Below are 65,092 nucleotides of genomic sequence, written 5' to 3' on the forward strand. Positions count from 1 at the left end.
GTCATTCACGATGACGATGACGTGAAGATAAATTAAATCTAACTTTTAATAACATGACAACACGACTCAAGGCACTCGTCTTCGTGAATGACACGATCTATAGGTACACAAAAAAACAATAAATCAAGACAAAATTAAATGCAATATTTTTATTTAGGTATTTGCAAAACTAAAACAACTGCCTAGTTACCCTAAAACCAACCATCTATTTGCGAATGCAACCATGATTCACAAATTCAATGCGTAATTAGAGATTACTCGTATTACCAATATATTTACTTTTTGGTTTCGTCCGAGTTTTTTCTTCTATTTATAAAAATATTTTACACACTTTACAAATTATAGTCACACCTACACGAAGATATTCGAGGTTTTTGAACCATAGTTTCTCTAAACAAAAAAAGAGTCCCGTGAGAAAACAGGGCAAGCATTCCCTACTACATATGTACTGTTATCCTACGCTTTTCTTCATTTGCTATGTATCCAAAGCTCGTACAGGAAATTCAGTTAAGCATCATACTGGCTGTTCCATTCATGCTAGTGTATGTATAAAATCTTGTTATGTCTCTACTCAATATCTTCGTTACTAGCAATACAAAACTTTACTAACTAGATTTTCTTGACTGGAGCGTTTTATTCAAGGAAACTAGGGATATACGTACGTACGGTACAGAAGTGTACGTCACATCTGTCAATCCACTGATGCGAAGATGAGAGGTGCGGGAATAATACCACTGAAGCCTCTGAGTAGTCGAAATGTATGTGGATTATGGTATTTTTTCGCTCTTAGGTATATATCATCTGAAGCCGAATTGCAGTTTTAACTGTTTACTTGTTGGAATCGCAGAACAGTAAGATATCAAATAAGGCTTATTGATTCACTATACCTTCAACGTTTTAATGTTTATAAATTTGTTAGTGCTCCGCACCAATAAACCACCCCTGAGTAATTGATCGTATTAGAATGAGATATAGGTAAATCAATTACATTCAAGAGCACTGAAAATTAGACATTTTGTATGGAAGTCACTACACAAAGTGTTCCGTTTTTATGAACTTGAGTGAACATAAGTTCACCGTCATCAATCTAGCATCCCTTGCCTGAATGATTTAAAATAAAAGTCTTACTATGAACAGAAATGTTCGAAGTTTGAAAAGGAGTAGCTAAGTACGGTAAGCTGTACGGTAACTACATAAAGTATTTAAGGAACTTTCTAACCAGAAGTCGTTTTTGATTCAACACGTGCCCGTGCCTCGTGCCAATGAGTTTCGCGAAACTTATGTGCGGAGCAACATTAATTATTGCTGGGTTTTTGCGAAAGTAATTACTTAAAGGGAAGTTCCCGATCTGCATCATCTGATGGAGAATTTTTAAATACTTGAGCAAAGCCTTTGGTGCTCAAGAGATCAATCCGACCTTTATAATATTCGTCTTAAGCATCACACCCACACTTAACTATACATTGGTGCAAGTATTAGTATAAGTTTTGGTACATCTAGCAAAGTACAGTTTCAGCGTAAATGGACCATAAAAGTCTACGCCGCTGGTCAAAAACGGGCGAGACGGATTGACTCTGCACTGTCGTACATAACCCATCAACGGAGTCATAGTTCGGGCAAAAAAGGTTTAAGAGAAAGAATTTAGAAATTTTGAATCATCATACTTTTAAAAGGATGGCTCTTGTCTGTTGGACCGCTATTCCTTTCTTATCTCTGCCACTGTTTGAGCTGTCTCGTAAGCTTGGTCCATAAAAGCGCGTCTCGGTGCTATATCAGGTACTTACTTACCTACTACGGTGACGCAACGACCAGGAAAGTGAGCCCTGGCCTCCGACAACCGATCACGCGATGCCTCTCGATCTTGCGATAGCTCTCGCCAGTCGCCATGGCATAGGTAGAGCAGGTCTTGAGCTACTATGTATATATCTAGATACTACTCGTATATCAGGTGCTGCAACATATTTCCCATTTAGTTTTAAATTGTTTTCAGCAGACATTTATGTGTTCTCTATTTTACTAACTGGACCGAACAGCATGCAAATCGTTCACGTGGCTCAAATGACAAAGCTGCAATTACTCGCTGCCGTAATTCGAACACGGACAATTTATTCTTTCAGTGCAGTTTGAACGGGATTGTAGGAGCGTTCTTTGGTTTTAGTTTACATCCATTTGTGCTAACTGTCGCCCTTGTACTATATGTATGTTCTATTTGATGTACCTGTATTCCTTTCTTCTGTACAATAAAGTGTTACTTACTTACTGTCGACGTTTTAAACTTTAAAAATAAACCTTTACTTTAAACTTTAAAAAATAAAGACATTTAATTTTTTCGATGTTTTTCTGACATTTACAAGGGCAATGTAGTCGACAGTATTGTCGTGCCGCAATACTGCAGCAGTACAGCTGCTTCAATCTGTATCCGAAGGTTACTTTTATTCGGAACTCGAAGAAAATCCGTTTTTTAATAAGCAAACTATTGGTATTAGTAATACTTACCCAAAGTTTCCTGACCAGAAATCAAAAGAAAGGCGGCGCATTTTTAGTTCCCACGCAATACTACAGTTATCGCGCTAATATTATTAAATTCTCTGCCGAGGCGAAAGCTTTTTGAGGTTTGCCCCCACGTATTTTGGGGGCACGGTAGTGTTCACGTCGAGTTGAACAAGCAAAAGATGAAAGATACAATCGATCCAACATTTTCTCTGACTTAAAGCTGCTACTAAACACCGACTTGCCTTGCCTAGTAGTACAGGCACATACTTATTGGGATAGATAAGAATAAAGCATACCTAGGTATTCTTCGAATTTAAATTGTTGTGAGACAATAACATTGAATAATTTTACGGTTTAGACTCACTTGTTTTTAGTCACCTATTCTTTCTTCCCTTTAAGAGTGTTATATAATATCTATTTAAATACATACACAGTCATAGAAACCGTACTTTCTCGTTTTTTTGTACCTTTCTTAAACTTGTTTAAACATTCTGAGCGTGTCAAATATAAACATAATTTCCTTTATAAATATAAGAATAAAACTTTACATTTAGGAGGGAGAATAGTAGTAACAGACTGCTAAAGGTGGGTCTGTTTTATACTAGTCTCCTAGTAGAGACTGGTGTAAAAGAGGGTTAAATTTTCACCCTATTATATTAATTATGCCTGTTAAGATCGCCTTCGGTTGTTAAAATTTCTTTGACAGTCTAATAAAGGAGTCAAAACTTTTAATTAAGGAGCCCACTACAATGAGTCGTAGAAGAATGGCGGGACTCTTGCAGCGAAATTCAATTAAGATGGAAGTTTTTGGACGTTTATGCATTGAGTTATTTTTATATTTTGCTATTCATTAGCAACTCTGACTTGTAAGGCATGAACGAAAATTGTGTCTGAAACTGAACTGAAAAGATTTTTGTGTCAGAAAGTGGTGCTTAAGTATGATGACGATGCTAAGACGAATGCTAAGATCGTAGCTGAGAAGTTACTGTAGTAGTTTCTTAAATGTTGAATGACCATGATTGAAGACAGCTCATGATTCAAAGAATAAAATATGAACTTAATTTATAAAATGGTTATGTTAATATTTCTCTATTTATTCCATCATTTCACTGAAGGATAAATGTTGCTATAATGCAAAATTAAAAAATGCATATTTGCCCTTTAAGGTAAGTAAAATTCATACAAATAGTAACCTAAATCAGAATAAGTTCTTATTTACATTCATTTGAAAACGAAAATACATCCCACCGGACCTAAAATTTTGAAAAGTAAACTCATTATGAAATCAAGAGCCAAAATGGCGAACATACAAATCCGACACATCTCTAAACCTGCACAATGTTTGGACAGGATCCCATGTTGTTTTGGTCCAATTGAATTCTGTAGCCCGTAGGCTGAATACAACTACATTATTTTGTGCCCGTCGGCAGAATTGTGGGCATTTCAACGTCTGCGGATGCGGATGTCATGCGGAGCGCAGTGCGCCTACGAGTTTTAAATAGCAAAGGTCGTGATGCGTATTTGGTGCAATACCGAAGTTGGATAATTCAGGGATAATTAAGATGGTATAATTAAATAGGTTTTCCTATTATAAACGGAAGTAAATTAAAATAAATTTAGCAAGCGAGAATCTTGAATTGTACGCGGAAAATATAAATAATATTTGGTACATTTTTCCACATTGAATTCTGCAATACCCGGCTTTGTCAGGATTACTCTTTTAAAAGCGAAGGGAGGCTACAACTCAATTAAATGTCATAGTCCTTTGTCCAAAATGCATGAAAGATCTCTTTATCAGCTGGTGTTGTGTTGAAAGACTTGATGAAAGAAAGAAGAAAATGATTGTGTCCTTTGTAGTTAAAAATAAAAACCGGGCAAGTGCGAGTCGGACTCGCACACGAAGGGTTCCGTAGCATTATCTATAAAAACGGTCACCCATCCAAGTACTGACCCCGCCCGACGTTGCTTAACTTCGGTCAAAAATCACGTTTGTTGTATGGGAGCCCCACTTAAATCTTTGTTTTATTCTGTTTTTAGTATTTGTTGTTATAGCGTCAACAGAAATACATTATCTGTGTAAATTTCAACTCTCTAGCTATCACGGTTCGTGAGATACAGCCTGGTGACAGACGGACGGACGGACGGACAGCGGAGTCTTAGTAATAGGGTCCCGTTTTACCCTTTGGGTACGGAACCCTAAAAAACAAAATCAACTCTATCTGTGTAAAATTACTTACCTTTCTCTCCTAAAATGTTCCGCATGCAATTAATGGATTCTTACCTCAAGACTGATTCTGTTTTAACAGATTGATATGGTTTTTATTTTATTTTGATACGTTCTTGAGTCAGCATGAGCCGCTACACCTTAGAGCATTTAGTAACTGGAGACGCCTTGGCTGTCGCCCGAATTTTGCGGGGGAGGGGACGTCAAATGTATTGCTATTTCTACATGATTTCTACGTAACGCACAAATAGCTAAATTCACTCTGTAACTGTTTCTCGTGTTTTTATTTCTATGTACATACAATAAAGTATATACATATATACAAAATCAGGGGGCCTAGCAAAGATGACAATTTTTGATAGAAAACGCCAATTGAAACTTTAATAATATAATGAAAATAGTTACAGTATGACTCTTCGTAGCCTCTGTCATTCCGATACATTTCATCTTTTCATTTGGCAATGTACAATAGTCATGTTAAAGTCTATATTTTTATTCGGTAGACTAAAATGACATTTCCTAGTATGAACATAAAATAACATTTCATAGTATGAAATGTCATTTTAGTCTACCGAATAAAAAAATAGACTTTAGGCCTCCCTAAATCACCTCATAAGGCATCTGGCTTGCACCTGTTGGTGCGCGTGAGATATCAACACAAGGAATAAGCTCCAAACCTTATCAATTTGTTAAAACAGAGTTGACTAATGAGTGTTGAGTTAATTACACAAACGGGTCTACCGCGATATAATTTCATTGTTTTTACCTTTAATTCCGACGTTTCAGCTGAGTTGCACCAGCTGTGGTCACGGAAAGACTGACGTCCCAACAAATGTCAACGGAGATATTAATAAAACACCACTAAACTACCCGAAATTAGTTTATAAAAATGTTCGGGGTAGACAAAGAAATTGCAGCTACCCGTTAAAGTTTAATGTTTATTGTCCACGGCACGACACGCAACACTCACAGTATCCGTACACTGGTCCGAAGATATATCCGCTGGTTTCAACATTTGAATCACTGGTCCCCAAGTAGACGATAATTTGTACCCGTCCTCACGATTGAAATTTTTAGGGTGTTTTTTAATTTCAATCGCCTCTCTCACGATCCGCGGATAATAGTGTCGCTCGTTGGAGAGGACTTTGGGTTTATGTAGCTCAATCCAGTGATTCGTTCCTGTTGTCAGCAAGTGCTCAGCTATTGCGGATTTGTTTACATGGCGATTTTTAACAGCTGCTATGTGTTCCTTCACCCTCTCTTGAACGCTGCGCTTAGTTTGGCCAATGTACGCACTTCCACAACTGCATTCTATCTTGTAGACACCCGGATTCTGATACGGAATGACACCCTTTGGGCTGCGTAAAAGACTATGAAAACAACAATGAAATTATATCGCGGTAGACCCGTTTGTGTAATTAAATATGTGTACAAAACGCGAGAGTTTAAAGTGTTATAACAGAGTTGACTTCCTGGAGTCGAATAGAATACCAAATAAGTATCAATTTAATTTACAGTCCGTACTGGATAAGTCTTGCATAAATCATTGGATTCCAGGAATCAAAATATATGGGTTGTTTGTCCCAAAATACGTTGACTATGGACTATTTTTTGATTCTTCTGCGTTGTTCTGGTTCTGATTGATTTATCTCTTGGCTTAAGATTTTAGGAGAATAAATATATTTAACGTAGAAAACACGTCTGTTTTCCTGGTATGGAACCTAAAGGATAACTCACGGGCCCGGTCCGGACCGAGGCGTCCGACATGTCATTTTCTATGACGGCTGATCGGTGATCACATGGTGCTTTCCATAGAAAACGAAACGCCGGAAGCTCCGGTCCGGCCCCGGCCCGGTTTAGCGTGAGTCACCCTTTATATGACTAAATTGTCAGGTTTTTAAAACTCAAGCATCTACTCGCATCACAAGGGCGCAGGCTGCCAGTGAGAACACAATATGAGCATATGTTACGAGCGCCAAAAGGAAATACAGCCCTGTTCAATAAGAACATTCTTAAAATGGCTCCTATTATCTATAATAAGATACCAAGTGACATCCTAAAGCTAGATACAAAATATTTCAAAAAAAAGCTGACAGAATTACTAATTCGTAAATGTTATTACTCAATCAATGATTTCCTAAACGACATAGATAATTGATATTGTAAATGGAATTCCTTTCCCATATAAATTATTTTTCACATCACACATTTTTACTGTAATATAATTTCTTTAATGATATATTTTCATTTTATATAAATTGCATATGTTATGACCTTATGACATCATACGATATAGATATATATGTTTTTCAATAACTAGTATTTTGTATTGTTTGCAAGTTTGATTGTGATATTTGTAAGAATATTATTAATGTCAAAGTATGCACGCAGCATGTTATTATTTAGGTTAGGCATTACATTAAATTTGTACATCCGCATTTGTGGATAAAACATAGTGATCGAAATGTATTAAATACCACCTGTATTTATTACCTATGTTATACAAATAAATTTCTGATTCTGATTCTGATTCTGATTCTCATAAATAAATCGCCAATAAAAAAAAAACGAAATATTTTAAAACAGCCTGGGTAAAAACTTTTAAAAAAACGGGCGTCTTTTCTGTGGCAAAAATATCAGTTAACGATTTAAGTACTTTTTAAAATGATTTCATTTTAAGAATTAAAAGGTTTGGAGACTTCAGTAAAAATGGCATTCAAGTCAACTTTAACTTAAGGCGACGGTAGCGGTGGGTAAAATTTCAGATTCTGTCAATTTACCCCATTTCACACACAAGCGCACTTCACGCACACTACCTCACTTTACTGGGACAGGTCAGTGACCCATCATGTTTTTTTAAGATTGGACTTTTAGTTTAGTATTGACCACTAGCCTCCTTTGAGGGTAAAAGCGTTCCATTGAAAGATGAAAGAGAAACAATGCATTTAATCTTGCTTTCCTTGTCTGTTCATGTCACACGTGACGTACCTATTTAATTCATTTGATTGTTGACTGTTTTACTACCTAATATTGCTTTGTCGAGATACGCGTTTTGTACAATTAAAGCGAATAAAACAAGATGTCATTAAGTCAGATGTAAAATGTTATTTACTACTCTATACGGTTTTTCATAAGGTGCAAAATCCATTCAATAGGAATTTAAATAAATAAAGTTTCAGCAGGGTGGCAATTCCATTTTGGCGGATAAAGCGAAACAGAATAGTTCTATCGAACCTGCTTACAAATTTTCACGAGAATCAGTTGAGAAATGTGATCTGCAAAGGAGAACATACAAAAGCATTTTTGCCCAAGCTGAAACGGAGACCTTTGCTAACGCTCGGCCAATGATGGTTTAGGTACACCTATAAAAAATGGTTGTCCCTGCTGTAATTTTAATATCTTTATATTTCAACCGGTATAGTTTTACCTTCAAAAATAATCGGTATCGCTAAACAATAGCGGTACCTTACTACTTATACGTTCACGAAATCGGTATCTGCATAGCTTGATTGTTAGTAAACTAACCTGAAAAATAATCTCAAAATCACCGAAACATTTATGTACAGTCACCTGCAATAATATGTTACGTCATTAGCGCCAACTTTGCCTCCAGGGTAACTTTGCCCAAAACGACAATTTTAAACAAATTCGTTAATGTAGAAAAAAATATAATAGTTATGGCCACCCTGCTATTTTTAGTAGAATATAGGTTATATTTCTGACAAAACTATATACCAAACTTGTGCATAACTTGACTTGGGAATTTTGAGTTTGAGCGAGTTGTCTAATATATTTCGGCGGGCAAAAAATTTATAAATAATAAATGCAAGTAGAAAAAATTGAGAACCCTTTGACAAATATTTCTGGGTTTGAGTTATAACACATGAAGCATAGATTATGTCTATTGAGATTTAAACTAAAAAGGTCTAAATACACAAAAGTTTTAGCGGTGGGCAAAGTAATCCGGTAATTTGGCATCCATACCAACATTGCCCACCACCAAAAACGGATTAGGGTTGTCACTTTCATCTAATTTACCCAACTTCGCAAGTAAAAGAAGGTTATGTTTGTACACTAAAATAAGTTTATAAATATATAATGTATTTAATTTGTGTTATTATCCTTTATTTAGATGTTTTATCCCGTTAACGAATGAAAAACACAACAAATATCATATTTTTGGCCATTAAACTATTGTAACAGATTTTCTCAAAAGTGACAACCCTAGCCTTTGTAAAATGCTTAGGCGAGCCTTATTTGGAAATGGGCAAAAACGGGTAGGCAACATTGCCCAGCAAATTTATTTTAAAGTTTTTACACTTATCGCTAAGTTATTAACAGGGAATGGTAGGATTGCCCAAAACCTTTAAGTGATCCTTAGACATCATCATCATACGAGCTGTATCTGAATACCAAATTGACGTGGGCAATGTTGGCGAAAACCCCGGATATCTTTGCCCGCCCTCTAAAACGCAAAAAAATGGGTACAAAATATATTTTTTTCAAATAAACTGATGCGTTTGATCACAATGGACGTGCTGAGCAAAAAAAGTCATATGATGTGATGTTTTTTGAGAAATTCGTTTTAAAAAAAAAGCGGGCAAAGTTGGTGATAATGACGGTACCTACTCTTCGAACGCCGCAAAAATATGTGACATGTTCTTATGGTTCTACAAATAAGATCGTGTCAGATATTTTTGCGGCTTTCGTTGTGTAACATAAATTGCAAGCGACTGTACATTTGGAATAATTATTTTATTTAGTTTCAACGAAAGTTTCAAGTTTAGTACGAAAATACTTCAGATATGCAATATGCACAAAATGTAGACCTAATCGAAATAAAACATTGCTTTTTATAGGTAATTTATAAAACATTCGATACATAGGTATACATAACAATAACTAGAGCGCCATTGGCCTGTAAGCTTCATCTCGGTCTCCAAAGCCGCAAAAACTCGCTAGTACTTTCAGAGAACAGCACGTACACGCATTATACATATAGACGGAACGAACGGCATAATCATTATCATTTATTCGTCGCAATCCATGGTATTACAGATCTAGGTACAAGACTTTCAGGTATTACTTATACGAATTACATAACTCTTCCTGTTAATAGGCAATATTTTAAGATAAAACTTGTATAATATAATACAAGATTACAATTGTCATCAAAATTCATTGACGTACAGAAGTCAAATACGTTTTTAAACTGACGCAAAATGATACCAGCATAATAAAAATTTATCCCAATCAGTAAAGATGAGTCTTTATAAACTTTTTTCATTTTAAGCGAGTTTTGAAGGAACATAATACTTAAATTCGACTGTAATCGTATTGTTTTAAGATAGTTTACTGCGGGTTTCAGCCATTATAACAGCAAATCAAATTTAAATGAGACGCGAGCAGATATTTATGTACCCTATTTTTTGAAATACAATTTATCTACTGGTATACTTTCTCGTGTGCGTATATGATTTAATGTCAATATAATTGTCAAAAGCAAGAAAATCGAGCTGTCATTTTCATTTGAAGAAGTACACGTGTGCTCCGGTGTAGCCCCAACGGGCATCTGACTTGAAGAAGAATTTTGAGTGATGTCGTCAATGTATGGAAATTGTTCGAAAGTTTACATTTGAGATTGAATTTCTGTGTTGTCTTTGTGAGTAAAAATATAAATCGATAATAAATTGGTAGCTGAATTATCTAGCTTTCAGAATCATACAATAATTCAATTACTGTCAAAGACAAAATTGTTTTGCTTCTGTCTCAAACGGAACTCCATATTTTGATTTTTTGATACTTTTAGTGTCAATTTGTAGAGAATAACAGCAAATTAAAAATATAATGGCACAAAGAGTCGGTACACGGTTTCTTCGTGAACAAATTTACGTGTAATTTAATGCAATTATTAAACACTTATTGAACAAATTATGGTTACAAAGTGAGGTCTAAATCGAAAACGTCATATACCGGCCCCTTAACTTTCTACCACAACCACTTATGTCGCATATTTTATTAATAATCTCCAAATAAGTTAAAAGTCCCTACGTAACTCAACGTTAAGAAAATAATAAGACGAATTAATGATATCCAATAAACAATAACAAATTATTACATCTATAACTAAATGTCACAAAACTAATAATACGGCAAAGCTGAAGAGGGTATAATACCTAATATTATTTGATATTTTCCGGGATGTCACCGGTACAAAAATGGCGTCACGTGTCTATCCAATAACTCCTGTCGCGAGTGTCACAGAAATAGTGACCTGCGGGCTCAGCACGGTTCCATTTTTATCGACTATCACTATGCGCGTCCCTTTCGCACTTACATACTTGTTAGAACGTGACAGGCATGGTGACAAGGGATAAAAACGCGACCGTGCTAAGCCGCCAGGATATCAGTCAAAGGAAATACGTTTCTGGGAGCGACAGAATGAAAGAAAACAAAAGATATCCCTAATATCCGGTGGATACAATAAACGTTGTGTCATTTTAAGGGCCGCTATAGATGGACTGCAACCCAACTGAACTGCACGCTGACTGCACGCCAACTGCAACGACGGCGTGCAGTTCCCGTACAAATTGCAGTCGGGTGGCAGTCCATCTGTATCGGCCCTAAGGGCGACACGCGGGTTAAATATTGATCATATAAAAACTAAATTAAATATAAGAAACCTGAATAAATCTATAATTAAATATAATATACACACACAATATAAAACTACTGACAGAGGCCTCCCTGCTCAACATCCCGGTGAAAAGGTGCCCATCACACTCGTTGAGTTGTAGACATATGCCTTTTGTTACAAGATCACATAAAGTTCACTTGGCAGAAAATCAAATCGAAAATACTACAGACCAGTCTGATTATATCTTGCATGTTACGTATATTATTTATGTAGCTATTTTCGGTAAAGTTGAAATTTGAATTTTGACAGCAAAGTCAATTTATAGAATAAAATACACAGTGAGCCAGTTTCTTGCTGCCGCAGTCGCAATGGGAATGTTAACCCTTATTTGTTCGTGTAGAATGCACCCAATGAAGTTAGTTGATCAATTTCCCAGTGAGATAGAAATAAAATGGGCTCTCGGCCAGTAATTCACTTATTGCTTCGAGTCGTGGAGGTACTTGCAGTGTTATATTTGAACATTAATTTAATATCCTCTGCAGTGTGGGAACGATAGCTTTCGTCTCATGAGGAAATAACGAAAATATAACAATAAAACTGTTGAGTAACATGTTTTGCGAATTCATTTTATAAAATCACTTTGGTATAAAATAAGTGTAGTTTCAAAGTGAGCCAAGGATTTATTGGGTTAACCGTACATTAAAATAAAATGTAAGTTTTGGGTTAATTTCTGAATATTTGTCTTACCCATTTTATTTGACAAATTGAGGCCTAAGTGCATGTTTTTGCTACCGAAAACCAAATTTGAAATAATAAATTAGGACGTCAGGACCTAAATATATGTTTGACTTTGACCCTTACCGTTTTACTAATTCCCAAATGGAAACGGGAAAGATAAATGGAGCTAAATCTGTTCGACCCCTATTTACAAAGGTCGGTATTTTTAAGGTATTTTTTATATGTTGTATCATTGCCGTGAAAAATCACAGCAGAGGTACAACATATGAACAAATATTTTAAGTGTGTATACCTAATACTTTAGTGAATACTTTAGTAAGTCCCTGTATAGTCAGTAGCAGAAATTGCTAAGCGGGTCAGGTGTTCAAAATGGCCTGCACGTGCTCTTTTTCTCATAGCAGTCATAACATTAAAGTTGTGTTCAGTATTTTGAACACCTCGCCTTGCGTTGTACTTTACTAGGTAATTAATCGTTTGGCATTTCAATGTTTTACAGTTCCGTACCCAAAAAGCTTGAAAAGGAAACCTTTTCCACTCTGTCTATCCCACGTTGCCAAATATCTCGGGAACTACTTACGTTTGGAGATTTGACTTGGGGGCTGTCCATAAATTACGTCATTGTTTTTTGACGAAATTTGACCCCCCCCCCCCTAAAATCATCCAAAAATCATGCTTCGAATGACCCCGTTTCCTCCTACGTCATGGTACAGTCAACGTCAAAGATATGTTTACACTTTTGCACCTTACTCCTTTGTAATAAGGCGAAATGTATAAACGTATCTTTGACGTCGACTGTACCATCATCCGATGTCCAGACCCCCCCCCTAATTTGAAATGACGTAATGTGTGTTTTGTTTTGTTTTGTTGCAACGAATCGAATCTTTAATTGAAGCAAATCTATTACACTCAAAAAACACAGTATAATGTCGGTATAAAAGCCAAGCCTGTCTTCTTAAGTAGGTAGAAGTTGAACACAGAAGCTGGTTAAACTCACAAGCTTGATTAATTTAAAGCTTGTACTTGTATTGTGAACCCTTGACGTTCAGTTCGAACAAAAGTTCCCATTTCATTTAACTTTCCTTACGTTAGGCGAAGGGGGGTTGAGCTTTGTTCGAAACTTTAATGTCTTACGTACCAGCAAATATCCACGAAATACATTATAGTAAAAACCGGGCAAGTGCGAGTCGGACTCGCGCACGAAGGGTTCCGTACCATAATGCAAAAAAACGGCAAAAAAAAACGGTCACCCATCCAACTACTGACCCCGCCCGACGTTGCTTAACTTCGGTCAAAAATCACGTTTGTTGTATGGGAGCCCCACTTAAGTCTTCATTTTATTCTGTTTTTAGTATTTCTTGTTATAGCGGAAACAGAAATACATCATCTGTGAAAATTTCAACTGTCACGGTTCGTTAAATAGAGCCTGGTGACAGACGGACGGACGGACGGACGGACGGACAGCGGAGTCTTAGTAATAGGGTCCCGTTTTACCCTTTGGGTACGGAACCCTAAAAATCAAGGTAAAGAGAGAATGAGAAAGTTCTTAGAAATCAAACACTCCGTAATCCCAGATACTTAAATGATAGTAGGACTTTCTGGTCTCCTACCTAACTTATCTGGTCTTGTATTAAAATACCTACAGTTTGATCATGATCAGGCAGATTCGGTTGAAGGTTGAGCAATGGAAGATTATTTTATATCTGGAATGTAAAAATAGATCTTAAGATACTTGCAAATAAGTATAAACACCCTAGGATAGGGTAGGTAGGGTAAACGCTGAAACATGGCACAAAGTAAAACATGGCATGGAAAGGCAAACATTTAAACGGAAATTCATGTGTTTGATTCTGTTAAGTTGACTGTACCTTCAATCACTGCTAAGTATATAGGTATTCCTGTAGTCACAGAGTGCAGAGACACGATACATATGTATACCATACCACAGGGGCCTATTTTCCGCAAGTGTATAACGCGTATTCTTAAATAAATAAAACGATTATTAATTTACAAAAATCATGGTATGTTCCTGCAGTCAACCGTGGTTACCGTAATAAGTATAAATTCCCTGCTTATTTATGAACAGGTTTAACCTAAAATGGTTAAAGAGGTGAACCCATAACAAACAACGCATCCCCTGAGATGAGATTGTTTATTTAAGTGAATAATGTAATAAAATATTTTGTGCCAACAAAAGCGGAAGATGAAATTACTTCATTTTCTCTGAATGTCATCCCCTAAAAAATTGAGCTGTTTGTTATCGGCCTAAAAGGGTAAAGGTAATAATGACATTATTTTAATACCACTTACTTTCTGGGAAAGTAGCCCAAGAAAAGCTTCTTACTTAAATTGCAAGAAAAAAAATGTCATTATCACCTTTACCCTTTTAGGCCGAAAATGTAAAAATAGGTACTTCTTTTAACTTTAAGATATCGCAGTAAGGTTTAAAGTTCTGTATTACCTAAAATAATAAGACCCAGTAGGCTTTTAGTAAAAAAATCACAGATTTCGTGCCTCACACGACTATCGAGCCCATTGGAAATGAATCTACGGAATTCGAAAAAATATTGTCGCTGGGCAACGAGAAAGTCTGGATAAGGAAAAAGTTACAAAATAAAACTACAACGTTGAATGATAATTATTTTATTCTTAGACTAACACAAGTATCCTGGACATAACGCATGTGAACAAACAAATTGCAAAATTTCCACACGCGTATCCAAGTTTGAATAATTGTCGCCGTGGCGCATAAGTATAGGTACATATTTCATTTTTCGATTAATAAGCAGGATATATTAATGTTCAAAGTACAAGAAAATTATTACACGGCAAATCCGTAGTCAACTCGAGAAGTGGTGATCGGCAGCGGCCCATTTGCTGCAAGCTATGAAATTTTCTTGACAGCAGTTTGACGCGACGAGAGATGACCATAACAGCGTTTGTCTATGTTGCACCAAACCTGAGTTCCTACCTAATAGGTACTACCAGGGTTCAGCATCAGCTATCTTGGGTAATGCTCTACCATGTGCTCATCATGACGAATCGGGTGTCCAAAACAGCGTGTGCCTATGTTGCACCAAACCTGAGTTCCGCTAGGTACAACCAGGGTTCAGCATCAGCTCTGTCTTGGGTACTACTGTCCTAAGTGCTCATCAAGACGAGTCGGATGACCAAAACAGCGTGTGCCTATGTTGCAACAAACCTGAGTTCCTTTATAGGTACAGCCAGGGTTCAGCATCAGCTCTATCTTGGGTACTACTCTCCTAAGTGCTCATCGAGACGAGTCCGATGACCAAAACAGCGTGTGCTTATGTTGTATTAAACCCGAGCTCCACTAGGCACTGCCAGGGTTCAGCATCAGCTATCTGCCAGCAGCCGCCAGCAACATGCTGAGGTGAGACCATTTCGTGGCACTTTTTCTTTTTTATGTTTCTCTGCATAAGTTTTATTTTGTGTTTCTCCCTCTCCCTCTCCCTCTCCCTCTCCCTCTCCCTCTCCCTCTCCCTCTCCCTCTCCCTCTCCCTCTCCCTCTCCCTCTCCCTCTCCCTCTCCCTCTCCCTCTCCCTCTCCCTCTCCCTCTCCCTCTCCCTCTCCCTCTCCCTCTCCCTCTCCCTCTCCCTCTCCCTCTCCCTCTCCCTCTCCCTCTCCCTCTCCCTCTCCCTCTCCCTCTCCCTCTCCCTCTCCCTCTCCCTCTCCCTCTCCCTCTCCCTCTCCCTCTCCCTCTCCCTCTCCCTCTCCCTCTCCCTCTCCCTCTCCCTCTCCCTCTCCCTCTCCCTCTCCCTCTCCCTCTCCCTCTCCCTCTCCCTCTCCCTCTCCCTCTCCCTCTCCCTCTCCCTCTCCCTCTCCCTCTCCCTCTCCCTCTCCCTCTCCCTCTCCCTCTCCCTCTCCCTCTCCCTCTCCCTCTCCCTCTCCCTCTCCCTCTCCCTCTCCCTCTCCCTCTCCCTCTCCCTCTCCCTCTCCCTCTCCCTCTCCCTCTCCCTCTCCCTCTCCCTCTCCCTCTCCCTCTCCCTCTCCCTCTCCCTCTCCCTCTCCCTCTCCCTCTCCCTCTCCCTCTCCCTCTCCCTCTACCTCTGCCTCTATCTATATTTCTATTTCCACCACCACAAGAATGCATAGATTGTCGAATAGTGCGTTATCTACGCCCGTCTCAAACAGAATAGATAGATTTAGACCAAGAAAAATCTGCAGCGATTTTGAAAGCCCACGCAGTGCAAGTGTTATTCTGCCGTCATAATCCCGATAATTCACAACAAACACCGATAACGAACTCTGCGAAACATGAAGTCATAAATGTCCTGTGAAAAATGTCGTTCTGACTTTTTGACTATTTTAAGGTTAGGCTACAGGGCAAACCCTTAACCCGATCGTCTTTGTTTTAGGCTCAAATTGTAGCTGACTAAATTGTCCAGAGCCGTTTTTCTCAAATTTTTGATATCATTCTTCGTTTCCAAATTATCGAGCACCAAAATCAAAAATTCGGAAAAAATTGAATTTTATTTTCACTATTTCGACCATAACTTTTTTTGTTTTTTACTTTCTCGAATAATTATTTTTGCACCTTACAGCTCTCGTGATTATGCGTCTTTTGAGCCTATTTTTTAATATCATATCTTCACAACTTTCCGAGATATAAGGGGATCGCACTTTTTCGTGAAATCGGACCGTATACTGGAGCGAACGAAAAGACATTTCCAATGTCAAAATGAAGAGCTTTAGGTTACTAGTTTCAATAGATAGGTAAAGGGTGTTAATGGATGCATCAAATGGAATGAGAATGTAACGGACAGCGGGTCGGATATACTTTACCTACCTATTTTTTCCTGAACCTGATCTTCGTGCGCTCTTCTTTGATAGCGAATGAGGTTTTTGCTTCATTTCATTTAGCTTGGTATGCTTGAGGTTGAGGCCCAATCGTGGAAAATTGTAGATAAAATAGATATTTAAATTCAGACTACAATTATCCATAAAAATGACAAAAATAAATGAAACGTAGGTTCGTTACAAACACCCAGGTTTAGCAGCATCGCTTTCGTCGATCTCCTAGGAAATGCCAGTTGGCAGTCTTATCGAATTATAAGAAAGGTTAAAATAAAAGTACTTAAAACAAATGATTAACATATTATAGACAAATTTATGTATGTGTAATTGTGTATATCACACATTGCTATAGTCTAATTCAAACACATCAAGTGCTCATCAGTCACGTCAAACTTGTTTTATGTACTATATAAATATTTTTTCTACGATAAATTCTATCTTTACTTTGATCTACACCTTCACCATTGCGGTTGCGAGCATAGTTACAAAACGGCATTTTGCGCCTAAGCGCCCAAAAATTTCCAAAGCCCAAATCTGTTTTAAGTTTCGCATAACAGGGGATTTAAGGGATTTCCGGGCCTTACCCGGCAATATTTTATTCATTTTGGTCATCCCATACTAACACGTGGGATTTCTGCAGGACAAATATTCCTTTATAAGTTGGTCTTTAGAATTATTTTGCTAACGTTATTTTGTTATTTTTTTGCAAATAAGACTTGTGAAAATAAATTATTTCTGCTAGCTAAATTTCCAAAGTTTAAAATAAAAGATAAGCAACAAGTACTACCGTGAAATTATTGTTAAAAGAAGCAATATTTTATTACAAGTAAACATCAAAGAGCAAGAAAAATTTAGTTACTTACTTCTTCCTAGACGACCGGACTTGCAATCAAATACTGAACATATACACTTTTATATTCTATAAGAATTGGGTGTTAAGTATGTACATTTCGATTATTATTTATGCTTTTATGATGAATGATTTCATTATCTATTATGGCTCCTCTACACGATGCGCCAACGTCGGCCAAACCAAGGGACGCAGCTATGCGGTAGAATGAGATAGCAATATCACTTGCTCCCTCTAAAGCATAAATGCATCCCTTGGATTGGCCGACGTTGGCCCAACGTGTAGACAAGCCATTATACTGACTGCAATGTTTATATTCATAAAAGCATAAATAATAATCGAAATGTACATACTTACCAAAGTGGCCAAATAAATTGGAGCACATTCTGATTTCTATGGTAACAAAGACCTGTTACGAAATGATGACGCTGCCTCTACGTGTATAGGTTGTGGTCTTCCCACAATAAAAAATAGGAAATATTTATATTAAATTTCTTTTTAACTTTCTATCCCTCGTAAAATAACTAACTGTAAAACATAACAAAGGCTGAGCGTGAATACTGAAAAAAGTGTGAGATCCCATAACAAAATAGCTAACTTAATGTTATACAAGGAGATAATAAAATTCATGCCGGAAGTGATAAAATCTGACTTATCACTTCCGGTGGCCTTTGTATCTTTTGGAAGGCTACATTTGTTATCGATTGTTTGTGGTCCTTTATAGGCAGACCAAGACAAGTCAGCAACGATTTTGATAGCACACGCAGTACAAGTGTTATTTTAAACTTCAAACTTCTATTAAATTATGACGTATAAATAACACTGGTAATTACTGAGTGTGCTATCGTTGCAGACTTATCTTGGTCTGACTCTACCTCTTTTCTCACAATTTGGAATATTTTTGTTTCTAAGGAATTTAAGTAGACATAGCCCTGTAGGCCAGTTTTGTTCTTAAGTTCCTTCATATTATTTTAAATAAAGATTATAACACTGATAAATGTATTGACTCCAATCACGCAACTAAATGTGAAATTATTGCGTTATCATTGACAACCAATTATTATGCAATTTATCGTTCAGACATATTTTCATTTATGCTGTTATTCTTAATAGAACCCTATAGGTAATCATTATTCTTTTTGACTTCCGTTCCGATGAAGTTAAGGTCCGTTATTGTCAGTAGTGTCAAGTAGTGATCTAATTTCTAGTGACGTCTGCTAAACGATCTTATTTTATACACGGTGGCTAAAAAATAACTGCATTCTCGTTACTAGGGAGGTTTTGGAATTATACTTTTATTATTTTTAGTATGATATTTACCCTCCCATACAAAATGGACCAGCCGAAAGGTATGAAACAGCCAAATTTATTTCGCGATTTCGGGGTTAGTCGTATAGTAAAAGTTGCTCACTATAATCCCAAAACCTCCCTGGCAACGGGAATGCAGTTATTTTTAGCCATCCTGTATGTAACATTCGTGCACGACACACGCGTTACACTCTCCTACTATAACCCTAGGCACTTTACCGCTCTTTATCCTTATTGTGAGGAAGCTCAAATTTGCTATTTCTGTTCAAGAATACCCGGCTTGAGAATAACAGCCGGTTTATTTCTACCCGGGTATAACGCCAAGGGGAGGTTTTTTTTTTCTAAAAATAACTAAGAGCAGCGTTTTTAATCACGGTATACCCTCCACTGAGGATGTGATTGTAGGATTATTTTATTTTATGGCATTACGGAGAATGAGTAGGTACTTCCCGTTTGCTTAAAAGGGGAAAAATACTACGTACCTACCTACTCGTTCATACAAAAAGAGAAAATGTTGTTCCACTTCTAAATATTTTCTATTCTTCATGTTTTTTAGTACGTTATTGACACAATGAAAGACTAGATTTATACTTAGGTTTTTCTTTTTTTAAATTTGCATTTTTTTTTTAAAAGCGAAACCTATAAACCTTTAATATACTAATGCTGAAGCGATTGACATCAAAATCGCAGTGATTTGTTAAGATTTAGTCAGTGAAAACCGTTTTCTCCCGAAATGGAAATTTCATCAAAAAAGTATCTAAAATCGCAAAGTTATTGTTCCCTCTTAAAGTCAAACTTTTCTTTAAGTATCTATAACTTTCGGTTGTTGCATTAAGCAACATATAAAAAAAAATCTTTGTTCATTATCTGATTTGTGCGTCTTTTCCGTCAAGTTTTCACACGAGGATGAAAAGCAACTCATTGCGATCAAATCTTAATATAAATCTAGAGAAAAGTAACACGATTTTTGTAGGAAAAATACACTGAAAGTTGAAGAAATGGCTTCTTCAACTTGAGTTGTTTGTTATTTTGTCGACGTACAGTCAGCAGCAGAAGTTGCTAAGCGGGACAGGTGTTCAAAATGATCTTGACGCGACTTTATTGTTAAGAGAATAAGAGCGTGTCAAGGTTATTTTGAACACCTCGCCCGCTTAGCAACTTCTGCTGCTGACTGTACGTTGTAATGAAATTGTGTTATTTGAGAAAATGTGAATTACTTTGATAATTGGATTTAAAAATGTTTCTGTTTGTATTTGTTTTATTAAACTGTAAACAACTCCTGTATTTGACTAGGTATTTGTGGTATTTTTGATTCGACAATATTTTGATTGTGGAACCAATTCCTAGTTCGGAAGTTTACTTAGTGATTTTACGAAATATTTCGTTCGATAGAAAAGAGAAGCGAACATAACAAAATGGACTGAGCATACATGCCTCGCTTTAGAAAAAATAAAACGGTATATTGAAATTATAAGCCTCTCTTCAAATAAAATTCTTTAATTTCACAGCAGTTACAGTCTTATTTACATTAAACTAAAAGTGCATCACTATCATATAATTACCTACTTAATGCTTCATTCTATCTAATTCCAATTCCATTGTCTGAATAAGTACCTATACTTATCTACTTCTTCATACTAGAATCGCTTTTTGCAACCGACAAGATGTTGTTTTTTGCCTGTAAATGATATGATGTATCAAGTATATTTTAAATTACTTAATATCTAAACAGAAAACTTTACGAGTATAAGTCCATTTTATGGTTAGAAGGTTGACCAGCACTAATTTAAGCAATGGTTATCTCAGCGCCTGCAATGTAAAATGGAATGTAATTCTAAACATTCTTTGCTCCACCAATAATGTCAGTCATCCTACCTTATGGCGGCATACGCCATTATTAGCGGCGGCTCAGGCGCCGGCCGCAATAAGGTACCTTTCGTCGTGTAACGTCACATATAACAAAAAATCTAAAACCTACTGGACGTAACGGTCCAATCATTAAAAAAATGATTTGTTGCAGTGATAATCTCTAAATATTGCACATAAAAAGATACAGTCTACTTTATAACACGCTCTTTGAAATTCGGGTGATCGTGTAAATAATTCTATAAAAATTAAATTCTAGAAACATCAAGATCAGGGTTGTCCCTTGCGAATTGTTCTTTCGTCACTGGGTTGATGACCCTATTCCGTTGTCTCCGCTTCACCAGTATGTAGATTACTCTGAAAAAAGCAGAAGATAACATCATTGATTCTGCCTAAATACTCCTAAAAGCATTCTTGTATTATTTATATAATATATTTGCAATCGAATAATAATTAACAATCATATTCGGAATATGATTGTTAATCTCTTTATTAAATTTGGGTATTTAGGTTAGGGTTTATACAACGTGAGTATAAAAGTACAATAAACACTTACAAAACATTACAAAAAAATATATAAACACATTATAAAAAACCTAATTGTTAATTATTATTAGGAATAGTAGGAACTTAAACAGATACATCAGTGATGTATAGTGAACACAATCATGATATTATGATTATGACAGCCTCCTATCCTCGTCAGTAGTGACCCTGCCTGCAAAGCAGGAGGCTTTAATCCTGGTAAGGGCATTTATTTGTGTGTTTATCACAAATATTAAATTTGTTCCCGAGTTATCGATGTTTTCTATTAATATAAATATTTATTTATAGGTATATTGTCGTCGTCTAGAGCCTACAAGGGATAATAAACATAACCAATTGTTTGTTTTATGGCAATCCTGAAAAGTTACGCGTTTCTGAACCAAACGAATTATGACTAAGGAAACCGCGGACAAAAATACATTATGACTTAAAACTTTTTGGGAAACAATAGAGACCCTAAGTATGTACTTATAGATCGAAAGCGTCAGTCTTGGTACTTACATAAATAGTCCGAGTGCGACGACCGTCAGTGCCGCATCAAATAGGTAAAATGCCCCAGGAAAGGTGTCCATGGAGTTGATATAGATGAGGCTGGAGGTAGGCATGTAGATGGATGGCGCGATGGCTTCTGTCACTCCTATTAACGAGCTCAGTTTCGCTATGAAAACAAAAATTATACATATTTACTGTGAAATGATCAGTCAAGTGAAAGTGGGAGTTGGAAGGGGTAGACCTCGGCGGACTTTCTCTGATCAGATCGGGGAAATCCTGAAGAAAGGCCAGGTCAAGAGCACCCTAAACCGGCGGCGTGTATAAGGAATGTTATGAAAGTGAAGGAAGTGAAAGAGGTATGTCAGGATCGTAGCAAGTGGAAATTCGTGGTCTCTGCCTACCCCTCCGGGAAATAGGCGTGATTATATGTATGTATGTATGTAAATGATCAGTGAAAATGTGACGTTCGGGTCTCGACTGCAGCTGCATAAAGGATGACTCACGTTAGACCGGGCCTTGTCCGGGCCGGAGCTTCCGGCGCTTATATACTTTTCTATGATATGACAGGCGATCACGTGATACTTTCCTTAGAAAACGATGCGCCGGAAGCTCCGGTTCGGTCTAACGTGAGTCATCCTTAAGAGCCACCCCACACTACTAGTGTCTCCCGAGTGCGTCTCGTCTAGTCAACTCTAATGCTGCTGCTCGACGCAACGTTGGCGCATCTGCCTCCATAGAGTTAACTAGATATGCCGACGCTCGGGAGTCGCTAGTATGGAGTGGCCTAAGGGCCACTCATAGTAAGCTGTTGCCGTCGTCTGTCAATTTCTTGGATAAAATGAGTGACGGAATGAAGGTCATCCTCGCGGCAGTAATACGAAAGCGAAAGTCACTCATTTTATCAACGTCACCTTTACTGTTGTCGCTGACTTTGCGTTGTGATTAAGGTTACCAGCGGTCAGGAAATTTCCTTACAAATCGGTATTTTTGGTCATTTGCCAGGACGCTGGTCGGAATAAGGAAATACATAACAGAAAAATTCACAACGAATGGAATATCAATACCAACTAAAGATTTTTAGGTGTTGTACTTGAAAGCTAAAATTACTGTGTGCTCACTTTAATAGGTTTGATGGCTACACGTACACTTTTAGGTTCGAACCCCTAGCCGTGTAATTTTATTTTCACCTCAGCAGCTCGAACAAGGGTACTTTGCTTCTTAAAAACAGTGAGCAAAATGCGATTTTGCTCACTGAGTCATTTTGTCTCACTCAGTGAGCAAAATCGCATTTTGCTCACTGGGTGTCTCTCATTCAGTGAGCATAATGCGATTTTGCTCACTGAGTGAGACAAAATGACATTCAAATGACCTTTATAGTCAAATGTCATTTCAACATGCGGGGTCTAATACAATTTCGATATACTTGGGTTCTATTATCTCTGTCCCTCTAGGTATGTTCTCACTGCTTAGGGTGAAAAATTTTGTGTACTACACGAGATCAAAGTTATTTACATCTCGTGCGCTTTTGAATCCCTTACTACGCTCAAGATTCTAAATTAGATTCACTCGCTACGCTCGTGAATCTATTATAGAATCTTTCGCTTGCACGGGACTCAAAATAAGCACTCGAAGAAATATCAAACTTTGATCTCTTGTTGTACAAATAACTATTTCGATTTAGTACAAAGGTAATTAAAAAACACTTTTTTACCAATGCACAACACAATACGCCAACGGATAGCGATTAGCGACTAATGAGATTCAGCGAAGCAATGGCTGTCGTTATAAGTGTGTCAATGTTATTACGTAATCATGGCTGTGATGCAGCTGTTATGTCATGTTCCGTCATATGAGTACTGCACTGCTGTCATAGAGCAAATGGTTATAGAGTGTCCAACTGTCCACTGTGAAAGAGAGGGTTGATGGTAGACTCCGTGTAACCCTGGCCGCACACACTCGCAATTTACATTCGGTTTCCGTACGGAATGACAGGTGGGAAGGACGTCGCTCTACAAATGCATAGCGCTGACTCGCACATGTCATTCCGTACGAAAAATTCCGTGCGTGTGCAGCATTTTGGTCCGACGCTAACATTAGGATTCAGACTGAACCAGCGTTACTGCGGTGCAGCATTGTATTCGGAGGGACGGATCGATGGCTTCACGGCTTTCACGGCTTCACGTTGGCCGACCGGTGGGAGTGGTGGGACTCACCATGATTAAAGCACTGGGTGCAGCTACATGCCCCATTATGTATTATAAAAATCTGTTTTAATGTTATGTTTGTACTAACCCTAGATTTAAGCATTAGTATGTTACTAACACATATGGACTTTTGTATCGAGATAAATGATTATTGATTGATTGATTGATTAACATGCAGGTAGTCTGAATCCTAATTTTATATTAATAACTGTAGAATTGCCTCCGATCTACGAATCTCCGAATTGTCAACCATGTGTTACTTTTTAAATAGTTTCTTTTTTCTCCGAGTCTATGTAGTAAATGTACTATTACTCCCAGTATTGCAGTTGATTACACCTATCTAGCTTAAAGCAGTTAATAACCGGAGTCGCCTTTAAGAGCTTACCCCTTTGCCAAAAACCTTGCACAATTGTGCAAACTTTTGTATGAACTAACATAGCTATTTGTACGTTACGTTTAAATCATGTAGAAATAACAATACATTAATTTGACGTCCCCTCCCCCGCAAAACTCGGCAGACTGTTTTGTACAGAAAATGACAGCCATAACGTCTCCAGTTATTAAATGCTCTAAGGAGTAATGGTATACCTCATACGGAGTATTCTTTCTAAACATTTTTTTAATCACAGGCCCGAATAGGAATTGTCAACCATGCGTTACCTAGTAAATGCACAATAGTTTCTTTTTTTCTCCGGCCCTATGTAGTAAATGTAAGTTCTATTACCTACTCCCAGTATTTTGCAGTTGATTACCTATCTAGTTATTAGTATTTAGTTAAAACCTATAGTATAGTAAACCTATAGTTAGTATTACCTACTGCATTATTTGCTTTTTCGTTATCAAACATGCGTCTGTCAGCGATACCTCGAATTTTTTAATAAAAGGAAAAATTTAAAATTTTACCGCTTCGGGCAAGATTCGAACGTGCGTCCATTAAGAACGCGGTCCGATCGCTCTTAACCAACTGAGCTGCTGAGCTGTGCTGAAAATTTTCTTTTTTTTTTAAACTTTGCATGTTTTTTTACTTTAATTAATACGACGGTCGAATGAAAATTGAGATTGCCTACACGAGTGCACGAAACGTCTGTACGTGTTATTTCGATTGATCTACATTTCAACAATTATAAATATATTGTCACAAAAACAACAATGGCTACTGTTACATTGATTTAAATTAGACAGTACCTAAATAAAAACATCAACAACATGATTACTAGGCAAAATAGAAGATGTAGGTACAATAGCGAATATAAATCATTCAGCTATCCTGCTCATTCCTGCCAAACCACTTATAATGCTGTCTAGCTTTTACTTATCAACTTCCTGACTAGGCGCACTTTTCTTGGCAATCGACCGTACATCGGTCAGAACACATGAACTGAAGATATTAACACGGGGGCAGAGTGAAAGCAAATACGAAGCATACAGTTATCCTGCTCACTCCTGTCAAGCCGCATATAATGCTGTCTCGCTTTGACTTACCAACTTCAGCTTTTCGTCTTCCACGCACACTTTTGCGTTACTATCGACGGTATAGCTGTCAAGCCACATGAACTAAAGGTGTTGAACCCGGGGGCAGAGGGGTACCACACCCTCGAAGGCGAGATAGCGAATACGAAGCATGCAGCTATCCGGCCTACTCCTGCCAAGCCACCTATAATGCTATCTCGCTTTAACTTACCAACTTCCTCACTAGGCACGCTTTTCATTGCGATCGACCGCATGGCGGTCAGACCACATGAATTCAAGATGTTATTTATTCTTCATTTAAAGAAACAAGTATAAGTTTATAGCTACTTATGCCATGACACTTATACTGTTAATACATACTATACATGCTGAACACGGGGACAGAGTAGTACCGCTGCCTCGTAGGCGGGATAGCGAATACGAAGCATAATTAAATCCTGCTCACTCCTGCCAAGCCACATATAATGCTATCTCGCTTTAACTTACCAACTTCCTGACTAGGCACGCTTTTCGTAGCGATGGACCGTATGGCGGTCAGACCACATGAACTGAAGATATTGAACACGGGGGCAGAGTAGTACCACTGCCTCGTAGGCGCCAAAGCGAATACAAAGCTTAAGTCTATCCTGCTCACTCTTGCCAAGCCACGTATAATGCTATCTCGCTTTAACTTACCAACTTCCTGACTATAGGCACGCTTTTCGTAGCGATGGACCGTATGGCGGTCAGACCACATGAACTGAAGATATTGTACACAGGGGCAGAGTAGTACCACTGCCTCGTAGGCGCCAAAGCGAATACAAAGCTTAAAGCTATCCTGCTCACTCCTGCCAAGCCACATATACTTAATGCTATCTCGCTTTAACTTACCAACTTCCTGACTAGGCACGCTTTTCGTAGCGATGGACCGTATGGCGGTCAGACCACAAGAACTGAAGATGTTAAACACGGGGGCAGAGTAGTACCACTGCCTCGTAGGCGCGAAAGCGAACACGAAGCATGCAGCTATCCTGCTCACTCCTGCCAAGCTGCCTATAATGCTGTCCTCTACTTGGAATTTCTTGCTGAGAACTGATATGCAGAAGAACGTGCCTGAAAAAGACAGCGAAGGTTAAGAAACTGTGTACCTAGTCTGTGGGGTTTTCGACTTGATCAAAACAGAAAATTCCAAATTCCATTTCATTTCATTCCAATCACCACTGTAGGTAATGTAATGACCTTTATATATTGATTGGTAATGACACTAATGACGTAATGAGTGCACGGCCCGCACTTGAATAGTATAATGTTTAATATTGACTTAGTCAAGGCTAGGTTGATAATGTTGATATTGAATTCGTATGCATTATCGATATGTTGTATTTATGAATGAAAGAAAAACAGTTTCAAGACAACAGATAACAAAAACAATATATCGAACGTCACGTTTCGAGTCGTTTTATTTACCATCGTGCATAATATTTATTATTTTACACAGCTATTTAATTTAGCAGGCAATATTATACGATACAAGTGCGGAAAGTAGGAAATTCGCAACGAGTGGTGATAAATTAAAACACGACCGAAGGGGAGTGTTTTATATCGACACGAGTTGCGAATTACCTATTCGCACGTGTATCTTACAACGTTTTATAGTACATAATATGGCTATTTAAATTTTCAACATAGGCACGGAAAGTGCTTAATGCCGCACTAGTGCGAAAAAGTAGCAATAGGTGTACTGTAAATTTGATTTCCTTTAATATTTTCTTCTTTTATTCACCGATCATATACTAATATTATAAATGCAAAAGTCTGCCTGTCTGTCTGTTACCTATCACACTTAAACCGCAGAACCGATTTAGATGAAATTTGGTATGAAATTAATTTGCGGCCTGGGAAAGGGCACAGGGTAGTTTTTATCAATCATCATTGTCGTCCCACGCAGACGATGTCGCGGGCAAAAGCTAATGTAAAATATTTAGAGTATGGTAAACTTTAAATCATAATTAGATGCCAAAAAAAGTAAGACAATGTTGCCACTTTTTACTAGCGTGTCTTGTATTTATGTAAAAATAAGTAAATAAAAGTGCCTTTTTAAATCGTAGGCGTAAAATTACCAGTAAATAAATGATCTAAGCGTATTTATTTATAAAAAGGAATTTACTATTTTACAAACAAATTATTACAGTGGCAGCATTTTTTGGAATCTAATTATGATTTAGAGTATAGATGCTTTTGACTACAAACCGTAGATAGGTATGAAAGTATTCGAGGGTGGCATGCAGATATTATTGGCGCGTTATTCTATCCGCTAATATTGATTTAATAGCCACCTGAAAACTGTCGCCTATATTGCACACGGTCTGTCCGTCCGTTCTTTAAAAGGTTTAACGGCACTGTCCAAAAGAGAATCGACGATTATAGTACGACCCAATTTGGCAATAAAAGTTTTAATCATAGGATCGACCGTAAAAATTGCGGTGGGCACTGAAATTTGCTCTGGAAAAGTTTCTGAGAAAAAGTATATTGCTCTGTAACGAAATTAAAAGACCCGCTAAAGTTCACGAAATTTGCAAAGAGGATTATGAAAATTTCAGTGTCTTCACCGTGACTATCGTGAAAATAGGCCTACAGAAATGTATGTGCGCTTTCATGTTTCATTTGCACATTGGACATGTAAAATGTAGGTAAGTTGATGAATTTTGTACACGATTTTGTACCTATGTATGTGATTTTGTACTATGTTTATGTACCCATTCTTGTTTTGATCAATTTTATATTAAACAACTACTTGACATAAATTTAAAATGTACATTGATATCATCACAGACTAAACAGTGCCATCAATAGTTTCTTTGATTTCGAAGTGCATGCGTTTTAAAAACATCCTATAAGATCAGATGATAAAAAGCCATAAGTTTACGAAAACATTATAATGATAAAGAAATGGCGCCATAGTCAAAGATGGATGCAAAAATAATCTCCAATCGAATGCACTGTTGCTTCTTCCAGTTATTATCAGTTTCCTTGACCTGTCGCATGCACCGCTCAGTCAATCAGTAAACAAAACATACGCGTATTTTTGTAGGTATTTTAATGCCGGGATACGAGTATTATTGCATCTTACGTAACGCCATTCAATACCTACTCTACCTACTTAATATTTTAATATATTTGAATTCTATATGTATTTAATATAGGTACTTGTATTCTGACGTGCCCAAAATGCGCTCGAGTATTTAGCAAGAAGATGGGGTAGGTACGTGAGCCACCTAAGGGCGCAGCCACACTCTAATAACACGAGTTAATAAACCGGGCAAGTGCGAGTCGGACTCGCGCACGAAGGGTTCCGTACCACAATGCAAAAAACGGCAAAAAAAAAACGGTCACCCATCCAAGTACTGACCCCGCCCGACGTTGCTTAACTTCGGTAAAAAATCACGTTTGTTGTATGGGAGCCCCACTTAAATCTTTATTTTACTCTGTTTTTAGTATTTGTTGTTATAGCGGCAACAGAAATACATCATCTGTGAAAATTTCAACTGTCTAGCTATCACGGTTCGTGAGATACAGCCTGGTGACAGACGGACGGACGGACGGACGGACGGACAGCGGAGTCTTAGTAATAGGGTCCCGTTTTACCCTTTGGGTACGGAACCCTAAAAATGCCTACACTAGAGCACACAGTCGCTGTGGCCGAAATCGGTCAGGAGAGCATCATCATCATATTTGAATTTAAAGGAAAAATAATCTAGCGAGATTCCTCGTATCATATTAATTCTACACCAGAACAGGTGATGCAGCAAAAAACTTTTGTGTCGCCGAAAAAAAATTTAAAATTGTTAGGGCCGATTGCCCCAATCCGTCTGTCATCGTTAAAGCGTTCGCAAAATTTTATTGTATGGGTCATCAGTCTGTCAAGTATGGTCAAGTTGTGCAACTGGCCTTAAGTATTGTATGTTTGTTAGTCTGTGAGGTATGAATGTATGGGCCTTTGTTGCCTGACAATAAATGATTTTGTTTTATTCATACCGGCCGCCATTTTATGTATATATCAACCGAGTTATAAAGGCTTTTTGATTGTGGCCACCCAGTTGGTAGAGCGCCGTAGGTAAACACACCTTTAAGGGCACCTTTAAGGACATTGCTTGAATGACATTTTCACAACAGTGCAAGGCCAACGATGACGTCACGTTTCATTAACACCTTTTTGCCTATTGCATGCAATCGTAAATGCACTATAAACGTGGCTTTCTATCAGAAAATGGCCCTTATGCTCCATGTGAATTAGGATCATTTTCTTAGGGAAAGCCACAAATAGGTAGTCTTTAGTTTAACTCACCCACTAGTCCCAAGACGATGTTTATGGTACCATAAATGCTGTATTCCACCTCCGTGAGACTGAATCTTCGTATTGCATACAGATAGGCCACTTGTGAGTCACCTGTAAAAAAGAAATTACACTCAGACAAATGGTCTAAAGACATGACAACCTTTTAATAGTACCTAGATCGAACGGTACATGATTATGTTCTTGAGAAAGTGAGTTTTTGTCTTGTTTTCCTCACTTTTTCAAGTTTGGCGACCATAATGGTTGTGTTTTTATCGTTTGTCATCGTGGCCGTCATTTTCAACAAGAGCCGATAGATGATAAATATGATAATAGTGCAACCTAAACTTTTTGGGGGGTATGCACGGCACGATCTCGTGGCTATTGGGCCAAATCAGCTTTGTTTGACCTAAGAAACAGTCGTGCCAAGCGGCATCGCCTGAGACTAAAGTGCATAGGTACTCAATGCGCTTACTGACCCTAACTATAAGAACTATCATATTTGTATTGAGCGGGATACGTTGTTATTATATTATTGCTAAAATAAATTTGAATACCGCTCGAAATCAAAACGATTGTCCATCCGTATCCGTATTGTGGATGTAGTTGTCAAATTCAGTGTACAAGTAACAAATATATTATTATTGTTACATTGATTATGTATATTCATTAGCCATTTTGGTTGCCTTTGTTATGTCTTTTACCTGTCAGTTGTAGTGGTATTCATAATATTATACCTAAGCTGAAATTATTACTCATATTATCCTTTCCTGTTTTCATTATAATTCTTGAGCGACCCACCATGCAAGAAAAATTGGAAGTCTTAGAATCAATGGTATTATAAAATAGAATAGAATGGGGTTCGCAACTGTCAAAGGCTTGCATAGATGGCGCCATCATAGCTCGCCCCTTTCACTAGTTTAGTTCTATGAGATTTGGCTTAAAGGGCTGGCATCCAGAGCACAAAATATAATAAAAAATTAACACAATTCTAGGGATTTACAGAGCAAGCTATGCTGGCGCCATCTGCCAAATACTTCGACAGGCCAACCTCATTGTGTCATTTTTAAATTCGAATGAAACAAAACAAAAGCAACCCTGTTTAGTAATGATTAAAATTTAATTGGAGAGTCTACTCGTACTCGTAGTATTAGGACCGTGGGACGCTAGGCTATGAACTTATGAGTACTTAGTTTATATAAAGTGCACCCCCCTTATTAGATATAAGTACTTACAGTAGAGTGTGTGAATCCTTCTACGAGTCAGAAACAAGAAACAAGAGTAAGTACCTACTACACACACCGTCGTAAAAACCCACCTACTAATGATACTAGGGAATGAAAAAACTGTACCTAATCTGGAAGTCGAAATTTTGACCACACTTCGAGTATATTAAAAAGACAAAAACGCTCAAATAGCCGGAGAGGTAGCCACGGAAATAGGTATGCAATTTATAGAGCCACGAAATCCCTCTAGTTAGTGTGCCATACTATCATTATTAATGAATTCAGGCGCCTGGCAGCTGTTCAGCGGTGGGTGCGGGAGTGGATGGGCAACAAAGGGGTTGTAAAATCAATTAAAGGTATATAACAATGCCAGGCGTTTTATTTGGGGGAAAAGTAGTGCCAGGTGATGAAAATACACAATCACTTGTGCGCCTGCAGGAAGATCACGAGCAAATTGCACTGTCTGTATGTCTTCTACTTTTTCCTAACACTTACTTAGGCGTGATCTTCCTGCAGCGCACAAGTGATTGTGTATCTTCATCACCTGGCACTACTTTTCCCCCAAATAAAACGTCTGGCATTGTTAAATTTGAATTAAATACATAACTAGCAAAAAGCAGAGCTTTGTAAGGGCTCGCGGAGGTTTTCTACCTTAACGTACCGAACCGGTTGCTGTCCGGTACGCCTGTCTGTTACAGCTTTTACTTTGTCCTTTAAAAACGTGTCCAGACGACAAAATCAAATTGCCAATATCATCCACACGTAATATACAATTTCATAAGTGCATTACATCCTACACGGTCGCCCAGTACTTTTTGTAAGGAACCCAACTGGCTTTCCTACATAATGTTGGGTCAGCGAGCCAATGTTCTTGAATTTATTTTTGCGTCCACTCCACATAATTGATCGAAAAACTATCCCGTCTGGACACCTACTGGCGGTAATCACGCTGCTCCGCACATAAACTAACACACACAATTCCACTAGGTACAGCCAGGGTCCAGCATCAGCTCTATCTTGGGTACTGCTCTTCCAAGTTCTCATTAAGACGTGTCAGATGACCAAAACAGCGTGTGCCTATGTTGCACCAAACCTGAGTTCCACTAGGTACAGCCAGGGTTTAGCATCAGCTCTATCTTGGGTACTAATCTCCTAAGTGCTCATCAAGACGAGTCGAATGGCCAAAACAGCGTGTGCCTATGTTGCAACAAACCTGAGTTCCACTAGGTACTGCCAGGGTTCAGCATGAGTTCTATCTTGGGTACTGTTCTCCCAAGTGCTCATCATGACGAGTCGGATGTCCAAAATAGCGTGTTTCTATGTTGCATCAAACCTGATCGAGTTCCACTAGGTACAGCCAGGGTTCAGCATCAGCTCTATCTTGGGTACTACTTTCCTAAGTTCTCATCAAGACGAGTTGCATGACCAAAACAGCGTGTGCCTATGTTGTATAAAACCCGAGCTCCATTAGGCACTGTCAGGGTTCAGCATCAGCTATCTTGGGTACTGAAAGTACTGATCTACCCAGTGATCATCATGACGAGTCGGATATCCAAAACAGCGTGTGTCTATGTATGTTGCATCAAACCTGAGCTCCACTAGGTACTGCCAGGTTTCGGCATCGGCTCTATCTTGGGTACTACTCTCCTAAGTGCTCATCAAGATGAGTCGGATGACCAAACCATAATGTGCCTTTGTTACACCAAACCTGAGTTCCACTAGGTACTGCCAGGGTACTGGGTCATTTTGCTGAACTGCACGCCGACGTTTCGATTGGCGTGCAGTTCCCATACAAGTTGCAGTCGGGTTGTAGTCCGTCTGTATCGGCCCTAAGTCCAATAGAAACACTAAAGGCGCCATTCAATAATTACGTAAGACAATTTTTGCCAGCTTTTGACCCCCTCCCAACCCTATGTAAGAAATAATAAGAATAGGCTGACCCCGTCCAGACACCAATATAATTTATTTTCAAAAAAATATTTTTATGAATGTTTATTTGTACCTGTACAAAGGTACTTGAGCTCGTTTAAGCTAACACCGTGTTTGATAGCATAGAGTGTGGAAGTAATTATTTTAAACGTCATAATTTCATAGAAATTAAAAAAAATATTGCATCTTTGTGATCTTACTTAAGAACTATGAAAACCCCCTCCCACCCCCTTGTAAGAAAAAATAAGATATGTTCGACCCCCCTCCACCCCAAAATCGTCTTACGTAATAAATGAATGGCGCCAAAACTGTATCTCGAAGTGAAAATACCCGATTTAAGTTTGCTAACACAACATGACTGATCATCACATCGTCAGCGTCACAAAACATACGAGTAAATTGACCTCCGCAGTAAATATACAGCAAGATTGATTGTTCTAGTAGGTATTCACAAAAACTTAATTGCTAAAATGGGAATCAAACCAAGTGAAGCGAGGTGGGTTGAATCCAAAATTGTACCCACTTTGGTAGTCATCGTTGTTAATGGCGTAAGCGCCATCGACATTATTGAACTTGAAAACACCACATAGGTATCGTATTGTCTGAATACCCACAACACAAGCCATCTTAAGTAGTCAATTTGTATAAGAATGTCCATAATTATTTATTTATTTATTACTAACGCCATCTGTTAGAAATAGAAATAATTAACATTAGCACGAATGTTAATTCATCATTTTGCCAACAGATGGCGCTAGTAGTAATACAAAGTGTTATTACTTTATTTTATTTTTTTAGGTTTATAAAATGATATTTTTATGTTTGATAACACATCTAGACATGAATTTAAATTACTATGTTAAATTTCAAACCTAACAGTGCAGTAGTTTTTCCGTAAAGTGTACCACAAGAATGCATAGTTCGTCGATTAGTGATAGGGCTCGCTTCGCTCGCCCTAATTAACTATTATATCACACCAAACACAGAGCTCTATAAATTGCACACCTTCAATTGATTTTACAACCACTTTGTTGCTCATCCACTCCCACACCCACTGCTAAACAGCTGCCAGGCGCCAGGATTAATTAATAATGATAGTATGGCATACTAACTAGAGGAATTTCGTTGCTCTATAAATGGTACCTGTTGCCGTGGCTAGCTCTTAGACCATAATTAAGTACAAAGCCTTTACAAAACTGTCAACGTCAGTTACAAAATACATTTTTGCCTTTGTTACAATGGAATAATTAAGAGTTAATTTTTTACAGTACATTATTACTTTCGGTACGACAGACATGTAAGCATGTGCCTCTGTGTAAGGTCGGTCGTTTACATTTTCCAATAGCAGGGCGTATTGGATTGGTCACGGCTGTTTGTTTTGTTATTTGAGTTTTAACTAAATAAGTAGTTGTCAATGTAACGCGTGAGTAAATTATAAAAATGTATTAATAATAATTTAAATTAAACTCCTATTTTAACTGCTAGAATGTGATGAAATTATTTTTTTTCGTGAGTTTTCTACGAGAGGAGTTTATTGGAGTTTAGATACTCCTTAAAGGGGCCCACTGATTAACAGTCCGCCGGACGGTATCGGCCTGTCGGTTGTTCGGAACTGTCAAAATTGTGTTCTAACTGACAGGCCGATACCGTCCGGCGGACTGTTAATCAGTGGGCCCCTTAAGAATCGATTTTAATATAGTTATAAAGCCCGGGGAATGAAAATTTATGGAGAGTAAAATCAAACGTTACCTACTTTATATTTCGTGCGTAACTTATCTTGCGTATCCCCTAGCAATTGCTGCATGAATACACTTTATTTATTCAATGTTAATGTCTATTTGCGGAGTTTTGACCTTAAATTTTGTAGGTAATGTATTTTATAATCGTTCGTAAGGCGTAAACTCCAGTCGTGCGTCGGAGTTGAAACACAGACACTTTTTGAATACGTACTACGTCGGTGGTAAACTAACATGCGGCCCGTCTAATGGTAAGTGGCAGGCTGTAGCCTAAGGACACCTGAAACTCCAGAGATATGCCTTTTATCTAAAAGAACTAAACACTCCTTTTAACCTCCAAAACCTTTCAATTCGAACGTACAGTCGACGTCAAAGTCGAATATGTTTACACTTTTACAACTATTAATTATATTTTATTTATTTTTGTTTTTTTTTTCTTTGACGTCAACTGTACACTGACATTAGACTGTATCATCATCATCATTTCAGCCTATATACGTCCCACTGCTGGGCACAGGCCTCCTCTCATGCGCGAGACGCGATGCGTTAGACTGTATATATACTGATATTTGAATCATATTACCAAAGACATATGTAACTTCGTATAAGATGAATAAAGTCTAAGGAAAAAACGTGCCTCGGAAATCAAAAAAAAATCATCTCGGATAGATGGCGCACACACCTTTAGCCTATGCTCGGCTAGATGGCGCGACGGCACCGTTTCATATTTAACAATTTTAACACATAGATATCAGTGAATGAACATGGGTCAAAATGATATAAAAATAATAAAATCATTTATCCATGTATATACATTTTATTGATAATTTTATACGTTTTCATTTTGAGGTTTAGTCGTGTGTCGATAGATGGCAGTAAATTTACTGTGACTACAAAATTTACTATGACAGGACCCCTCTATACTATCTATTCTCTTTGGTATTACTTACTAGTTATCATGCGTCTCGCCCGTCGACAAGTAGGAGCGAAATGCATGATATTTGAATGGGTGCCCCTTAATACGCCAGACGCCTAACATTAATTGTCATAATATGAATTCGCATAACAGTTTTGGCATAACATAATTGTGCATAACATTAAACAGGCATAATATTAAAAAAGCATATCACTTATTGCGCATAAGAATCCGCATAATTTAAATATGCATAACATTATTAACTATAACTTTATTTTGCATAAAATGAATTAGCATAATTTAATAAATCAAGAGAATTAGATGGATCAAGGCAAAACCAACTCGTTTAGTTTAGGTTGCAGGATCGAGCGAAACGAAGCGAAGCTTTTGTAACAAATAATAATCTTTTTGCTGTAAAACATTATTAAGGCGTAGTAAGTTCGTGTTCTTATTTTATTTAAATAATTTTAGGTTTTTTTAGTATTTAGAAATAATTAAAAAAAGTTTTTATAAATTTGATTTTTTGTGCATATTTTTTTAAAGTGCATTTTAGACCTATTTTAGTGATTTTTTTTATCGAGCAAAAGTCAAAAACTCAGGAGTCGAATCGCTGAAGTCCCTAGAAAAGGCCGCAAGATTGCTAATAACATTTTTGGCAACCGTATTGTGATATTTGTGATCTAAAAAAAACGCTACATTAACTTAAAACTTCGTTCCCTGAATCTACTGAACCTTAATTCGAGCCGCTCTGTCTATATTTTTATTAATTTGCCTTTTATATTTATACCATTTAATAATTATGCAAAGTAACATTATGTTTATTATATTTATCCCAAGTCATCGTTATGACAATTTACGTTATGCGCATTAACATTATGCGTACTCAGTTATGCGGAATAATGTTATGCAATTTAGAAATTATGCGTAACATACGTTATGCCAATTTGAATTAGGAGTATTACGTTATGCGAATTAATATAGACCCTATTTGAATGACATCAGTTAGTTTTGTATCTGATATCAGTGGACGTTCGAATTGGCCTGGTGAACTTTTAAGTTTAAAGGCCTAGTTTTCTGGAAGGTCAGATGGCAGTCGCTTTCGTAAAAACTAGTGCCTACGTTAATTCTTAGGATTAGTTGCCAAGTGGACCCAAGGCTCCCTAGAGCAGTGGCAAGATGCCGGGATAACGCGAGGAAGAAGACTTAACTTTAAGTTTAAAGTTGCAACGGCTAAATAATATATCTGGAATGATTTTCCTCATTACGCGTATATAATATATGTGGTTGGCATTTAGAGCGTAGGACCTTGGGCCCTATACGTACCTACTTACTATGTCATTTGAAAGCGACAAGCTAAGAAGCCTACTCGAGTGTAAGTATGTACCTACATTGATATCAGAATGATATTTGAAATGATTCAAATATCGGGCCTTATATAACATGAGTTATATAAGGCCTGATTCGAACTTTAAGATACGTCAATTAATAGATCTAGAAATTTTATGGATTAGACGTGTCAGTGTCAAAAGTGACGTTTTTGATTGCAGAAACGCATCTTAAAGTTCGAATCAGGCCGTTAGTTATAATGCATTTCACTCGTACTTGTCCGTACATGTTTTGGGGCGGGCGAGACACACGTAGGGCTCATTTAGATTGCGTTTTCGTTAGGTACATTGTGGACTATTGAGGTTATGTCCAATTTAGCCGACCGATCAAATAACTCAATGGAATGAAACTCGCATACCTACGAGTTTTCGCACCGTGTAAATGAGCCCTAACTAAATAATATGATTCAAATATCATTCTCATGTCAGTGTCCGTTCAAATTGACAGGGAAACGAAAACAATGCACTTGAGCTCGAAAATAGGCTCAAGTGAAATAATATTGATTTACCTACATAGTCTATTGCAATATAAATAATGATAAGTGAGATAAGTCCATGTTAGAAAACTTATATCAAGAAACGAGAGTTGTCTATAAAAAATTAAGGTAAAAAGTTTTAAGTTAAACGGTTTTATTTTAATCAGAAAGTGTACCAAAAACTAGAAAAATAAAGGCCCGAAGAGTCCGGCAGGATAGTATCTTAATTGCGAAGGGCGAAATAATGAGTTTGGTGGACAATATGAAACGTAAATGCCTCTACCCAAGACATAGACCACTACTTTAAAATTGACACTTCTCCAACCGGTCGGTTATGGCAGGCAGTAACCTTGCATCATCACGATTGAGGAGTTGGAGGTCATTATTAAATGCAAGTGCTCCTGTCCAATACTTTAAATCCTACTTTGAAATCAGAACTTTATTAATCTTGGTGGTTAAGGCAGGCAGTAACGCTGCAGCATCAGAACTGATGAGTTGGGAGGACAATATGAAACGTAAATGCCTCTACCTAAAACATAAAGCACTACTTTAAAATTTACACATTCTCTAAGCGGTCGGTTATGGCAGGCTGTAACCTTGCATCATCACGACTGAGGAGTTCGAGGTCATTATTAAATGCAAGTGCCCCTGCCCAATACTTTAAATCCTACTTTGAAGTCAAAACTTTCTCAATCCCGGCAGTTAAGGCAGGCAGTAACCTGCAGCATCAGAACTGATAAATGGAGGTCATTATGAAACGTAAACACCTTTGCCTTTGCCTAGCAGTGGGACACTATGGCAGGCTATTTAAAAAAAAGTAAATGTTACACAATTTCTTTTGTTTTGAAATCTCACAAAACAAAAGAAATGCGAGTTGTTCTAATTGTAAGTGGTTTAAATTACATTGTAGTAATTAGCACTACGGGAAGGGCCTTACAAGGATACATGTTACCAAACGAAATCGCCCATACATAGGTACCTACTGTGATCACGTAGGTATCCCATAAGTCTATGTAAATGTACGGTTGACCTGAAACAGTCACTAGAAATACTAGCACCATGTTATTCTTATAACTGATATAGCCAAGCTGTCAAGTTATATTACAAGTTACTGTGACAAAGAACTAAAGTGTACTGTGACTTCGGAGACCGATTATTCTAGCAGCAATTGAATGATCAATTATAGGCCTTATCTCGTAGCAATACGGTTTAGGTAAGATCAGTTGTCGATGGTATGTTCATCACTGTCATAAAGACAGGTATCTCGGGTATCAACAATTCAAGATCCTATAACTAGGTACAAGAGCAGTTCAAAGTCAGAGTTCGTCAACATCAATATTGTACCTAATGGTCTGACTGATGTCACATAGGTGACCATTTGTTATTTTTAGATGCCCCGGGTACATAATATATTATACCTATCTCCATTAACACAGTTTTGGCAGGTATGCAACAGTGATACATAATGCCACAATATAAGAAAGATTATAATTAAGAAAATTCTTGGTAAATTATGTATGACTAATCGAACTTCTAGCTGTATCATAAAAAAAACATTTAATTCGGACGATTCCATCCATATTTTGTATAAAAAAAAACCATGCAAAGACAAGCGTAAGTAATAATAATAAATTAAATGTTAAAGTCATATAAATTTTTGGTATCGTCTTGGGTGGTCCCATTCGTTTTTCATCAAGTTCTTAAATTAGTCCTATTCTGCTTTCGTCACTCATTCTACATTGAAAGCCACCGACGATTGTGACATTTGTGACGAATGTAGAATGAGTGACGAAAGCAGAATAGGCATGAGACGTGAGCAGGACTAATCCTGCACACTCAGTAACTGATAATTGAACTATCACCGTCGTATTTAGGTGAAACAACCACACTTTTCCCTATTTTTTAACTTTTTGGTGAGGGCAAATTTAATTCTCTACAATCAAGACCCAATTAATAAACATAAAACTCTTTAACTGTAAGTAATGACAGCATTTTGATTACGAAGAAAATAAACTGTCAATCTTGAGTGAGATACGAGTTTCCAAAAGTAACCAGACCGTGATGACAGTGATGACATTCAATTTGACACAGAATATCGGTAGCTTAGTATTCTAATTTTAGGGTGACCAGTTAAGCGACTTGTTAAGTAAGGCGTACTACACTGTAAAAGATTTTATAAATGATAAAGATGCCTTTAAGCCGGTAGCTTTGTGACGAATGTAGAATGAGTGACGAAAGCAGAATAGGACTAATTTAAGAACTTGACGAAAAACGAATGGGACGACCCAATACGATACCAAATTTTTTGCCACAATCTCCGAATAAATCGAATGTCTTATAATTATGCCAATTAATTGTTATATATTATTATTTACCGTAGCGCGAAAAGACGAGGCGACCTTAGCGTTGTTATAAAAAGCTACTGAACCAAATTATTTTGCTCCATAAAATAACTATATAAAACGATCATAGTACCTAATCAAAACTTTCGAATTATAATGCTTAAGTATGTAGGTATAAAGTGTTTGCATACAACTGAGCAACTTGTTTGCAGAAAAAATAAATAAGGAAAACTCTTTTTTTAAATTCCTTGCTACTATTGAAATCACTTACCGTATAATGGGCCGACCATAATGATGTACAGTCCAAGGATCAGAAATATCTCCAAACGCCCTCCGGATGCCCTCGGCTTAAACGCCACCATCAATGTGTTCACAACAAGCCCCAACACTTCAGTTATTGCCTTTTTAAACTTGTTATCATCATCACAACCTTCACCTCTATCGTCTTCTGGGGAGACAACGTCCTCAAGTTTCAAAACACCATACAAAAATGACCCACTGTGTAGCACTAGGAGCAGCGAAAATATGCCATAATATCCCAGAATCCTTAGTAACACTCCACTTAGCACGGTCCCTACAGGAGTCCCTAAGCTGATACAAATCGACACAAGCCCTAGACGGAAAGTCCTGCTTTCCACAGACGTCCTGTCTGCCATGAAACTGTACATGCCCATAAATATAATTATATAACTTCCAGTAAACGCTGCGGGAAGTGCTTCTATAAGCACCGTCGCCGTAAGAGATACTTCATGAAAATAATAAGTTGCCAAAAGCAGCCCGCTGTTAGCAATGATCTCTCCGATCATGGGAAATAGTATGCAAATCTTCCTTTTCTTGTTTTTATCACTCCACGCTCCAACAAAAAGCACCATCACCGCAGGAATGGCAGTCTGAAGCGGGAATTTCCAAGCAACCACATGAGCTACTAACGTTTCAATATTTTTAATTTCGTCATCCAATCCTGTGACGTTCCGTTGCCTGATCCTGTCACAAATTTCAGTCCCATAATTTAAGTTGACTCTGCAAGATTTTTCCAAATGCATATTCTGTACGGCGAACGATGAGAGCGCTGTACAAAGCATGTATGTAAATAAACATGGTTCCACTGTGACTTCTCTCCAGAAATTCTTAATGTCCTTCAGTATTCCTTTGGATTTCTCTGTCCATGTCCTCCTTAGGTTACCCGTGAGCACTGTTTTAGAGTTGGTAAGTTCGCCCCAGCGCATGTCGCTCATGTCGCCGGCCTTGTGGCATTCGAATTGGAAGTAAAAGTGAGAGTCGTTTAATATTTGGTTCACACACTTGCTGTACCGACGCGCCGCCGGGCGTATGACTACGGCGCGTTAATCCGTGTTCTTTTGAACTGTCGTTTCCGAAAAACCAGAGTTGTAAATGTCAGATTGAGCCGCGGTTACGAAAGAGCGTCGCGGGCGCAGCTGCATCCCTGACTCCGATAACGCAGTGTCTTACTGCATATTTATTCACTACGTTACTCATCGACTTCATTTTTTTCTTGATAACGTTTCGCGTAACTGCAATTATTTAAACGCGCAAAACAATAAGTATTGTTTATTTGTTACTTTTGCAATCTTTATTTCACATTCATTTGATTTTACCTACAATAACAGAAAACATGACAAACAATTATCTCGATATTCTCGATTCATCCCTGTTTTATAAAAAAAATATTATAGGACAATTTGACACAGATCAACCTAGTCACACAGTAAGCTCAATAAGGCTTGTGTTGTGGGTTGTAGATGACCGACGATATAAATAATATATTTTTATATATAGGTACCTAAATACTCATGCATACATAAATATGATCATCCATAACTCAGGAACGAATGTTTGTGATGAACACACAAATAAATAAAAATGCTCTTAACAGAGTTCGAACCCGCGACCTACTGCTACGTAGGCAAGGTCACTGCCGACTAGGGCTAGGGTGATAATATTTTGCTGTACTACCACTACCTTTTGCAAGCCATACCTAGAGCGGCATTCAAATATTACAAATGTATTTCAATTTCATCTTGTCTTTACATCACTCGCAGCGCATCTCGCTCGCACCAATACAAGAGCGAGTATACTGTATGCATTATTATTTGCGTTATTTGACACATTATGACTGACGTATATAGAGATGTAACTAACCCAAATCGATTGTCACAGCAAGCGATTACGATTGGATGGCACGTAGACTGAGGTATCGGATTGTGACGTATAATGAATTTTTATTTGAGATTTAAATAAAGCTAGAATTATATGGTTTCCCGCAAGGTAAATGCATTTAATACACCGACCGAGTAGGTCGCATCCATCGTCAAAATCTAAACTAACTGGGGATCTATTTTAAAATTTATTTGTTATTTCTGTGTCAAATTTGTTGTCTGTTAGGTGACGATAAATATATCCATATTTACAGTTAATTATCCACCTTTTCCTTATTTTTATTAAAAGAAAAATGAAAAATTCATATCGATTTACTTAGACGACTACCGATTCATACGGTGGTGTACGGCCAACCCTAAAATTAAAAAAAAAAGACGTAGAACGTAAACGTTCGCAGTGCAATTGTTTTCCTTTGTGATTTCGATGTGCAAGACATTTTACGTTGTATTGCTGTTGTGAGTGACAGATGTCAAATAACGCAAATAACGATGCACACAGTATAGTAAAAGTACCTACTGCGAATGATGTCAAAGCATATTCACATTGCGATCAATTTGTATAGTTTATGCCACCCCATGGGCTTAGCGCAGGATCGCTGCGACAGTATCTTGCCGTGAGATAAACTACCCGTTGTTTTTTAATTGTATTAAATAGAGAGGGACGGATAGTCTATCTCACGGGTGAGATACTGTCGCGGCGCTCCTGTGGCAATGAAAAAGCCTACTGAAATAGGTACTTAGACATTGAAGTACCTATTTAGTACAAAATAAATTATACCAAGCGTCATATTTATGGTAGCCGTGCCGTGAGGTAGATCTTTCAAGATTTTAATAGGTATTTAATAACTTGCCCGTTTTATACTGGGCCAGTTGTTTGCTTCATTAAATACATATTAGTGACAATTGTTTAAACTCCTTAGTTAAGTGTGGTGATTTGCTATCGCATTTACTTTTTAAAACTAACTCATTTATTTTAGAAACTTTGTAACTATTAGGTTATTTAATAGGTACGGTTGTCAGTAGTATTACGGTCGCAGTTACGTAATCGTCGGAAGAGAATACGAGTACGTTTGTGCCATACGCCACTTACATTGCTTTGCAGAAGAGCGAAAAGAACCAAATAAAAATATTTTTCGAAAACTTTTACATTTAGGAAATATTGAACTTATTTATTATTTATGCACATATGTTTACTATTTATAGTACCATACATAATTATATTGTGAATACTAGCTGTGCCCGCGGCTCCGCCCGCGTGTAATTCGGTCTGTGTCAGTAAGCGGCTAATTTCTAATCCTAATTTCTCTCCCTCTCCCCTGGAGGCGGAACTTGAAGTAAAGTTGACATATGGATATGCTAGAGCAGCGGTCGGCAACCTTTTAGCAGCCAAGGGCCACATAGTAGTTAACGATGTTGACGCGGGCCACACTTTGTTAATATTTATAAGGTATACGCGCGCGAGCGAAAGCGAAGCGGCCTGCCTGGCTAGAGCGCCACTTACCGTGGTCTTCTTCAGACTCCTGAGGAAGACCACGTGCCCCCTGTAACCTCAATGCGTTGCGAAACTTTCGCGAATGATTCGATTTTTTTCGGGAAGGCATGGTAATGCGTATAAAGTGCGAGTCCCAAATCGTTTGACTCCGCAAACGACCAGTCGGCCGGATTAAGATATTTTGATGCCCTAAGTATTTCTAGACCATGGTGCCCCCTCTCCCTAGGGTCATCAAGATTACATTGAATTTTTTTGGTAAATTGAGTGACGTTCATTGCTGCATTTCAGCTGAGAATGGAAATCAGTCACATCATTTTATCACGAAAATTGACAGTGCCGCAGCAGTAATGTTGCAACAGAGTACTTAATGCTGCTGCAGGCGCCACCCAAATGTCACCTTTATCATAAACATGTTAGAATGTTATTGACAACGCGAGCGAAGCGAGCTCGAAAAATTTTCGATATATAAACGCAATTTCATAGACAGTTGTACATTTTTACTTTTAGTATGGAAATCAGTCACATCAATTTATCACGAAAATTGACAGTGCTGCAGCAGTAACGTTGCAACAGAGTAATGTTGCTGCAGTCCCCACCCGAATGTCACCTTTATCATATCATAGAAAGTTATTGAAAACGCGAGCGAAGCGAGCGCGAAAATTTTTCGATATAAAAAAACGCAATTTAATAGACAGTTGTACATTTTTACTTTTAGTACGGAAATCAGTCACATCATTTTATCACGAAAATTGACAGTGCCGCAGCAGTAACGTTGCAACAGAGTACTTAATGCTGCTGCAGTCGCCATCAGAATGTCACCTTTATCATATCTTAGAAAGTTATTGAAAACGCGAGCGAAGCGAGCGCGACAATTTTTCGATATAAAAAAACACAATTTGATAGACAGTTGTACATTTTTACTTTTAGTATGGAAATCAGTCACATCATTATATCACGAAAATTGAATGTCACCTTTATCATATGTTAGAAAGTTATTGAAAACGCGAGCGAAGCGAGCGCGAAAATTTTTCGATATAAAAAAACGCATTTTGATAGACAGTTGTACATTTGTACTTTTAGTATGGAAATCAGTCACATCATTTTATCACGAAAATTGAATGTCACCTTTATCATATGTTAGAAAGTTATTGAAAACGCGAGCGAAGCGAGCGCGAAAATTTTTCGATATAAAAAAACGCATTTTGATAGACAGTTGTACATTTGTACTTTTAGTATGGAAATCAGTCACATCATTTTATCACGAAAATTGACAGTGCCGCAGCAGTAACGTTGCAACAGAGTACCTAATGCTGCTGCAATCGCCACCCGAATGTCACCTTTTTCATATCTTAGAAAGTTATTGAAAACGCGAGCGAAGCGAGCGCGACAATTTTTCGATATAAAAAAACGCAATTTGATAGACAGTTGTACATTTTTACTTTTAGTGTGGAAATCAGTCACATCATTTTATCACGAAAATTGACAGTGCTGCAGCAGTAACGTTGCAACTGAGTACCTAATGCTGCTGCAGGCGCCACCCGAATGTCACCTTTATCATAAACATATTAGAATGTTATTGAAAACGCGAGCGAAGCGAGCGCGAAAATTTTTCGATGATTTTTGGTGCCCCCTAGACATGGTGCCCTAAGCAAGTGCTTATTTTGTTTAAAAGGGTTAATCCGGCACTGCAAATGACAGAGGTCAATGTTTTTTTTCAAAGTACCCACCTTCGTGGCCATTATTAAGTGCTTAAGGAGGTGATACGTATGAATATGGATTTGATATGGATGCGATATAATTACGATTAGGTATAATGCATGACGGAGAAAATAAATAATTTTATCCAATTATACGCGTGTTGATATGTGTGTTTATCTGTTTATTTTACCACTACGTATATAGGTAACTATGTAAACCCATTTTTAGTTTTCTTGGTTACTTAATGTTTACTCAGCTCCCCTAAAGATGGCACTGTGCAATGAGGGGCAATTAATTTACTGTCGTTTAATTTTGTTGTATTATTAAATCAACACAATTATTCAATTTTTGTTGATATCCGTACGATTGATTGAAATTTTAGAAGACCCCTCTTCTAAACTTAGAGTTAATTTAGCAAAATCCTTCCTGGGTACTTATTTATGTCATATCGTATTAAATTCAGCGCCATCTGTTAGTTTACCAGGGTACTCTATAGTGTTAGCACATATTTGAAAAAAGTTTGCCCCTCCTTCCTAAGTAGCGCCATACGATTCAGGGGCAAACTTAAGTCAATCGAGTGTTGTGGCTACCCCCCCTTTTAGAGGTTGAATTTTTATAGCCTATAACCTGGCCGGGGATTTTCTCGACAGATTAGTAAAGTTTTGATCAAAATCCGTTCAGCCGTTTTCACGTGATGCGCGTTCAAATAAACAGACAAACAGATAAACAGATAAACAGACAAAAATTCTAAAAACTGTAGGAACGTGTTCTGTTATCAATTCTAAGTATCTCCAGCCAACTTTTTTTCAAATATCTTCCATGTACAGACTTTCGACCCTCTTCAGCTTTATTATATGTATAGAAGATAGTGGTAATCATAAAATAAAAGTATATTGCCATATCCGTTTTTGATGAGTAAATGATAAACGTACAATGTATGCTATGACACAAACGTTTTGGATATGTCACACTTTTGTGATAATATTCTGTTAAAAGAGTGTAATTATCCTATAGCACAATGCGGATATGGCACAATATTTTTCAAATATAGTTTTTTTTTCAAAAACCGATTACTGACATCTATAGCTAATTTTTTTGTTATTTTAGGAATCATTAAAAAACTATTTTGCCAAAAATGGATATGGCACAAACGTATTCTCAATCGACGTAATGTTTACTGTTTTAATCGAGTTCTATACCGGGTGTGGCCTGTAACATGAGCAAAAAATTTAACTGTAGGCTGTACTCCTCATACTGACCAACATTTGTTCAGCGACTTTTAAAAATAACTTGTGGTTTGATTTTTAATACCCTTTATGTTTATTCTAAGACGCAATGTATTGCGAATTTTGTTATGTTTAAGGCGTGACAAGCAACGTCAATCACAATAATATGGCGTGGCGATGGCGTCCATTGAAGATAATATTTATTTTGTATGAAAAATAGGGAGTCTAAATACTTCATAGTTTTTAAAAGTTGTTGAACAAAAGTGTCACCGTTTGAGGAGTACATTCTATGTTTTAATTATTTGCTCGTGTTACAGGCCACACCCGGTATATAATATAATTTAATGTTTAAAGTGGGACGCAAGCCTTCTCGCAAACACGCAAGAACAAACATAAAGTATTAATTTAATACTTAAGGCGCAGGGGGCAATTTTGACGACAATTTTTTTTTTTTAAATATTTGAATCTTCATAGTCCTTATGTTTTTAATTACTACATATATTTCTTAATATTTGTAATTTTTTATTTATTTATCTATTACTCTAATAAGTGACACAGCATTACAGTAAAAGCCAAGGCACTGTGAAACTACAAAATAAGAATACAAGAACACAACAAAAAAAACTACAAATAAAAACCAAAGACAAAATAAACTATTCGATTTGGCCGATTTGGGCGACGACATAACAGCGTGGCTCCGTTGCGTCGTACACATAAATACATGTACACGTAGTATCTACCTACTTAAAAATTGTTGTTTGTACTTAGATCATTTCACAAGTGTTTCTATAACATTGTCAATATAATTCACCTCAATATCGTAATACGTATGTACACAAATATGGCCACTATTCGGGGCGATGCCAGATGCCAGAAGAGAACAATAGTTATTTGTTTTACAAGGGGGCAAAGTTGTTGTTTAACCGCTCGTGCTAATATTGATACCCGAGCAAGCGAAAGATTCTAAAATTGAACCACGAGCGTAGCGAGTGGTTCGAAAAATGGAATCTTGAGTGTTGCGAAGGTTTCAAAGCACGAGGGTTAAACAAAATTTGCCCCTGAGTGAAACACAAAATTTTTCACCACACCAAACCGAAGCAAATATTAAATGTAAAATATCAAACAAAATCAAACCAAATCAAATTCAAATGAATGTTATTAAATATTTATCATTTAAACGTCAATTTTACCAGCAAACATAAGAAAACGGCTACAAATATAATGACCACCAAAAAATACTTTGGTACCCTAAATAAAAAAATCATGCTTACCAAAAAAAATTACTGAACACCAAAAAAATAAGGCCTAAAAATACAAAAGTACCACCATTTTAATTACGACTGCACTTCAAATTGTATTCAAATACCAAATATATTGAATGATCACCAAAAATCATTAAGGCGATATGATTCGACTCATCAACGAATCTGAGGGGGTGAGGTGCGCGGCAAACCGTGAAGCCCCGCCCGCGCGTCCCGCGACCCGCTCGCCGAGATCGTGAGCGCGCGCCGCGCACGGTAAACATAGCAGACGGGTCACAGTATAATGATCTTATGATGGCAGTATTTTTACTAGACCGGGAAATGGTCACGTTTTAGAGTTTTTATTGTATATGTACGTATGTATTTTTTGCATTACGTATTTCTGATCATTTCATGTAGAATTATTATTTTTATATAGACATGTGTACTTATTATTGATCAGTAAAGAACGTTTTAATTTCATGGCAGCGTGTTCGAGTTAAAGTACCTAAAGGAAAGTAACAATTTTAAAGGAGACGGTCAATTAAGGGTTCTATTTATAAAGGTTATTAACCTTAATCAATAATTTTACTTTACAGATTCCTTTAACTCAATAACGCTGCCGTGAAATTAAAACGTTGTTACTGATCAGTAGTACTTATTTATAAGCTCTAAAAACAAAAAAAAACAGTTTCAAAGTAAATTTCTGATAACTTTTTGTCAGTGCAAGCCTTATGGTTTCGTCTTGGCAACATTTTACATGAAAATGTTTTGGTGGGTCTCATTATCACATTTTTCCAATACTTTTGTTGCCTAACTTAATAAATTATTGTTTACAATACCTATCGACTTTATACCTACTTTAATGATCACACAATTTTAACGAAACAATGTTTTCAAGAAAATAATTCAATTAAGTGCGAGTCAAACTCGCGCACCGATGGTACTTACATTTTATTAAGTACATTATATATATATTTTTTTAATTAAGTTGTAACTGACTCATCATCATCATCTCAGCCATAAGACGTCCACTGCTGAACATAGGCCTTCCCCTTGGACCTCCATTCCGGTCGGAAGCGCCCGCATCCAGCGTCTTCCGACGGCCTTAACAAGGTCGTCTGTCCATCTTGTGGGTGGACGTCCTACGCTGCGCTTGCTAGTCCGTGGTCTCCACTCGAGCACTTTTCGACACCATCGGCCATCTTCTCTGCGCCCAATGTGGCCTGCCCATATATATATATATATATATATATATATATATATATATATATATAACATTTTCAAGAAGTCTGGTCGCTTGTGGTGAAAAAAAAAATGTGTGGAGAACAGAGTGGCCAACTTTCTTAAAAATAGTTTATCTAATACTGATTCTAAAATGGTATCACACATGCTATTTACATTTCTACAAATAAAGATATGGCCTAGATGGTGTTTAAAGTGAAGTATGGTGTTAACTAGTAAAAAAGACAAAAGTGCGATTATCTCGAAAACCACGAAACTTTTACTAGACCTATAAGTGCATTTTCTGGTCCAGCCTAAGCTGCCCTGTCGATGGTTAGAAGGTTGTCCATTAATTACTGGACATCCCTGTATAGAGATGTAACTAACCCAAATCGATAGTCACAGCAAGCGATTACGATTGGATGGCACGTAGACTGAGGTATCGAATTGTGACGTATAATTAATTTTTATTTGCGATTTAAATAAAGCTAGAATTATATGGTTTTCGCGCAAGGCATTTAATACACCGACCGAGTAGGTCGCACCCATCGTCAAAATCTAAACTAACTGGGGATCTATTTTAAAGTTTATTTATGTTATTTCTGTGTCAAATTTGTTGTCTGTTAGGTGACGATAAATATATCCATATTTACAGTTGATTATCCACCTTTTCCTTATTTTTATTAAAAGAAAAATGAAAAATTCATATCGATTTACTTAGACGACTACCGATTCATAAAGGTGGTGTCCGGCTAGCCCTAAAATTAAAAAAAAGACGTAGAACGTAAACGTTCGTAGTGCAATTGTTTTCCTTTGTGATTTCGATGTGCGAGACATTTTACGTTGTATTGCTGTTGTGAGTGACAGATGTCAAATAACGCAAATAAATATGCACACAGTATATGTCGGTGACTTTAGTTCGTCTACGGATCTCCTCATTTCTGATTTGATCACGCAGAGAAACTCCGAGCATAGCCCTCTCCATAGCTCGTTGAGCGACTTTGAATTCTCAGATGAGGCCGATAGTGAAAGACCACGTAACTGACTGAATAACACAAAATATTAAAAAAACTTGTCTTATACCCGCCTTATTTTGAACTCCCTGTAATCACACCCCGTATTCCGCACCCTTCACAAATAATCTGATTTAGTAAAGTTTACTATTTTTTTTTTATGATCTTGATCGCGTAATAATGTGTAAAACCCAAAATAGCGTCTTAAAACGTATTAATTTTTTTATAATGTGATCTTATTAAGCATTTATATGAGAAGAGCGACAAAATTTTACGATTTTTTTTTTTTTTTTTTTCGTTTTCAATAAAGAAGGAAGTTTGAAAAAATTTTGTTAATTAACAATTGCCTAAATAACTTTAAGATAAATTTCTACAAGTAGTACATTTGTTGACATGTTTTAAATACACCATATTTTTTTTTTAATTTTCAATGAATATTTAATACCTTTAAAATTACATATATTTAATGTTACGTAATCGCTTTTTCACGCCGAAAATGAGGCGTGGAGGACTGTGTTCAGCGTTGAATAAAAAGTATAAATAATGGAGATACAGTCCTGCAAGTATATAATGTTGTATTGGAAATATCTTCCTCTTTAATAATATTAACTAGATTTTGCCCTGTGAGTGGGGCCCGAGGGCGCGTGTTGTTTGCTGTTGGTGCTGTTGTTGACGTGTTGTTGTTGCTGTTGTTTGTGCTGTTGTAATTGCGTAGTAGCTTGTTTTCCAATGGGAAAAAGAAACAAAGTTGTACTTTTGCTAGGACAAACAGATCCGCGTGCGAGCACTTCATTCCTGTAGCTCGGTAGCAGTCCGGTTATGTGAGGGTCGCAGTTCTAACCTAACCTAACTCACTTTTCTGGTAGCAGTCCGTTTCTGTGAGGGTCGCGGTTCTAACCTATTTAACCTAACCCACTTTTCTGGTAGCAGTCCGTTTCTGTGGGGTTTTCAGTTCTAACCTAACCTAACCCACTTTTCTGGTAGCAGTCCGTTCCTGTGAGGGTCGCAGTTCTAACCTAACCTAACCCACTTTTCTGGTAGCAGTCCGTTTCTGTGAGGGTCGCATTTCTAACCTAACCTAACCCACTTTTCTGGTAGCAGTCTGTTCCTGTGAGGGTCGCAGTTCTAACCTAACCTAACCCACATTGTTGGTAGCAGTCCATTCCTGCTGTTGTTATTGTTGTGTAGTAGTTTGTTTTCCAAAGGGAGAAATAAATAAAGTTGTACTTTTGATAGAAAGAAAAGATCCGCATGCGAGAACTTCATTCCCGCAGCTCGGCCTTCGGCCTCGCGTGCTTGGGAAATCGTAACTTTTCCTATTGGGTCGTGTTTCAGCTCCAACTTCCTCCTCACGTGTGACGCTTCGGGCCTTCGGCCCAACGCGGAGCTCGGCCTTCGGCCTTCGCGAGCCTTGACGCTTCGCCGTCGGGCCTTCGGCCCGCCGGCTCCGCTTATCAAGAAAGTTGACTTTGTAGGACGTTTGGAGGAACTGCATTCACGCAGCTCGGCCTTCGGCCTCGCGTTTCGGGAGTCGGGGTGGAGGCTCCGGGCCTTCGGCCATCCACTGGGGTCGGCCTTTGGCCTCCCTGCCTGAAGCTCGCCCTTCGGGCTCGCTTAACACACTTTTTGTATAGGATTTTGCTTTGTTCGTCATTCCCGCAGCTCGGCCTTCGGCCTCGCCCAAAATTACTGGGGGTGGAGCATGCTTGGACATTCGAGATAAAGCTCCGGGCCTGACGGCCCTCCGCGGGGTCGGCCTTCGGCCTCCGAGCCTGAAGCTCGCCCTTCGGGCTCGCCTAACCTACTTGGAAATTTGAATCTGGCCCGTGTCCGCCGCCATTTTGGATTTTTCCAAAAAAATTTTTTCACATGGTAATCTTGGGCCCCCAAGCTCGCCGCATGTCAAATCTCAGCGCGCTCGGACCAACTTGAAAAAAAATAAAAAATAAAGTCGGCCTGTTTGAACATTTTTAGTTTGTTTTGTCTTGGGGCCCTCTATGACATTTGGTCGAGCACCCCCCACCCATCTCGCACCGTTTAAAAGTTGCCATACAAAATTAAAATGACCATTATTTCCGCCATCTTAGATTTTTTCCAAAAAAATTTTTTTTTCATAGGTATCTAGAGGCCTTTATCTTTCGCCATGCCAAATCTCAGCGCGCTCGGACCAACTTGAAAAAAAAAAAAAAAAGTCTGCCATTTTGAAAATTTTTAAATGCAGTTTGTTTTGTCTTGGGGCCCTCTATGACATTTGGTCGAGCACCCCCCACCCATCTCGCACCGTAATATGAATACTTTTTGAGATATTGGGGAAATTAAAGATCTCTACTTTTTCCCCCTTTTTTGCTTATAACTTTTGATATTTTGTGTGTGCTACTACACGCTTCGAATGCATTTTTCTAGGCATTATGACGAATCTAATGAGGTATCACACGTATTTTAGGAGTATTATCTCTATTTTTCACCGTGTTCAGTTTCTCGAACAAGACTAATACAACCAAGCGCAAGACGAACTACCTGTAGGCACCTTGAACTCTCAATTATATTTAATTCATGTCGACCGTGGTCAAATATTAAAATTAGTGATATGTATTTAGTTCTTAAATAATTGTATTGCGATATGCCTATTAGGGTAATTTTTTCAATTATTTAATTTGACATTTTATATTTATTTAAATTTATGATTATGATGATGAATATGCACGCTTGACGGGCGTGGCGCGTTGCATGCGATCCGAAGCCGGGCGCCTTCGGCACCCTCATACTAAAAGCGTAACACTATACATATATTGTAACATCCCCATACTGTATCAATCCAAATAAATAATTTCTGATTTTCAAAGGAGTCAAAGAGCACGAAGGAATATAATCATTTTGCAGATCGGACGTAGGTATATCAGTAAAGGTGAAATACTGTAAATATATCATACTTACATACTCACAATTATATTATCTAGGAATATAATATTATTTACCTACATTGAAATTGGTTACTGACCTAGTGAAAATACTGAAATATTTTAACTGTTGATGTAGGAAAGCTAGGCGCTTTCAAGCACCTCGTAAAGTATTAGATGCTTCTGTTATCGGAAAGTGTGTTTTTATAGCACTTAGTGACTTTTTCTTACGTTTCATATGCTTTGTTTCCCATTGTTTGTAAATGGTAAAATCACGTGACCGCGCGGAACATACTGACGCAGGTCCGTCCTCTACAAGCGCTGCCTCGCGACTGAAGAGGGCGTAAGTGCGTTCGCGAGTGATGGCGGTTGCGGATTTAGTAGGTATTGAAACATAGAAATTATTTTAATGATGTTACCGAGACAAAGTGATCCAAATCATCTAGATTATCTTATTACCTATACATTTATGTAAAAAACAAGTCAAAAAAGTTTGTATTGTAGCTCTGAGATTGATTTATTGTTAAAAAAAGGCGTAACTTTGGAATTTTTTTCTATCGAGCAAAGTTTATCTAATCATGTTTTTGAGATCCAAAACATATCTGCCAGATCCTTAAGTATAAGATATATTTTTTTCACAATTTTAAAACATTGTTTCTTATATTTCCGATGGATTCAAAAAACTGGTTCGCTTAGCTCGTACGGGAAAAGCACGCCTTAATGATCACCAAATCTTGAAGACCAAATTAAAGCTATATTTTCACCTAAATAAACCACTATGATTACCAAAAAATTTCTACATATTACCCAATAAAGTAAACTGATGCCAAAATTACTAGCCCCTCCCGCTCAACCCCCCGTACCCCGCACCCCATACCTACCTTAGCTAATCTACTTTTCTAGTAGCATTTCGTTATGCTACTAGAAAAGTAAGTCAAACTGCTATCAGTTAAGTGGGTTAGGTTAGCACTGCGACCCTTACAGAAACGAAATGTTACTAGAAAAGTATGTTAGGTTAGGTTTCAACTGCGACCTTTACAGAAACCAAATGCTACTATAAAAGTGGGTTAGGTTAGGTTAGAACTGCGATCCTCACAGAACCGAAATGCTACTAAAAAGTGGGCTAGGTTAAGTTTCAACTGCTACCCATACAGATACGAAATGCTACTAGAAAAGTGGGTTAGGTTAGGTTTGAACTGCGACCCATACAGAAACGAAATGCTATCAGAAAAGTGGGTTAGGTTAGGTTTGAACTGCGACCCTTACAGAAACCAAATGCTACTAGAAAAATGGGTTAGGTTAGGTTTGAACTGCGACCCTTACAGAAAAGAAATGCTACTAGAAAAGTGGGTTAGGTTACGTTTGAACTGCGACCCTTACAGAAAAGAAATGCTACTAGAAAAGTGGGTTAGGTTAGGTTTGAACTACGACCCTTGCAGAAAAGAAATGCTACTAGAAAAGTGGGTTAGGTTAGGTTTGAACTGCGACCCTTACAAAAAGAAATGCTACTAGAAAAGTGGGTTAGGTTAGGTTTGAACTGCGACCCTTACAGAAAAAAAATGCTACTAGAGAAGTGGGTTAGGTTAGGTTTGAACTGCGACCCATACAGAAACGAAATGCTACTAGAATAGTGGGTTAGGTTAGGTTTATAGCAAGATGTAAAAATTTGGTTATCATTTCACATTAAAATGGGGTTTGAAATTTGGTAATCATTTAGTATTTTTGGGTTAATAATGATTAGTTTGGTGTCATTTCCTTTAAAAGGATAGTAAAGTGTAATAAAATTGGTAATCATTTCACATTAAAATGGTGTTATAATTTTGGTGATCATTCATTATTTTAGGGTGGTAAAATATATTTTTTTGGTATTAAATTTTACTAAATCTGGTGATCAGTTAAATAGCAGCCTAAGAAAACAACTCAAAATTTGCATTTGATTACTTTGCCTCACATGTGAATAAAATGCAACTTTGCTATCGGTTTTTGAAGTGCAAAGTAAGCCTTTCCGAGCTGGTGTGGTGAAAAAGATATGGCGCGTCGCGTGTAACTTGCGACGAAGATATGGCCATCGTGCGCGGTTTTTAACATTTTACCTCAATAAACTCTGAAAATATAGTTATGTTTAAAAAAATCACTTTTACGTTAATGTTTACTTATCACTGGCTATTTTATATTAAAACTTTACTGGTATACAGTTGTATTACCTACCACAGTACCCTAGTTATGGTACTGTGGTAGGTAACGATATACAATTGAAATTGAAAGAACCGACTTCAAAATTTCATAAGGAAAAGATTCTCAAGGTCGCAGTCTGTGTTTCTCCTAGAGAGAGTGACAGAAAAATAAAAAACCGGGCAAGTGCGAGTCGGACTCGCGCACGAAGGGTTCCGTACCATAATGCAAAAAAAAAAACGAAAAAAAAGCAAAAAAAAAAACGGTCACCCATCCAAGTACTGACCACTCCCGACGTTGCTTAACTTTGGTCAAAAATCACGTTTGTTGTATGGGAGCCCCATTTAAATCTTTATTTTATTCTGTTTTTAGTATTTGTTGTTATAGCGGCAACAGAAATACATCATCTGTGAAAATTTCAACTGTCTAGCTATCACGGTTCGTGAGATACAGCCTGGTGACAGACGGACGGACGGACGGACGGACGGACGGACAGCGAAGTCTTAGTAATAGGGTCCCGTTTTACCCTTTGGGTACGGAACCCTAAAAAACTCTACTGCAGTCGACGTCCACGATATTGATAGAAGGTGAAAAAGTGTTAACATATCTTTGACGTCGACTGTACTTACATACGACCCGATTCGAACTTTAAGATACGTCAGTTAATAGATCTAGAAACGATATGGATTAGATATGACAGTGTCAAATGTGACGTTTCTTCAAACAAAAACGTCACTTTTGGCACTGACACATCTAATCCATATCGTTTCTATATCTATGAATTGACGTATCTTAAAATTCGAATCGGGCAGATATTCTCGACATTTGGAGGTTGACCTTTTGTGAGTTCAAAAAAGCTGTAATGTATCCAAATTATTTATTTTATGACTATCGGTAATACGCATCCAGCTCGTAAGAAAATCTCGACTCGTAAAAAGATAACGGATTCTTTCTTCCTCAATGTGACTACTAAAACGCAGTACTGGCTTTGACACGCAGACCAATTTCAAGTTTATAAAGTATCTAACTGTATATCTACTATGCCTGGTAATAGTTTTCCTTCGCGAAAAGGAGCCGCCGGGCTTATATTGACTCTCGTTAAAAAAAATATTATTATTTTCTGTTTAAATCTTTTTCAATCGTTTTACAGCGTTTTAGTCACCTCTTAATTTTGTACAGGTCCTTTTTACTGTCTATAGATATGAGATGTACAGTCAGCAGCAACTGCAGCTAAACGAATGAGGCAAAATACGCTCATATTCCCTTAACATTAAAGTTGTGTTTCAATTTACAAATACCTCGCCCGCTTAGCTTTGCTCCTGACTGTCAGGTCAATTTGAACGCACACTGACATCAGAATGGTATTTAAATCATGTTATTTATTTTGCTCGCACTTTTCCGTACATGTATAGGCGCGGGTGAGACGTACGATAACGAAATAACATGATTCGAATATCATTATGATGTCGGTGGCGTTCGAATTGACCTGACAGTCAGCAGCAAAGCTAAGCGGGCGAGGTATTTAAGTAAATTGAAACACAACTTTAAGCAGTGGCGCTAGTGTGCATGTTGATGGGCTCTTAATGTTAAGGGAATATGAGAGTGTGCATTTTGCCTCATTCGTTTAGCTGCAGTTGCTGCTGACTGTACATCTCATATCTATAGACAGTAAAAGGACCTGTATGGTTACCATCAGTTTGTCACTGACATAAACGCCGTCGAGAACGTAATTTACTTTCTATACATCCCGTTTGCACTAATATGCGAGTGCGAGCGAGATGTATAGAAAGTAAATTACGTTCTCGACGGCGTTTATGTCAGTGACAAACTGATGGTAACCGTACTGTACAAAATTAAGGGTGTGACTAAAACGCCGTAAAACGATTGAAAAAGATTTATACATAAAATAAAAGTACCTATATTGTGTTAAAAGGTTCACGAGACATTGTTAACGAGAGTCAATGGAAGCCCGGCGCCTCTTCGTGGAGGAAAACGATTACCAGACATAAATATTTATTTGTATTATTTTAGCCTTTTATTTCTTTAATAATACATTATAATATATACAATACAATTAAATTTAAATTATACATTTTACAATTATACAATTAATGTTGATATAAAATTAGATTTTTTTTTTACTTATTAACTTTTATTATTATTAAAGACCTCTCGACGAGTATGGGCCTCCTCCATTTCTCTCCACTTTTTCCTATCTTGGGCTATTTTTGTCCAGTCGTCGTTTGTAAACTTTGTAAGTTCATCCGCCCATCTTTCTAAAGGGTGACCTCTTTTTCTTTTACCGGGGGGGCCAGCCCATGTTGAAATTCTTTTAGTCCACCTTTCTTTGTTTGACATAAATATATAAGTAGATATTTTTTAAACCCTTGTGGTAGATACAAATAAAAATTAAATCTAGAATACTTAGCGTTCCTATTCTCCATATATTTTAAAACAAACCATGTGGTGATAAATCTAATCATCCTTCTATTCATTCATTTACTTTAGTACCTATTTGCAAAATTGTGGAGAATGTTTATTTAAGATAAGAGATTTTTCATTCATTGTATTTACAATGATAACCGAGCATTCAACTTGTGTTAGAGTAGGTTTGCATATAGTAGTCTATCTTCAAGCGCTTTCAAGCAAAGATACGTACTGCTACTCACGTCATGTCATGTTATAAAAAAAAAAAAAAAATGATTTATTTTCAGGCAAAAAAGGCCCACACTTACATATCTTACAGACTTAACATACCTACATAATTTTCAATAAATTAAAACTAAGCACTATTTTGGCGACAGAACGGCGTGGCTCCGTTGAACCGTCAGTTCATGTGTCGGATTCGGCAGTTTGCCCCGGAATTTCCGAAACACGACACCCTGCACTCTTCGGCCAGAAGATGGCGCACTCGATGGTCCCCTGAAGCGGTTGCCCATGGTCTTTTGGGGTGATAATCTGGTTGAGTAAACGCCTGCCGTTCAATCAGCCCTCCACCCATCCATCACAATATGATCTTGACTTTCTACACTAAAGAACGCCACACTGTCCTTTGGGTGACTTTAAGAAAAATGGGGTTACTTTAATCAACATTAGCACTATTCTTTATTTACTCCAACGGTTCGGGTAACTGGTTAGATTACTATGAATTCATATTTACCTATTATCAAAAATCCCGCATAAAAAATATTATGGCATAAAACACCCCGGCATTTCAAAATCACCCCGTGTTTCGATATTCCTAGAGCGGACCCTTTGAGGGCTATTTATCTAGTGGTATTTGAGCAGTCTTCGGCCGTTTTACTGTGGTGTTAGAGTAATAAAACAAAGACGCTCACCCCTCACCGGCATTTCTGACAGATAACAGAGGCAAATTGACTTTTTAAATATAATAAAAATGTAATAACAAAAAAAAGCATAATAATAAATAAAATTGCATACCGTTTTATTAGGCAGGCGTCCGGTTTTTTACCCCATAGCTCAGTTCTTAGTCCATCGCTTTCACCCAATAACCTAGTTCATTTTAGATTCCATCAACTCTCAATAGTCCTTACACCCTGGCGGGTGCTGCTTCTGCGTGCGTCCCATGACACGGGCAAGGGCAGCCTCCGCTCGGTGTACCCCTTACATTTCATTAAAGTGTCAAAAGGGCCTCTACGTGTTGGCTTCGGCTCCGCGCACGCCTCCCAAAGGTCCGGAACACCAGTTGTTCCGTGATGGGAAAGACAACATACCTCTGATCCACAGGCTTCGTCATCATACAGAAAGCTCATCCACCTTAGGTTTTGTCAAAATAAAACGTGCATTTTCACATAGGTCATCCGCAACACGCAACGACAAAATTAAAAGCAAATCGGTCATTACAAAAAAACTTGTTAAATTACAAATTAAAAGAGGAAAAACTAATTTTATAAAATGGCAGGTTGTCATGAGAATTTCGATAAGTAGGTCCCAAAAAATCTGCCTTTACTTATTAAATTAACTACTTATAGGGAAAAATAGTAAGAGGTGTAGGTAAAATAAATAAAATATATCGTCATATTAATTTAAAATATAGCACATTGATGGATTTGAAAGTATTACCTGAGTAAACGCGCTAAATGAACATCCTTTATTTCAAGCTGTGGTGATTGCTACAAAACTTTAGCAAGGCGTTGTTTTACTTAGAGTTCTTAAAATAATATGCAAAAATAAAATGATTGACGTATTTGTTTTCCATATAGGTACATAAAAACCATTCACTAGGTACACGGTAGATATTAGCTAAAGGTCACTAAATAAAAAAATATATTGTTTTATAACAATTTTTTGTTTTGGTTTCACTCGGAAGCAGAGTTTGTATAAGTAACTCTTGTGCCTTGAAACCCTCTCAACGCTCAAGATACCATTTTATAAACCATACACGTATATGTGGTATTATCTATGAAAAGGGACCTTATTGTCGTTGGCGCTTACGACACTAACATCGATGAGCACAAAACGTAGTAGTTTAAAATTGGGGATTCTGGCCCATCTTAGTTATTTTGATTTCCAATTTAGCAATTAAGTTTCTTTGATTACTGGAACATTCAATGTTGCTGTCTATCCAATGCGGAGGTCAATTTATGTTATGTGACGCTGATGAACTTATCAGTCATCGGGTTTAAAGGTCCCTTTGTAGTTTTTTATAAATAACTCGTAAACGGTGACCTGTAGCAAAAATGTTCTGATACATAAGTAATCTGCGTAAAATTGTCTACATTAAATATTCTATACACTTTTTCGCTAGGATCAGTATTTATAAAAATATTTAAGGTAAAAAGTTAAATATGATCAATTGTTAATATTTTTTGTAAGTAACTCGTAAACGGTGGCCTGTACCAAAAAATGTTCTGATACATAAGTAATCTACTTAAAATCTACTCACACCAGAGGATGCTGAAGACCGGACGCTTAGCTAAAACGCTAGGTTGAAGGAGAAGAAGATTGATCCTAGCGAAAAAGTGTATAGAATATTTAAGGCGCTCTTATACTCGAGTTTTACGTTTTCAAGGGGGTGAAGCAGACGAGTAGTAGAACGGGCAGGCGGGCGCCCCGCGCGGCGCACCGCACCATTCCCGCGCAGCACGTCTACGTCCTTATTCTGACGACATCGGTATTCTGAATCGTCAGTTCCGAGATTTTTAGTTCGGCAATTAATATTGAAAAAGATTTATTAGTAAATTCAAATTTTGATGAGTACTTAATGAAATTAAAAACCGGACAAGCGCGAGTCGGACTCGCCCACTGAGCCCACCGAGGGTTCCGTACTTTTTAGTATTTGTTGTTATAGCGGCAACAGAAATACATCATCTGTGAAAATTTCAACTGTCTAGCTATCACGGTTCGTGAGATAGATGCTGACAGACGGACGGACGAACGGACGGACAGCGGAGTCTTACTAATAGGGTTCCGTTTTACCCTTTGGGTAGGGAACCCTAAAAATGGTAGGTAAGACGGTGAGGTCATTCAATGTTGCTGTCTATCCAATGCGGAGGTCAATTTATGTTATGTGACGCTGATGAACTTATCAGTCATCGGGTTTAAAGGTCCCTTTGTAGTTTTTTATAAATAACTCGTAAACGGTGACCTGTAGCAAAAATGTTCTGATACATAAGTAATCTGCGTAAAATTGTCTACATTAAATATTCTATACACTTTTTCGCTAGGATCAGTATTTATAAAAATATTTAAGGTAAAAAGTTAAATATGATCAATTGTTAATATTTTTTGTAAGTAACTCGTAAACGGTGGCCTGTACCAAAAAATGTTCTGATACATAAGTAATCTACTTAAAATCTACTCACACCAGAGGATGCTGAAGACCGGACGCTTAGCTAAAACGCTAGGTTGAAGGAGAAGAAGATTGATCCTAGCGAAAAAGTGTATAGAATATTTAAGGCGCTCTTATACTCGAGTTTTACGTTTTCAAGGGGGTGAAGCAGACGAGTAGTAGAACGGGCAGGCGGGCGCCCCGCGCGGCGCACCGCACCATTCCCGCGCAGCACGTCTACGTCCTTATTCTGACGACATCGGTATTCTGAATCGTCAGTTCCGAGATTTTTAGTTCGGCAATTAATATTGAAAAAGATTTATTAGTAAATTCAAATTTTGATGAGTACTTAATGAAATTAAAAACCGGACAAGCGCGAGTCGGACTCGCCCACTGAGCCCACCGAGGGTTCCGTACTTTTTAGTATTTGTTGTTATAGCGGCAACAGAAATACATCATCTGTGAAAATTTCAACTGTCTAGCTATCACGGTTCGTGAGATAGATGCTGACAGACGGACGGACGAACGGACGGACAGCGGAGTCTTACTAATAGGGTTCCGTTTTACCCTTTGGGTAGGGAACCCTAAAAATGGTAGGTAAGACGGTGAGGTCGGTGAGTGTACCTAAATAATTATTAATTATATGTATACAATATGAGTGTATACTTGACTGATCATGTTTTTGTAAAAATCGATTTCGACTGGCAAAACATATAATTTTTTGGCAACCGGGTTTTTTAACCTAATTAGACCCCGCTGAATCCGAAATTGCCGGTTGATTGATCGAATTCTTGACTGGAAGTGAGATAGTTGATATTAAAGGTCCCTTTTTTTTAGTTTTTCGTAAATAACTCTTAAACAGTGGCGCATAGCAAAAATTTTCTTAAACATAAGTAATCTACATAAAATTGCCTACAAGAAAGATTCCGTACAATTTTTCGCTAGGATCAATATTCAAAGAGATATTAAGGCGGGAAAGTTAATTATAATCACTTTTCGAAGGTCTCTTTTTTTAGTTTTTCGTAAATAACTCGTAAACGGTGGCCAATATAAAAAAAATTGTTAAACGTTAATAATCGACACAACATTTTCAATAAAAAAAGATTTAGTACATTTTTAGCAGGGATCAATATTTAAAAAGATAATAAAGTGGGAAAGTTAATTATAATAAATTCTAAGGTTCCTTGTTTTTATTTTTTCGTTAATAATTTGAAAAGTATGACTCATAGCAAAAACAAATTTTACACAAATAATAAACATAAAACTTCCTACAAGAAATATGTAGAACACTTTTCGCTAGGATCAATATTTAAAAAGACAAAGCATCCGGTAAGTCAATTATAATCAATTTTAAAGTCCCTTTTTAGTTTTTTGTAAATAACTCGTAAACGGTGTCCCATAGCACAATAGGTTTTTATGAATAAATAATTTCCATAAAATTTTCTGCAAAAAACATCTGAACACTTTTCTCTAGGATCAATATTTAAAACGATATTAAAGGAAGAAAGTTAATCACAATCAGTTCACAGGTCGCTTTTTTTTCGTAAATAACTCGTAAACGGTTGCAACGGGGGCAGTTGCAAAAAATATTATACATAAATATTGAACATAAAATTGTCCACAAAAAAGGTTTTGTACACTTTTTCGCTACGATCAATATTTAATGAGGTATTAAAGGGGGTAAGTTAATTATAATCAATTTCCAGGTCCCTATTTTAAGTTTTTCGTAAATGACTCGTAAACGGTGGCCCATAGCAAAATAGGTTCTTAATGTTAACTAACCCCCCTTGGCTAAAAAGTGGCCTCCATGTTTAAAATTCATTTGTTTACGTAAGATGTCCGTCTTTGGGTCACGAATTTACATGTGTGTACCAAATTTCAACTTAATTGGTCCAGTACTTTTGAAGAAAATGGGCTGTGACAGACGGACAGACAGACAGACAGTCGTGCGCGGTCGGCCAAACGTCACTAACGGATGCTCGTAAATTTTGCAATTTTAACGGGCAAAATGGAGAAAAGTGATACGAATACATTGCAAAACTTGCTAATAGACCTAATCAAACCGATCGAAAACAAAGTGTCGGAGTTAAGTGCAAAATTAGACGACTTATTTGCTGAAATACGTGAAGTGAAATCAGTTTTACCGATCAAAAATACTGTGAGGTCAACCGATCTGTCCAATAACAGCGTAAACAACAGCGCCTCGTCTACACCATTTCATTTCATTTCATTTATTTATTGCATTCCATGGTATTTACAGATGGTATTTTAAATTTAATTGAACAGCATGGACCCTGAATAGGGTATGGCAAGTTAACCTTAATAGCTAAATACATACTTAAAGTTACCTTATAAAACATATTATGTATTGCTTAATATCTAGTTAGTTTCATCACAGTAAATAATAATTAAGGAATCTAATTAACACTAATAATAATCAATACGAATTTAAATGCTATACTTGTTTATATAATGCAATGATGTCAAATATTAATAATCGAATTTAAGCTGTCGTGAGTCATACTAACACTAAGCGATACAATACCACTAATAATGTAAATTCTTATATAATAATAATAATGTCAATTTATTTATAATAATAATTATGTCAATTCATTTATAATAATACTTCATTTAATCATTCCATTACATTGAGACAAAGTTATTGGTTTTAGTAAAATTAATAATTCTCAGTCGTTATCACTATTGTCAGATGCCATAAATTCTTGATAAGAATAAAATGATTTATCAATTAACCACGATTTCAGTTTATTTCGAAACATATTATAAGTTTCAACGTCTTTAATAGAATCTGGGATTTTATTATATATTTTTATCGACTGGTAATGGGGCCCGTTTTTATACATAGTTAATTTAGGTTCAGGGAGAACTAGTTGTCTATTTCGACGCGCGCTTTTAACATACTGGAAGTTGGATATGTGTTTTCTTACAAATAGTCCAACCTCCAGTATGTAAATACATGGTAAGGTTAGAAGCTTTAGGTTAATAAAGTGTGGTCGGCAGCTTTCTGGTTGTCGGATGTTAGCTATAACGCGTACGCATTTTTTTTGTGCTATAAATAGATCTTCGACGTCTGTGCTATTCCCCCATAAGACTACCCCATACCGCAACCATGCATAGGCATATGCGTAATATGCCGAAAGTGCACATTCTACGTTTGTGTTCCTTTTTAATACACTTAACGCAAACAAAAAACGTGATAATTTGTTCCTGACCTCTTCAATATGCGTTTTCCAATTGAAACTCGTGTCAATGTTTAATCCTAATAGTTTGAATGAGCTAACCTCTTCGATACCAAGTTCTTTTGACGTTGCCGATAAATCTAAATCGTCTTTTTGGTACGGGTGAAATTGAATTAATTTGGTTTTGCTCATATTAAGTTCCAAACTGTGTTCATTTAACCAATTCGTAATTTCTGTTAAGGTATCGTTGATATCGCTCTGAAAGTTATGGTTATTAGGACTTCTAAACAAGAGGGACACATCATCTGCGAACATGATGCAAGTATGTTTTGTAATTTTGCAGCGCGGTGTCGACACCGACTAGCCGTCCTGCTCGCACGCAGGCGCCTGCGCCGCGTAAAACGCGCGCTTCCGCCATCCGAACGAAAGAGAAGCTGGCTGCGCTTGTAAGCAAACCGTCAAATTTCAAACAAAAGAACCAGCTACCAAAACCGGAGTCCCAACGCATACCGACCGCCATGACAATACAAAATGACAACGCAAAAAATGCTGAAATTATCAAACCAAAAAGTGACCAAATTGTGAATGACATTGTACAAACGGATGATTTAAGTAAACAAGTGAATAATACCCCACATAACCCTGTACCGAAAACAAACAGTGAAAGTTCGTCTACCGAGCCCTCTAACAAAGAGACCCAGCCCGAAGAGCCTGGTTGGGAGCCCCCAAAGAGCCGTCACCAACGTCGGCGCAGTCATAAACCTGCCCCCGTATCAATAAAGGGGACCGCAAAAAACACCGAGGTCGCCGGAGTAGAAGTGCTTAGATACTTACACGGGTGCTACTTCAAGTACGATTCAACGCCTGAAAACATTATTAGCCACCTAAGAAGTATTTGTGATGATGTCCAGTACACCGTGGAAGCTATACCATCGAAAAGAAATACTTACAAGTCATTCAAGATAGGCATACCTACAAATGTTTATGACAACT

The 65,092-nt window shown here is 37.5% G+C and overlaps 1 protein-coding gene across 1 annotated transcript; it reads right to left on the reverse strand.

Annotated features, from left to right (window-relative positions):
- Window positions 1-21,124: 21,124 nt before the first annotated feature.
- On the reverse strand, window positions 21,125-41,558 carry LOC134798060 (uncharacterized). Its single transcript, XM_063770388.1, has 5 exons — window positions 40,237-41,558; window positions 29,968-30,069; window positions 26,514-26,735; window positions 21,979-22,135; window positions 21,125-21,288 (listed from the first exon to the last, which is right to left on the reverse strand). Exons 1-5 carry the CDS (start codon window positions 41,198-41,200, stop codon window positions 21,180-21,182), a joined length of 1,554 nt encoding a protein of 517 aa, XP_063626458.1. The 5' UTR covers window positions 41,201-41,558; the 3' UTR covers window positions 21,125-21,179.
- Between the last annotated feature and the right edge of the window lie 23,534 nt (window positions 41,559-65,092).

The sequence above is a fragment of the Cydia splendana genome, chromosome 16, assembly GCF_910591565.1.
Source record: "Cydia splendana chromosome 16, ilCydSple1.2, whole genome shotgun sequence".
Classification (NCBI taxonomy): domain Eukaryota; kingdom Metazoa; phylum Arthropoda; class Insecta; order Lepidoptera; family Tortricidae; genus Cydia; species Cydia splendana.

What these genes read in the sequence shown, in the direction of transcription:
- LOC134798060 (XM_063770388.1), bottom strand. Translation starts at nt 41,200, where the DNA reads ATGAGCGACATGCGCTGGGGCGAACTTACCAACTCTAAAACAGTGCTC. An exon ending in CATCGTCTTGGGACTAGTGG is followed by an intron (nt 26,736 to 29,967) that starts GTGAGTTAAACT and finishes TGTCTTTTTCAG; the next exon opens with GCACGTTCTTCTGCATATCA. An exon ending in CGTGCCTAGTCAGGAAGTTG is followed by an intron (nt 22,136 to 26,513) that starts GTAAGTTAAAGC and finishes TTGTTTTCATAG; the next exon opens with CGAAACTGAGCTCGTTAATA.